General features: G+C 37.8%; 1 protein-coding gene and 1 long non-coding RNA gene across 4 annotated transcripts; one reads left to right on the forward strand and one right to left on the reverse strand.

Annotated features, from left to right (window-relative positions):
• Nucleotides 1-17,247: 17,247 nt before the first annotated feature.
• LOC114310815 (NADPH:adrenodoxin oxidoreductase, mitochondrial-like) lies at nucleotides 17,248-53,556 on the forward strand. 3 transcript variants are annotated; one of them, XM_082870382.1, is made up of 13 exons: nucleotides 17,248-17,446; nucleotides 19,227-19,262; nucleotides 19,655-21,018; nucleotides 21,114-21,168; nucleotides 26,461-26,577; nucleotides 39,883-39,992; nucleotides 40,081-40,154; nucleotides 40,753-40,814; nucleotides 41,027-41,225; nucleotides 41,670-41,733; nucleotides 42,208-42,275; nucleotides 52,428-52,570; nucleotides 53,083-53,556. In XM_082870382.1, exons 3-13 carry the CDS (start codon nucleotides 20,939-20,941, stop codon nucleotides 53,317-53,319), a joined length of 1,209 nt encoding a protein of 402 aa, XP_082726508.1. In that variant the 5' UTR covers nucleotides 17,248-17,446; nucleotides 19,227-19,262; nucleotides 19,655-20,938; the 3' UTR covers nucleotides 53,320-53,556. The 3 variants fall into 3 exon arrangements, with proteins under 3 accessions (XP_082726508.1, XP_082726507.1, XP_082726509.1); XM_082870381.1 differs by lacking the exons at nucleotides 17,248-17,446; nucleotides 19,227-19,262 and adding an exon at nucleotides 17,637-17,692 and having other exon boundaries at nucleotides 20,891-21,018; nucleotides 42,196-42,275; XM_082870383.1 differs by lacking the exons at nucleotides 17,248-17,446; nucleotides 19,227-19,262; nucleotides 52,428-52,570; nucleotides 53,083-53,556 and adding exons at nucleotides 17,637-17,692; nucleotides 42,387-44,016 and having other exon boundaries at nucleotides 20,891-21,018.
• On the reverse strand, nucleotides 46,308-47,896 carry LOC145790977 (uncharacterized). Its single transcript, XR_014330479.1, has 2 exons — nucleotides 47,252-47,896; nucleotides 46,308-46,563 (listed from the first exon to the last, which is right to left on the reverse strand). It is a non-coding gene; the product is annotated as an uncharacterized LOC145790977 (long non-coding RNA).
• Nucleotides 53,557-64,578: the final 11,022 nt, after the last annotated feature.

Genomic DNA, 64,578 nt, shown 5'->3' on the forward strand with positions numbered 1-64,578 from the left:
TCATATGCAGTAGTTATAAAAGTCTAGTTGTGGAAATGTGAGATTTTGATTTAAACGATGTTTTAGTTTGTTTTCCTTGTTGACAAGCACTACAAAGATGATCTTTTTCAAATTTAATTTTTGGAAGTCCAATGACCAAATCCTTTCTCAAAAGTTTAGCAATTCAATCCATATGAGCATAACCAAGTCTTCTATGTCATAACCAACTATTTTCATTATTAACATATAGACATTTACCATCACTAGCATAGAGATCATTGAGATGAAAAACATAAACATTATCGTGACGATTACCAATGAATAAAACTTTATGATCATTTGTGCTTTCAATTGTGCAATGTGATTTATCAAAAATAACTCGATTACCTGTATCACATAATTGACTAATACTAAGTACATTATGCTTAAGTCCATCAACAAGTAAAACATTTTCAATAGAAGGGTTATGAGCAATACCGATGCTACCAATACCGATGATTTTTCCTTTCTTGTTGTCTCCAAAAGTAACAAAGCCTCCATCTTTGGATGATAGTGTAGTAAAGAATGATTTATCTCCAGTCATGTGTCTAGAACATCCACTATCAAGGTACCACTTCCCTTCTTTAGCTTTGGACTTAAAGCAAACCTACAAGATGACAATCAAGTGTTGGTTTTTGGTACCCATAGTTTCTTGGGTCCTTCTTGGTTAGTTTTGTTAGATCCCTTAACAATCCAATCTTTTTAATTCCCATGTTTATATTATTTTTGAATGGACAAGAAGATATATAATGGCCTTTCTTTCTACAATAATAACAAGTAATATGAGGGTGAGTCATGAGAGGTGCCTTTTCAATACTTGTATTGAGATTCTTTTGTTTTTTAATAGGGTCATATCCAATGCCCGCTTTATCAAAAACACATCTTTGATTTCCAATAAGCATGTTAAGATTATTTCTACCTTTTACAAAATTTTCAAGTGTTTTTGTTAAATTATCAATATTGTTTTTTAAAGTAGTTTTCTCATTAGAGATAGTATCAAAATCATTTTTCAAAACAATTTTTTCTTTCTTTAATTCTTCTACATTAATAGATAAAGATGCAACAGATTTCTTCAACACATTATTTTTGGCACAAACTTTTCTAAATTCATCTTGTAGTTCATGGAGTGCACTTTCAAGTTCTTCATAAAGAGTAGTTACCTCATCTTGAGTAAAGTCTTCATCTTCAAGAGTCATAAGACATAACTTGGCTACTTCATTTTCAATTTCATCATTTGAGCTTTCATCTTCACTTTCTCCCCAAGCTGTTACCATGTCCTTTTTGTTTCTTTTGTAGTTTTTTCCATGATTCTTCAATTTTGGACAATCCATCTTCATATGTTTAGGATTTTTGCACTCATAGCAAATAATAGGCTCTTTCTTGTTATCTTTGTTGTACTCTTTCTTGATAGGTCTTCTTCCTCCATAATTGTTTTTCTTGAAGTGCTTTTTGAGATTTCTACTAAACATGGAGTTTTCATGTTCTTCTTCATTTGATGAGGCTTTGAATACAATTTCACTTTTCTTTTTTTTTTCAACACCTTCATGTCCTTTCATGATGATCTCATGAGTCATAAGAGAACTTATAATCTCATCCAATCCAAGTGTGGAAAGATTTTTGGCTTCTATAATGGCTGTGACCTTTGTTTCCCAATTCTTTGGTAAACACCTAAGAATTTTTCTTACTAACTCACTGTTAGTATAAGTTTTGCCAAGAGATTTCAAAGAGTTTACAATTTCAGTAAATCTAGTAAACATACTTGAAATAGATTCATCAGAATTCATTTTAAACAATTTATAACTATGAACAAGCATATCAATACGAGATTCCTTCACTTGGTTTGTACCTTCATATGTTACCTCAAGTTTGTTCCAAATTTATTTTGCCGAATCACAACTTGAAATTCTATTATACTCCTTAGAGTCTAATTCACAAACAAGGGTGAGTTTGGCTTTAGCATTGGCTTGCAATAATTTATGATCCCTCTCATCACATTCATCTTCAGTTTTAGATACACTAATATTGTCTACTAATTTGGTAGGAATTTTTGGACTTTTGGTGACAATAATCCACATGGCATAATCAGTGGCTTGTAGGTATAGGGTCATCATATCCTTCTAATGACTATAGTTGTTTCCGTCAAACAATAGTGGCCTATTTTTGGCCTGTCCTTCAGCTAAGGTTTCCATGGATCGAAACTCCCAAATGGTTAAATCTAAAATAAGAGTCTAGGCTCTGAAACCAATTGTTACCCAAAAAACAACCTAAGACGGGGGGTGAATTAGGTTTTTACAAATAAAAATAATAATACCCTAATAAAAATTATGACTAGCACAATAGATAAATATAGTTAATGAAATAAAAATAATTAAAACAAGTGTTCTAACAACTATGTTAGTTAATGATTTTAACACAGTGAAAATGTGAAACATAGCTATGACAATTTAAATAAAATAAAGAGATAAGGGAGAGAGAGACAAACAAATTTATAGTGATTCGGCTTCAACTCGGCCTACGTCCACTCCTCAAGCTTCACTTGAGATTTTCCACTATATTCTAGCTTCACAGGGTGCTAGCAACCTTTTCACAGATAGAGCAATCCTCCACAAATTTTACACAGACTTTCTAAGTCAAGAACACTGAGTGTACTACACTCTTACAAGGTTGAAAAGAATGTGTTTTTGCTTTCACAGAAAGCTACAAGAATTATCTCTCAAAGATAGATATTAAAATGAAGCTCTGATTTTTCTGTAAGCCTCACACAGGAAAGATGGGCTTAAAGCTATACGACTTAATGTATAATTTCTGAGAGAGGATGTAAACAAAAATTGAAGAACACTTCTCAAAAAATTTTCCAAAGAATAGATGAGAGTGATTTTAGATCAAAGAATATTTTCTAATTTCTGTAACTTGTTTCTAGTTGTTGTCTCTTGTTCACATCAGAGGTTTTGGTATATATAATGAAACTTATAGCCGTTTATAGCCGTTGTATTCATTTGAATATCTTCCACTCCATCATTACTAAGTTGAATATCTTCCACTTAAACCTTTTGGGCTGCTGTTGTGTTGGGTTGTTTGAACCTTTGTTTTGGGCTGTTTGAACCTCTGGTTTGGGCATTATTTTTGGATCGAAATGAACTCCTGATTTGAGCAAATATTAAATACATTCAAATAATATTTAGGATAAAAGTTTAGGTGAGAAATAATGGGACAAAATAAATTTTAATTCTATTTTTCTCTTTCAAATAAATTAAAATATAATTAAATAAATCATCAAAATAAATTTTGGATTCTATTTTTCTTTTTCAAATAAATTAAAATATAATTAAATAAATCATCAAAATAAATTTTGAATTCTATTTTTCTCTTTCAAATAAATTAAAACATAATTAATAAATCATCAAAATAAATAAGTCTAGCAAGACTAATACAAGAAAAATATAAGTTAGGAAATACAAGATTACAACAAAATTATTATGAAACTAAAATAAGAAAATAAATATAAGACAGAATATGCAAGATTACAACAAAACTAATATGAATCTAAAATAAATAAATAAATAAATAAGCAAATATGAGGTAGAATATTCAAGATTACAACAAAACTAATATGAGACTAATACAAGAAAAATATAAGCTAGGAAATTCAAGATTACAACACAATTACTATGAAACTAAAACAAGAAAACAAATATAAGATAGAACATGCAAGATTACAACATGAACTTAAAACAAGAAAGCAAATATGAGATAGAACATGCAAGATTACAACAAAACCAATATAAAATTAAAGCAAGTGAATAAAATAAATAAATAAATAAATAATTATGAGTGAAACAAACCATTTAGATTACAACAACATACTATGAAACATAAAGTAAGAAAATAAATATGAGATAAACAAACCATTTGATTATAACAAAACACTATGAAATAAGAAGTAAGAAAATAAATATGAGATAGAAAGATATAAGAAAATGAAAGACTAGAAATTCACCTTCCAAAGAAAGATTGAACTTTTTGATTTCCAAATTTCCTTTTGATCACCCTCAAGTTTAGGAAGTGTGTTTTCAATCCTCAATTTGAAACTAGAATGGAACTCTAGGTATGTATGGTGGAAAAGTGGCTAACTCTCTTATTTTTTCTCACTTTCAACAACACTTACTCTTTCCTTTTATCAATCACTACTGAAAATTAGCTATTTCAGAATTTTTGGAGGAGTTTTGGGTGTAGGAAAGATGGAATTTCAGTTTGTACGGAAGATATGGGGTGTATATGGAAGATAAAAGTAATTTTGGTTCAAAAACTCAATTTTTCTCTATTTTTTCACCATTTTCTCACTATTTTCTCTTCAATTTCGTGGTCCTCTCTCTCTCTCTTACAATATGATCATTCTATATAGGCAATGAGGGAGAGTGAAAGTCAAAAAGAAGGTGGGAGACAAGAATGTGATAGAAGGGCCAATTTTCAAGGTGGTTGCATAGGATACTCCTTTATGGATGCAAACAAAGTCTCTTTTTGACAATAGAGGATGATTAGGTATGTATTTGGTGATATATGGGTCGACCAATAGGGTAAGGGAGTGTCCCACACACAAGGAAAAAAATGCAAAAAATACACCTTTGCTTGCTAGTTTAAAATGGTCAAATATTATTTGAAGGGAAATATAACACAAGGCAAAAGCTTTGGCAAAGTGGATAAGGTGTTAGGTGTGGAGTCTTAGGTTGGGGGGTTCAAACCCCTTCACCAGCATTCCTTAAATTCATTTTTTTAGGTAAAGACAAGTCAGCGCCACGTTATCAATAAAGACCAATCCAGTCATGCCATGTCAACAAGACCGCCATGTCAACGTCCTAGTCAACATTGATAGAATATTCTACATATGGACGGAATATTCCCTGACTTAACAAAATATTTCCTCACATAACAGAATATTCCCTGAGTTTACAATTTGGTCCAGAAGTTTCAAATAATTTTGGTGTAACCCAGATTTCGGGACAATTTTTCAGTGAGGCCCCCGGAAGTACAGAGAATGTTGATCCTAGCTAAACGAACCATTCTGGACGCAACTGTGAGGTCAGAATATGCCCTTGAAAAGGTAATTTGTGGCTATTTAGAGTTGGAAACAGGGCTCAAATTCTAAGTTTTCTTATTGAGGATTCTGTGAGAAACACCTTCTTGTTTTATCATCATAGGGTAATAAAAAGAAAGCGCCTAAGTCTTAGGGCCGATCAAAATGGAGTGTCTACAACCCTTTCCCTAGATTGGAAAGGAATCTGCTTACTATTCCAACAGCATGAGCAATATCTGGTCGGGTGGACACCATTGCATATATTGAACTCCCTACAGCGGATGAGTAGGGAATAGCCTCCATCTCTTCTTTCTTTAGTAGAGGAAGGACAAGACCTCTTGCTCAGCTTGAAATGATTAGCCAGTAGAGTATTGACTGGCTTGGCATTTTTCATGTTGAACTTCTTAATCACCCGTTCAATGTACTTTTCTTGTGACAACCACAACTTCTTGGTTTTCCTATCACGCATAAATTTCATACCCAAAATTTGTTGTGCAAGGCCTAGGTCCTTCATGTTAAAGAACTGTGATAACTCCTTCTTCAGTGACTTGATTGCGGTAGCATCTTGTCTAACAATTAACATGTCATCAAAATAGAACATAAGTATGATGAAGTTTTCACTGGGAAATTTCTTGACATAAACACATTGGTCTGCAGCAGTTCTATTGTACTCATGGCCTACCATGAATGAGTCAAACTTCTTGTACCACTGTCTCGGTGTTTATTTGAGGCCGTAGAGACTTTTTTTTAATTTACAGAATAAGTTTTCTTTCCCTTTGACTTCAAAACCTTCTGGCTGCTCCATGTAAATTTCTTCCTTCAAATTATCATGGAGAAATTCCGTCTTCACATCTATCTGTTCAAGTTCCAAATTTAAACTAGCCGCTAGTCCCAAAACTACTCGAATGGATGTCATTTTCACAGCTAGAGTGAAGATTTCATCAAAATTAATACATTTCTTCTGCCCAAAACCTTTGACAACCAAGCAGGGCTTTATACTTGACTAGCTTCCCGCTGCCATCTTTCTTCAACTTGAACACCCATTTGTTCTTCAGTATTTTTCGACCCTAGGGAAGTTTTACCAAATCATAAGTTTGGTTTTTTTACAAGGATTGCATCTCTTCTTGTATAGCTTGCTGCCAGCTACTCTTCTCCGTATGATTCTGAGCTTCTTGAAAGCTTTTTGGCTCCCCCTTATCAGTAAGCAAAATATACTCAAAAGCAGGGTATTTTGACAACGACTTAGGTTCTCTTATTGATCTTCGTAACTGTGGACCAACAATCTCTGGTGGAGGGGGTTGTGGCGCCCCCTGCTCAACACCCTTTTCTTCTAGATCTTCTTCTTCTTCTAGAAATCCATCCTACAACTCTACATCATTGGTTTCATGCTGCGGCAGCTCTTCTTCGTTGGTAGCATTCTGTGATGGTGTAGGATTGAGAATAATTTCTGAAACATCATCAATTTTGGGTTTGACTGGCTGCCCAAAGTCTTCTAAGGTCTGGTCTTCTTGAAATACCATATCTCGGCTTCGAATGACCTTCTTGTTTTTCAGATCCCATAATTTATATCCAAATTCTTCATCTCCATAGCCAATAAAGATGCATGGAGTGGCTTTATTATCTAGCTTCTGTATGTGGTCCTTGGATACATGTGCAAATGCTTTGCACCCAAACACTCTTAAGTGAGAGTAAGAGATCTCTTTTCCAGACCATACTTCTTCTGGAATCTGAAAATTCAGTGGAACAGATGGCGATCTGTTAATTATATAGCAGGCAACACGAACATCTTCTCCCCCTAAATGGCTTTGGCAGCTTTACCATTTTGAGCATTCATCTGACCTTCTCCACAATGGTTCGGTTTATCCTTTCAGCTAGACCATTGTGTTGTGGGGTTCCAGGAATAGCGTTCTCATGTCAGATGACGTGAGTAGCACAGTAGGCTTCAAACTCCTTTTATGTGTACTCGCCTCTATTGTCTGTTTGGAGACACTTCAGCTTATTTCTGGTCTCTCTTTCTACCATAGCATGGAATGTTTGAAAATGCTGGAACACTTCAGCTTTGGTCTCTAGGACATAAGCCCATACCTTCTGTGATACGTCATCAATAAATGTCAGGAAGTATTTTCTGCCACCAAAAGATTCCACTTCTATGGGACCGCATACATCAAAGTATACTCTGCTCAACAATTCTGATTGTCTTCTAGATGATAAGTGGAAAGCGACTTTATGATGCTTTCTAAATAAGTAGTTGTCACAAGGATTCAGTTTCGCATCTTTGGCAAAGGGAATAAGAGACTTCTTTGCCAGAATTTGCAACCCTTTCTCACTCATGTGACCCAGCCAATTGTGCCACGAATTTGGTGTTGCTTCATCTTCTACTGCGTTGAGGCTATCTGAATTCACCTCCACATGAATCTTGTACAGCGTGCCACTTGCTTGTCCTCTAGCTACCACCAGAGATCTCTTTTTCAACTTCCATATGCCTTTGCTGAAGTAGGAGGTATAAATCGGGAACATGCCTAACATCTTTCAACCCCATCGTGCACCCAACTTTGATTTGGATGCGAATATCACTGATTCCCACAATCTTTAAAAAACTAGAGTTACCCATCTTCACTGTACCAAAATCTCCAGCTTGGTACGTACTAAAAACTCTTTCCAGGATGTAGCGTGGTAGGAAACTGTTGTATCTATCACCCACTTGGTGTCGTTGTTTGACATATTGAGGCATTCTTCTTCTTCAACAGAGAATAATGCAATTTCCTCTGAGACAGTAATTGTAGTTTTCTCAACTTCGGTCTTTCGCTGTCTATTGCCTTGTTTTTGTTATCCCTTCAAGGCATAGCAATATTTCTTTATGTGACCCTCCTGGCCATAGTGTAAACACTTGAACTTTGGCCAGCTCATACTTTCTCTGGACTTCCCCTTGTCTTGAGATTTTCCCCTACTACGTCCTCTGCTTTTACTTCTTCTTCGTCTTCTGCCTCTACCTCTACCTCTACCTCTACCTCTACCCTCTACCTTTATTTTCTGTGACGAGGGCATGGGACTGATCTCTACCCATGTCTTTCTTTCTTGCCTCTTCACTGAATAGAGCATATGTAACCATGCTCATGGTCAGTTTTTCTTCTGGTACAGAGTTGCTAAAGGACACCCACTACTAAAAAGCAGGGCTTTTGAGTCGGCAACTTGCCGTCGCAAATAGCGGATTTGCCGACACAAAAACTTTTTGCGACGGCGTTTCGACGGCAACTCAAGGGACGAAAATGGTGGGGTCGCAAAAAGTTTTTGAGTCGGCAATCTGCCGACGCAAAAAGTTTTAATTTTTTGAGACGGTAGATTGCCGACTCAAAAAGTGGTTAAATGTTTTAAAAAATTTAACTCATAATTTTCTCACTGAGGCTCCCAAGGTTCGAACACACACCCATTTGGACAAGTTGACCCAAGGTCAACGCACTACACCCACTTCACCACCACACCTCTTTCAGATATTAAACGAGATATATATTATTTATAGTATATACACTCAATATTAATATAAAAGTATATGTATAAATAAATATATTTATTAAATATAATCAAGTAAATAAATATATATCTTGGTTATAAATTTTTTTTTTTGCTACGGCATCAGTTGCCGACACAAAAAGGTCTAATTTTTTGCGTCGGCACAAATTTGCCGACGCAAAAGGTCTATGCCGACTCAAAAGGTCTATCTTTTGCGTCGGTAAATTCAACCGACTCAAATAATACTATCAAATATTAATTTTTTGTGTCGGCCAACGGTGCCGACACTAAAGGTTTGGTATTTGAGTCGGTAACTCTGTGCCGTCTCAAAAAGGCTACCTTTTGCGACGGTAAAATTTGCCGACTCAAAAAACCGACTCAAAAGACCCTTTCTTTAGTAGTGACCACCAGCGTCTCCCAATTGTTTAGCAAAGAACTGAGCAGCAATAGGGCCTGCATCTCATCATTTAACTCCATTTTGATAGTTTCCAGTTGATTCACCAGATTTTGAAACTTATTGGTGTGTTCAGTAACAGAGATACCGCCTTTCAGCTTCAAATTTACAATGGAGGCTTTGTTCCAAGTAGTCTTCGATTGGTATATACTTTCTAACTTCGTCTAGGGAGCATAAGCATCAGTTTCTTGGGCGACATGGTGGAAGACACTATGATCAATCCATTGTCTGATTTGGCCAATGATTTTTTGATTCTTTTACTTCAAGTCTTCGTTGTTTTCCGTTGATGGTTTAACTCCATTAAGTTCAATGTGGTCAAACAAATCTCGGTAATACTGGAGATCCTCCATTCTGGGCTTCTAGATTGCATAATTAGAAGCATTCTGCTTTATCATGGATCTCGAAGTCGACATTGATTCCTTTATCAACACTTGTCTCTACAGAAAATGATTTCTGTCTGAAAATCGGGCTTCACTGTTGAGTCCGGGCTAATCAAATTAGCCAAAAAAGCACTTCGGATTGCCAAAATAAAAAATGCAAATTTTTTGACATCTGATTTGAAAAATCTAATCGTATAAATGTGTCCAGAATATTCTAAATAGTTGGAAAGCATTATTGGATCACCCAAAATCAAACCTCAAATGGCTTAGATCTAGCCAAAGCAGTTCAATGGTTCAGATCGGTGCAATCTGGTATGCCTGAGAAGTATCGGATAATTCCTCTAGTTCAGCTGGTGTCAACGGCGCTGCGGCTGGCAGCGCGGCTTGGTCAGCGGCTCAGTCAACGCTGGCTTGGTCAGTGGCGCAGCTTAGTCAACGGCTCCAGCTTGGTTTAGCGGCTCAAATGACGTTAGCGTCTAGTGTGTACGCGTGTAATGAGTGCTTGCGCGTAAGATCATGCGTCTTCTTCCTTTGAAAATGCATACGGCGCGTGGGAGTGCATGAGCATGCGTTAGGTGGCGCGTGTGACAATGCGGCTGCGTCCGATCTGCTTTTTCGACGTGGTTTTCACCGTTATGCTCATCTCGTTGAGGACTTCAACCTGGTGTGATGAAAAGTGGATTTTGACTACTTTGAATTCTGGGTAATTTTTGAAAAATACACTCTGTTTTGTCGAAAAACACAAAAAAATAGTGTAAACATCCCCCGAACGTCCCGGGAGGGAAATCCCGATTCGTTCATTTGGGCTTACTATAGTTCGGACTCAAATTGTCACAGTTCTTAATCTGAACCAAAGAGTCCAAATCCGGCAAATCGTTTTGGAAAATAGATTTTTGTAAAGAAGTGCCAAACATAGACTTCTTTGCCAGATACAGAGTCGCCACCTAAATATTTTATTTTGGGAGAATTTAGGAAACCCTGACTCGTTTGCCTAAGGCCACGTGTCCATCATTATCAAAGTTGCCTCGGCTCGGGAACTTGGGTACGATTGGGGAAGGTCAGCTATGAGCACTCCCTCTCGCCCGATCCGAAGATCGGCCTCTACTAACCATGATATCTTGTTTTGAAAACATTATACGTTCTTATTCCGGTTATTAGCCTAGATTTACTATGTGATGCGCACAGCATAACAAGTATAGATTGAGTCACCTGAACTGGGACAAAGCATTTCATGTTTGTTTTGAAAACGGTTTGCTACTCGCAAGTAAGCTAAAATGCAGGTTTTGCCACCCTCAAGTGGGCTTAGAAAAAATGGTTTTGCCACTGTCTAGTGGGCTTAAAACTCATAGTCAATGCATTATTCCAATTCAGATAACCCAACCTTCACCCACAGGTATTCAGGCAGATATATCACATAAGCATATAGCCTCATAGTAAGCATGCTATCACGGCAACACTTACACTCATGCAAGGATGCTAAAACATAAATGATTACCGAGTACTCCAAGCCAAAATAGAAACTAGTTAATAATCATATGCATGATCCTAGTTCATGTTAAGATGGCTAATGCAACACATGCGAGATGCAACTACAATAGGCTCGGCTATTCTAAGAAGGCATATGATGATGCTACAACTAACAAGTATTCAACTTGGAATTGAAATACAATGTAGTTAGTATGATGCGCCGAGCCCAGTGCATGCAAGACAAATGTATGGATGCACGCATGCATAGCATAAGGTATGTTGATTTAAATATGCCCTAATCTAACCATCGAAAGCTAGTAAATAAAAGGGAAGAAAGACGTGGGGTTGGAAGACATACACACACTTACGCACACTTAATACACAATTGCCCTCACTCGGAGGGTCCGAATAAATAATACAGATTTAACTAATTAACTAGCTGACTGACTAATTAATTAATTACAAAACTTCTAATTAATCAACAAATTAATTACAAAAAGAAGGTGGCTGCAGCCCCGCCTCGAAATGATGGGATGATGCATGCTTGATTTGCCGCGCTCGGAAACCTGGTACCATGCCACTGTTGCCTCTGTTTACACTACCTTGCTCCTCTGAAAGATATGAAAGTTTCCAGAACTACTTTGAACTTCCTCCTAAGTGTTTTGGATTTCCACTGGCCAGAACAAAATTCTACCGGCCATGGGAATGGGATTATCGGCCAAATCTTGTGTCATCGGCTGGACAATGATGGTCAGTCGGCACTACAAATGGTCGGCCGGCTATTTCTTCCTACAGAATCCTGCAGTTGGCAGCAGCAGAGGGTAAGTAGTATGTGGCATGGAATTTTCAAGCAAATGTGAGCATAGCCACGCTCCCTATCATGCAATGGACTCAAGGGAGCGTGGCTCTCGACCCTCGGGCCATTAATTATGCATTTTAATGCATGATGGCCTAAGAGGCCAAGTTTGCCATTCAATGTAAATGCATGCACAAAAGAAATGAATGCCTCATGCCCTATCATGTTGAGGTCAAGGGCATTGGCGACCGAGGAGTGAGACGTGTTTTGTCACTTTAAGTATGAACACGCCTCATTCCTCAAGTTTGGTTTGACACCCCAAACCAAACAAGATGCAATGCATGTATGCCATATACAATGCAAAGTGATGCAACTCATGCAAGGCAATATGAGCATGCTAAGCTAATGTAACATGACACTACTTACTCATGCAAGCTAAACTAATGCAATATGAACATGTCAAGCATACAACAAGACTATGTGACGCACTTAGCTAAACAATATGCAAACATGCAAACAAGATATAATGCAAGCATGCAACTAATGTAATGCAACATGCATCATGCTAAGCATGCAACTATATACAAGGGTGGTCTTAAAATGAAATGGGAGGCCTCAGCCATGCCCCAAAACAGTGGCCAAAAGTGGTGGAAATGGTGGACAAATGCTCATGCAAACATGCATACCAATGGGCCTAAGACTAAGGCATAAAAAATGAGCATTCTACTACAACTATCATGACCACTCATGGCACGGACTAAGCAACGAAAAACAGAGTTTCTATGCATCAAAATATGTCCCAAAACCCACTGATATGGCAGCCCCAAAGACTTAAACACATAAGTATGCACAATGGCTTATATATGGAGCATAGGATCACATCTCTTCAAAGCATTGAAAGGATAACAAAATGCAAACATGTAAGAATAAAACATGGACTGAAATGACCTAATAAGTGATTCCAAATCACTGAAATAGCCAAGATAATGCATGCTAATGACTCACACACCCGATGCCAACATGCTAAAATGCAAAGTGACTATACAAAGCATGAAAGGCATGACCAAATCAACACCCAACAGACCTCAAGCATGATGAAACATGACCAAAAGCTTCACAAAGCTAGGCAAAAGCATGCAAGCATGATGGTCTAATGGCAAGATGCATTTCTAGGCAAAATGGGGGAATACAAGGCAAGTGTATAATGCATGAAATGGACCATTAATCCAACCAAAAACAGAGACATATTATGACCTAAAAACACCCAAAAACCTCTGAAATGGAACCAAAGACAACTACTCATGCATGCTACCATTATGAGCAAAAAATATGGACAAAAGAGACACAAAGGGAGAGGGGTGTCCCTCCCCTATGCAAGACCTCAAAACCTCTTCTTGACCACTGAAAATCCTCTGGATTTTAGTGGTGAGAAGACCAACACACGAAGGTATTCAAAGCTCAACCAAAGAAGGCACAAAAGGGCCAAACAAGGCCTAAGAGGAGGAGGTCGACCCCCAACACAAAAATGACCTTAATGAAACATCTTAAGCATACAAATACAAGACTTTTTTTAGTTATACACAAAGTTTAAAACAGCATGCAAAGGGGGGTAAAAGCTAATGCAAGATTGGGGAATATAAAGCAATAGTGTTACCCTTGAAGAACACTTCAAGAACAACAAGTCCAGCCCCCTTCTTCTGATCAAAACCAGCTCAAAACTTCAAGAACAAACCCTCAACACCTCCAAAGTCGAAGTATGATGTAATGCTAGGTGACTTAGTGCAAAACTAAGAACAAAACACACTTTTTGGCTCTCTAACACACAAATGAAGAGAGAGAGAGAGAGATATAGAGAGAGAAGGTGTATATATCAGATATATATATGTATTAGGTCTGGTTTTGTTGAACCCCCTCAAAGGAGAGGGAAGGTCTCCTTTTATAGAGCAAGATGGAGGCTTAAGCTTCCAAGAGAAGCTAACAAAAGGGGTCAAGGCTTCTAAAAGAAGCTAAGGCAAAGGGGCCAAGGCTTCCTTAGGAAGCTGAGACAAGTGTCTAAGCTTCTTGAGGAAGCTAAGACAAAGGTCCAAGCTTTCCCAAGAAGCTAGACCAAAAGGGTGCAAAGGGTGCAATTCCTCCATACACGTGTATGGAAGACAGGTATGTGCACTCCAGCTGGTACAGCTGGCATGCACAATGCCTGAAAAAGGCAAAAAGGGGGGACCGGCCAGAAAAGGAGTCCATCAGCCAAATACATGGTCGGCCGACCACACAAAATGCCGATACACCTCAGATAAGTGCCGACCGACCAAACATTTGGTTGGTAGGAAAAAGGAAAGGCCGGTGGCTTCATGCCACGACCGATGGGTTTCAGGGATGGCTAACAAGCCTCTTCCCATCCTCAGAAGCACAAAACAGAAGTCCTTGGTGCAAAACCAAGCACAGAATAGGCAAGTAAAGAGATCCTGAGGCAAGGTGCGCGGTCGAGGCCTCCGGGAACTCAAAACGAACACGAACATGGATGATCACCGAGCATTCGAACGGTGACGTCCAAGTCTCGGGGACGGTCAAAAATGGGGTGTCTACACATAGCTCTGATACCACTTGTTAGGATTATGGACACCTAGAAAATAAACAACAAACAATCATACACACAATCGAGACACAAATATTTACGTGGTTCGGCCCAATGCCTACGTCCACGGAATAGAAACGAGAATTTCACTAAAATAAAGCAATACAAAAACAGAGGAGGAGAAATACTCTCACTCAACTCATAACTCTCTATCTCTCAAATTTCTGATGATACCATTTACTCTCTCATTCCCGTCTCTATTTATACACAAAGAGAGAGAGAGAGAGAGATACATACCCACCCAAAATTTTCACCTTTTTTTTTTGTTAGTGAGAGTTAACAATGGCAAGAATGTGAAGAGAAGGGAGAGATACCCAGCTCAGACTTCCTTTACTTATGATGGAGGTCCTCGTACGCCATTCTTCTTTGACTCTCTCCTCTACATGCACGTGGGTTGGAGCTAACAATGAATATTATTGTAATGTGAATTTTAATTTGAGATATTTCAAAACCCATAACCCAATTGTCACCTTTATCATTAAATTTGAATCCTAAGCAAGTTGTTTTCTACTAATGATGGTACCTTTATCATTCTTGTCACTTCTTACCCAATTATTGTGGTCTTTAGTGTAACCATGAACTTAATTAGATTGCTTTGCTTAATTAGGTGTAATATAAACAACCTCTAGAATTTTAAATTTTCACCTAACTTTTACTATATTCATTTTAAACCATCTTTGTTAGTTACTACTTACTATGTACCATAGCTCTACTTTGTGCCAAGGTTTATTTTTTTGGGGGGGCAAAATAAAAAATTTATTTAAAAAAAAAATAAAAAGCATACGAACGTGTTTTTATTTTCAAATGGCATAACCAATCCCCCCAGAAAAAAAAGAAGGAACCATTGCAAACATAACAAAAAAAGTATACATTGAAGCTAAAATTATAAGCAATCAAACTCACAATCAGCATGAACCGCTTGAAATTTTTGTACTCCATCATCCAAAACTAGAGTCTATATCAACTCATTTGAATTCCACTTGTAACAGAAAGAGAATAAACACACAAACTATGCAGCTTCCAATTTGACATCCTTCTAGAAAACTAGGTTAGCAATCTCATTAGTATCATTCAGTCATAATTTTAAAACTTTGTTTCTCCTTTTGTGGTGGCACTTGAAGATTACTGTGACTTAAAACTTCATCATTTTAAATATATTCAATGAATCCAAAGCCAAGTATTCAAGTTTATACCCAAATGATGAATGTATATTGTTAAAACTTCAAAAATAAGAATTTACTCCATACTTTTTGTGTGTGCCCTTCAATTAGTAGAAGTATGTGTGAATTTCTAAATACACTCACTTTAATTTCTCTTCACACCCTTCACTTGCATTGTAAAACTTTATTGTGAAAATTACTTTTACATGCAAAATATAGAGAAAAAAAATATTAAGGGTAATTAAAAGTTATCAAAATATATTGAGAGGCTCGACTTTTACTGAGCATATGTAAATTTTATGGTATGAGAGAGAGAGAGAGAGAGAGTAATATCACCCAAAGTAGTACGACAGCTCACTTACCACAAACATGTGTGACACGCATATGTGGTCTCTTTTTCTTTCTTTCTTTCTTATTGTTTAGACATTGTTTGGGGTGTGCTATATAAGCATACTTTTTATTTTTTTATCTTTTTTAAGTTACATTATCTCTCTATTTTTCTCCACATTTTTTAGTAAAAAAATTAAAAAATACACTTATTTAAATCATCTCAAGTAACCCAAGTTAAAATAATTTTAAAAAGAATGGTTTTAGAATTATCTTATCAAGGGTTAAGACCACCCTAGCTATCTATATATAATTACCATTTTGATTTATTAATATATGTTCTTGAGGCACTCTAGCATGTATACTTCTCTATTAACAACTAATCGATGCTTGAAAATAGAATTAAGATTAATTATTGACTTGACAAAACCTTGTTAGGTAAGAAAAATACTTCAGACCACTAATTGAAGACCACTAATAGACCACTAATGATGTGGCGTTGATGTGAACCCACCACTGATATGATAGTTTGGCCTTTGTTTTGTTTTTTTCCTTGCATTGCCAGTTCATTAGAGCTGGCATTAGTGGTGCAAATTTAGAGCACTGAATCAGTGCTGGTTAGGTAATAATATCCATTGTGTAAATACATAATTCTTTTATCTTAATCAAAAGCTAAAACATGATACCAATTTCAAGTATCTCATATCAAACTTGTTCATACATGACACAAAAATAAAAATGATGAAAATGATGCAAAAGAAAGCAAGTTAGACAAGTATAAACTCATTGTCAATGTGTAAATCTAACTATTAACACACTAACATAACACAATATTTTATACACACAAAAAAAGGATAAATCACACTAACCTCCCTTGAGATTTGAAAAAATTACTGTAAGTCGCAGAGCTTTGACATAATTACATTGACTTTCCTTTCAGTAAGATTAAATGGACCACCTACACTAATGTAGATAGTGTTAAAAAAAAAAAAAAAAAAAAAAAAACATAAAGTACGTATTTTCGTCTAAAAGAGATAGCAATATTAATTTTTTATCCATATAACTAACAAATTATTAATGAAAATGAAGTTAGATTTTACATGAATTAAAATCTTAAAAGAGCTTAATAGAATTATGTCAAAATTATAAAACTTGCTATATTTTCTTTAAATCTCAGATCAATGCAATTTACCTATTAAAAAAAACAAAAGAAAAGAGAAGATAGAAGATAGAAAATTACCTAGAAGACTGCAAGCCCAGTTTTAATAACTTGGGCTTTTGAAAGGTTCAACGACAAAATCAATTATTTGGGCCTACTAGGTAGATAATGGATTGGGCCTTCACAGTTCACATTCTCGAACTCGAACTCGAACTCGAACTCGAACTCGAAGAAGCTTCACGACCTATTTCTTCAAGATCTCCTTCTGCAACATTTGGAACCCTAAAAAGTAACAAAAAATCTTCGTAAAAGTCTCAAATCAAACTTGTGAATTTCATAATCTCCAATAATAAAAAAAATGGTGATTTCTAGAGCTAAGAAATTGTTTTCAAGAAGTTTTGCTTTTCTCTCTTTAACTCCGCTGCGCATTTCCATAGTCCGAAGTGGACCTGCTGGCTTTTACACTGCCGAGAAGGTGCATATCACTCTCTCTCTCTCTCTCTCTCTCTCTATATATATATATATATATATGTATACACAGAACATGTATAAGCATTTCAGTGAATGTCAGTGTATAATTTCAAATTGATTTGAATTGTTGAATTTACATTACTGGATGTTAAAGAGACATCAAGGAGCTGAGGTTGATATTGTGGACAGGTTGCCGATGCCGTATGGATTAGTCTGGTTTGGTGTGGCACCTGATCATCCTAAAACTAAGGTTTGTATATAGGTACAAGAATTTTGTAGTTTAACTTCTTATACTTGTTATTTGCTTGTTTTGTGTTGAATTGAATAGTTTTATTGTAATACCCCTATTCCGTAATGTCCTAATTGGTCCTTAATATGAATGTGATTATGTGGTTTTGAATTTCTATCTGTTCACCGTAAGAATATCTGTTTGATTATCTGCTTTGGAAATTAAATTGAAGGCCTTATCGGCCACAGAATCCGAAATTGATTGCGCCATTGTGATTGGCATAATTTTTAGAGCCTACGGTGAAATTTAATTGAAAAATTGATTCGGGTCAGATTAAATTGATTAGTTAATGAATTAGCGCCATATTATTTATTATTATTAAACTTGACTAGTGGGCTTATACATAAGGGCCATTACACTTCAATTCCTTCCCTTTTTAACACTTTGGCTAATATTGAACTCAAATAGAGAGAGGGAGGGTCGGCCTTAGAGAGAGAAGGAAGAGAGTTGTGTGGTTTTGGCTCGAGACTTGGGAATCTTGAAGATTAAGTCCAAGAATTGACTAGAGTTGGAAGATTAAGGCTCCTAGGTGAGTAACCAACCAATGATTCAAGGATTTTTGTTTGAAATTTGTAAGTTCAAGGTTGAATGATGCTAAGGAATATGAAATGGGTTGGTCTTGAAGAATTGGGCGTCAATGTATACATGCATGTAGGAGATTGCCATGGATTGCATATTTAAGCTTGAAATTGTATGAGCTAACATGTATAATGTTGATTATGGAGGTTTGGGCGTTAATCTTTACATACATGTATAATTTTCATGGACTCCATAATAATAGGTGTCTCTTGCATGTTTTGAAATGGGATTGAAGTCAAAAATCTGCATGCATGTTTGATTTTTGAAGACATGAAGCCTATGTGAAGTTTGAAACATATGGTTTTTGCTCATGGTAAAGAAATGAGAGTTGATTGAGAATTAGATGTTGATTTTGAATAAATTGATGTAATAACCTTACACTCCCATGCAATATAATGTGCTAATATGCTTTTGGGACCAAAATCATGAATTGAGACCTTTGAACATTGAATTTGAACTCCAAGAACAGTTCTGGAATTTCTAGAAAGTTTGATTACTGCTTGAGCGGGAAAACCGCCGCTCGAGCGTGAATTTCGTGCTCCCAGCACTTTTTGCAGACATGGTGTCCGCTCGAGCGGGGGAGTTCACGCTCGAGCGTGGAGCCATGTAGAGAGGCCTTCCGCTCGAGTGCCAGAGTTCGCGATCGAGCGTAATTTTGAGGCATCCAGTACTTTTGTAGGCCTTAAGGGTCCGCTCGAGCGAGTAAGTCCACGCTCGAACGGGGACCCTATTTTCTGAAATTTTAAAAATGCATTCTGTGTTCTGTTTTCCGTTCCTTTTCACTTCTAAACACTCTTAGGCATACATTGAGCATTGTAATTGAATTAAAGAGATAAGAATGAAGCCTAAAGAGGAAAATGTGAATTTTGAACGGATTGAATTGTTAGTGACCCTTTTATGTTCATGGCATGTGTAGGGTCGAGTTCCAGGGCGAACCAATCAACCGATCATTGTGAGTAATATCTTATTAAGATATTTGAAATATACTGTTGTCCAATTGTTTACTTATATGAAAGTTATGTAAGTTCATTAGTTTGAATGGCGGACCACGATCGACATAAATGATTGGGCCGAAGGCCGATTGACATGAATGATTGGGCTGAAGGCCGATCGACATGAATGATTGGGCCGAAGGCCGATCGACATGAATGATTGGGCCGAAGGCCGATTAACATGAATGATTGGGCCGAAGGCTGATTGACATGAATGATTAGGCCGAAAGCCGATTGACATAAATGATTGGGCCAAAGGCCGTTTGCTGTAATTGTTTCAATAATTGCTTATGTATCTTTTTATTGATATTATTCACTGGGCATTCGCTCACGCTCATTCATGTACATGTAGGTGAGCCAAGGGACGTCCAAAACCAGCCCCGGTGAATTATGAGAAACAGTCAGAGTTCTGAAGAGTTAGCCCAAAAGTCTCACGCATGAGACTGTCTTCTCCCTTTTGTCTTCTGTTTATAGTTTTGTTTTGTTGGCGAAATCATCGGACCATTGTTGTATATAAGTCTTGGGTTTGACTTACTTAAATCTGGATGATCCTGTATGTACAGTGTTTTGTATTAGTACACATTCTGATGTGAGTTGTTAACATATAAATGTTTAAAATGTTATGGTGTACATATAAACACAGCTCTATGGACAAAAGTTTTAAATTGCTTCCGTTTGGCCCTTTTTACTCTAATGAGTTTTGGTTTATTTGGTTTAAGGCCGTAGGTAATCTCGTGATTACTGGCCGGTTACGGCCTTAGCCTATAGGGGCGGGTTCGGGTCGTGACATTTATGTCTACTGATTAATTGTTTGTTCATAATTGGAGTGAGGGAATTCCTGTTTAATCTCATATGCATTGGTATGAAAAGAAACCAAAATGTTGTCTGGTCTATTTTTTCCCCTAATACTACTTAGTTATAGTTGAAGTGCAGCATCTCTTTATATTGTATTGTAGCCAGCATTTTAAATATCGGTTATGTATTGTATCACCCATTATGTATTGAGATTTTGGACTTTGATACCGTTATTCATCGATATGTTTGATGCTACTATCTGATATCATATGGTATTGCCGATACTAGTACATATCTTGATACCGTTATCTAAGATCATGATTGTAACTCTTTTTAGAAGCCACCACATTCTAGAGTGAACAACGTATATCTTTATGTTGTCATGTGCTTGCTTTAGAATCTTATTCTATTCCTGTTTGTGTTTCATATATCTCACCGTCTCTAGTTAGGTGTATCAATTCCAAGCACTATGTTCTAAGCCTTCTATTACATAGTGCAATTAAATATGGTTTATCTTAATCTTTAGAGATCCCAAATGCTAATAAAATAAAGCCCATTTAAATTAAGCAAGTGTTTTAGTATATATCTGGCCATTTTTAATATCATTGACGGCATAAATTTTGTCTACATGTTTTATTCTGATTAGCATCTGGCATTTTTTTAAAGCTTCTATATTTGTAGAAATCTGACAATAGTATCTGTATATTAATGAATTACATTGTGTGTTTCTGACTTTCTGTTTTTAAAGAATACATTGTTGAAATAGTCCTCTTAATTGAGCTTAGTTTACCAGAAAACTTGCAACAGATTGTGACCAACCAGTTTTCTCGGGTTACTCAAAATGAACGATGCTCATTCTTTGGAAATGTGTCACTTGCGTCTTCTGTATCATTGTCTGAGCTCAGGGAGATGTATCATGTGGTAAGATGCCAGCTCTAGATAAGATCTTGTGCTGATTTGTATTAATTGATCACAAGTAGTTTTGTTATTTGATGAATATGTGTTTTGCTAACCAGGTTGTGCTTGCCTATGGTGCTGAAAGTGATAAGAGTTCGTGGTATCCCTAGAGAAGTATGTATAGAATTTTTGGTTTTGTTTCTATTTTTGTTTAGTCATCTATACAATCGATATGCATAACTGTGTTGATGGAAGACTTTGTGGCCTATTATCCTTAAACTGGTGATAGTCAAATGCTTTGAAGGCAGTTGTAGTCTCTGTTGTGTTGGCATGAGTTGTAAAATGAGAGTGAGTGTGGCATGAGTTGTAAAGCAAGTGTGCATGTGGCATGAATTGTAAAGCAAGAGTGCATGTGGCATGAATTGTAAAGCAAGAGTGCATGTGGCATGAGTTGTAAAGAAAAGGGATTGTCTAGAATAAACTTTGTATGATAGTCTATATATATGGACTTGTATTTCATAGAAAAAAAACATGAATAAGAGCTATACAGTTGTTCCATGTCTCTACATGGTATCAGAGCAGAGATCCTAGGCTTTCTGCTTCACACTTTACACCTTCACGCCGACTATGGCAACTCCATCCACAGACCAAACATCCATTACCAACCCAACCCTAGAAGACCTAACATCCAGAATGACAGATTTACTGTCCCAGACCCTGACTCAGAACCAGGCACCAACCCATGAAATTTCCGCTGCACCGATCGACATCAAGTTGGATGGCACCAACTATGCTCTGTGGTCCCAAGTTTTGGAGATGTATATCTCCGGCAAGGATAAACTTGGATACATCAATGGAGATCTCCAGCAGCCCCAACAAACTGACCCAACATGGCGAAAATGGCGGACTGAAAATTCGATTGTGAAAGGGTGGTTAATTAACTCCATGGAACCAAGCATGATTGGTAATTTCATTCGATTCCCAACGGCAAAAGCAGTGTGGGATGCCATTGCCACAACTTTTTTTGATGGCACAGACACATCGCAGGTTTATGATCTCAAGAAACGGGTGACCAAGATGCGACAGGGCGGTGGGCAAATTGAAACCTACTACAATGGCCTTCAGGCCTTATGGAGGGAGATCGATTTCCGACGCCCCAATCCGATGGTCTGTCCCAATGATATTCAGAAATTTACTTCCATTCTACAAGAGGATCGAGTGTATACCTTTCTTGATGGCTTAGACGATCGGCTTGACAAGGTTCGTAGCGACGTACTCCTCATGAACCCGTTCCCCTCAGTCGAACAAGCATATGCCTATGTTCGCCGTGAAGATTCACGACAGTCCGTGATGATGGTCAGCACAGATGGACAGGTTGGCGCTGCTATGGCATCTCGAGGAGGAACCCGCTACAATCCGCAGCCTCTGAAACAGCAGCTATCGATGGTCCCAACTGGGAAATCTGCAGCTGGAACTCGGCCTGCAGCTGGAACTCGGTCCAGTGCAGCGCTGCCCAAATCTGGTTTGTCTTCTTCCAGCCGTAGCTCTGGGCAGCCATCTACTGAAGGTCATGGATGTACTTATTGTGGCAAGCCCAAACACACCCGTGAGACCTGTTTTAAATTACATGGGTTTCCAGAATGGTGGGACGAGTTCAAAGCCCGGAAACAAAGTGAAAGTGACGCTGCTGTCAACAGTGTTTCGGGACGGGCTGCTTTAGCACATGCGGAGCCCGAGTTGTCTCTTCTAACATCCACAAGTACTTCTCATCTCCTAGATGGCTCTACCCCTTTCAGTGCTTCAGGTAACTGTGGTTACGCTTTATTTAATTCCATTCCGGATGCCTTTAATGGTTGGATACTTGATTCGGGAGCCACCGATCATATGACGTTTGATCCCAATGACTTTACTTCTATTACTCAACCAAAACGGGTAAATATTGCTAATGCCAATGGGGTCACTTATCCGGTTACAGGAGCCGGCACTGTCTCTCTCTCTTCCTCACTCTCATTGTCAAACACTTTACTTGTTCCATCCCTATCAAGTAAATTAATATCTGTGGGACAAGCTACTGAAGAATTCAATTGTTGTGCACTAATATATCCCAAGTTTTGTTTTCTTCAGAATATTCTCACCAAGGAGATCATTGGTCGTGATACTAAGAGGGGGGGGCTATATGTTATGGATGATTTCAGTCCCGGCCAAGCTCATCATGTACAACAAGTGCCCAATGTGAAACGTCAACAGATTTGGCTTTGGCATCGTCGCTTGGGGCATCCATCCTTTAGCTACTTAAAGCATTTGTTACCCGATTTATTTTCTGCCATTAGTGAGTCTGATTTTAAATGTGACACTTGCATTTTGGCCAAGAGTCACCGTGTGCCTTATCCTTTGAGTTTGAATAAAAGTAATGTACCATTTACTTTGGTACACTCCGATGTTTGGGGACCTTCTCCAGTTTTAACTCCTTCTGGGATTCGTTGGTTTGTGACCTTTGTGGATGACTGTACTCGCATGACTTGGGTTTATTTGTTGAAACATAAGAATGACGTATTTCCTCTTTTCCAGTCCTTCCATGCCATGATTCAGACTCAATTCTCTGCCAAGCTTCAGATTCTCCGCTCCGATAATGGTGGCGAATATATGAATGATGCATTCAAGAGTTATTTTAACACTCGTGGTCTCATTCATGAGACCAGTTGCTCTGCCACTCCTCAACAGAATGGTGTGGCGGAACGGAAAAACCGACATATCTTGGAGACTGCTCGGGCCCTTTTGATTGGTGCCCATGCCCCTCGTAGTTATTGGGCCGATGCCATTGTTACAGCAGTTTATTTGTTGAATCGCATGCCTTCCAAAGTCTTGGACTTTCAGACACCGCTTCAGGCTCTCTCATGCCATGGCTCTTTACCCTCTGTCCTGATGCTCCCACCTCGGATATTTGGGTGTGTTGCTTTCGTACATCTCCCGAAACCTCAACGTACTAAGCTTGATCCTTGTGCTCTACGTTGTTTTTTTCTGGGTTATGCAACGCATCAGAAAGGGTATCGATGTTATCATCCCCCCACCCGACGTACTTATGTTACCATGGATGTCACATTTCTCGAGTCTGAGTTCTTTTTCCCTAACCCCATGACCGATTCTCCTCTTCAGGGGGAGATACGACATAATGAAGAGCAGAATTGGGCTGTTTTCGATTTCCTAGCAATGGGGACAGAAGTAGCTTATCCCGAGCCTACCGCAGCTTCTACCACTACTACAACCGCCGCTCCTACTGATGTATCAGGAAGGACTGCTGACCCTAGAATGGAAATCATAACCACACCAGCTTGTATGGCTGACTGTAGAGAAGAACCTGGTAGAAGTCTCGACGATGAAGACCCCACTCATCAACCTCTAATACCCGAGACTGATCAATCTCTTGCGAATATTCGTAAGGTAACTACTCCTCCTCCTGATAATGCTTGTGATCCTTCTGTTGGTTATCAATTACCTTTCAGGCATAACCGTGGAAAACCACCAGACCGATACTCTCCAGATCATGTGAGTAAGAAATCCATATATCCGATTGCCAATCATGTCTCATCTCAGAGGTTATCAGATTCACTCAAAACATTTGTACACCAGTTGTCTGTTGATCATATTCCTAACCAAGTACCCGAAGCCTTGAGTGATCCGAAATGGATGCATGCTATACAAGAGGAAATGGCGGCTCTTCAGAAAAATCAGACATGGACACTTATTCCTCTGCCGAAAGGGAAGAAGACTGTCGGATGCAAATGGGTCTTTTCTATCAAACACAAGGCTGATGGATCTATTGAGAGGTATAAGGCAAGACTTGTGGCGAAGGGGTACACACAGACTTATGGCATAGATTATCATGAGACGTTCTCTCCAGTGGCGAAGCTGAACACAGTCAGGGTATTATTGTCTCTTGCAGCTAATCTAGATTGGCCACTGCATCAGTTTGACGTACGGAATGCCTTCCTTCATGGTGATCTCAAGGAGGAAGTATATATGGATGTTCCACCTGGATTTTCATCTTCTCAAAATGGAGTCGTATGTAAACTGAATAAGGCACTATACGGCTTGAAGCAATCTCCCCGTGCATGGTTTGGACGGTTTAGCATGGCTATGCGACAATATGGTTTCAAGCAGAGCAATTCAGATCATACACTATTCCTAAAACACTACAAGGGAAAGATAACAGCGTTGATTATTTATGTTGATGATATGATAATTACTGGAGATGACGTTGGGGGGATTTCTAAACTCCAAGAATATTTGGCGACCGAATTTGAAATGAAAAATTTGGGTGGGTTGAAGTATTTTTTGGGAATTGAGGTGGCTCGGTCAAAGCAGGGCATCTTTCTATCCCAAAGAAAGTATGTGTTGGATTTACTCGCAGAAACTGGAATGCTTGATTGTAAGGCTGAGGACACTCCAATTGTTCAGAATCATCACCTAGGAGAGTATTCTGATCAGCTACCTGCGAATAAAGAGAGGTATCAAAGGATAGTTGGAAGACTAATCTATTTGGCACATACTCGACCGGATATCACATATGCTGTGAGCGTTGTAAGTCAATTCATGCACTGTCCTAGTAAAGATCATATGAATGCAGTTGTTCGAATACTTCGATACTTGAAATCAGCCCCAGGGAAAGGACTTATGTTCTCTAAGAATAATCATCTAAATATTGGTGGTTACACAGATGCAGATTGGGCAGGCAACAATACTGACAGAAGATCTACTTCGGGATATTTCACCTTTGTAGGAGGAAACCTTGTTACTTGGAGGAGTAAGAAACAAAAGGTCGTGGCTCTTTCTAGTGCAGAAGCTGAGTTCAGAGCGATGAATAAGGGACTTTGCGAACTCCTTTGGTTAAGGAAGTTACTTACAGAATTTGGTTTCCCACCTGCTTCAGCAATGGAATTATTTTGTGATAACAAAGCAGCCATTAGTATTGCTCACAATCCGGTCCAACATGATCGTACAAAGCATGTTGAAGTGGATCGACATTTCATCAAAGAAAAGCTCGAGACTGGGATAGTTCAGTTTCCGTTTGTTAAATCAGAAGATCAACTGGCAGACATGCTAACTAAAGGCGTGTCAAGTAAAGTGTTCTACAACTCACTCGACAAGTTGGGCATTAGCGACATCTTTGCACCAACTTGAGGGGGAGTGTTGGCATGAGTTGTAAAATGAGAGTGAGTGTGGCATGAGTTGTAAAGCAAGTGTGCATGTGGCATGAATTGTAAAGCAAGAGTGCATGTGGCATGAATTGTAAAGCAAGAGTGCATGTGGCATGAGTTGTAAAGAAAAGGGATTGTCTAGAATAAACTTTGTATGATAGTCTATATATATGGACTTGTATTTCATAGAAAAAAAACATGAATAAGAGCTATACAGTTGTTCCATGTCTCTACATGTTGTTTATGTCTTTCTTCTTGGTTTTCTTTCTAGGATTTGGCAGGGATACACTCGGCTAGAGAATTTGTTTGGTGGTATAATGGGCACCCTGACTGCCAATATTTGGCTCCAGACTTAAAGAGCACTGACACAGCTGTTATTCTTGGTCAGGTATCTTATTATTTCTCTCTTTCTTTCTTCTATTTTTTCTTGTGAATTTTTAGGGAGACAGATTATAAGATCTTGTGAAAAACAGGGGCTTTTAACTTATAAGATGAACTGGTGGTTTTCCATTTCTTACTTTTTCAGTCATAATGCACAATTTACAGAATTAATAGAAGTAAGGGCAATGCTAATTGTATAAAATGACGTTTGTTTGAGGAGAACACTAATAAGGACATGGGATAACAATGTATGACACTAAGAACTTACTTGATAAACTTCAACATAATAGAAAATAAGCCCCAGATAACATGTGGTGGAAAAATAGGTCTTAGGTAACTCTGATAGTTATGAATAATGCTTTGTAGGATTCAATTTATAAATGAGCAACAAGTCTAATTAATGAGGTAAGATAAGTAGAAGTAAATTTTCTATTATTTTAATATTATTTCAATAGTAAGGATTTCCTTTAGTCAAATATTCTTTTAGTAAATAAACTAGAATAATTGAAACCGCACAAACTTAAATATGTACTTATGACTTGGTTGAACATTAAGCAGCAGCGAGATTTAAATATTTACTTATGGAGAAGTGGTTTAGAAATACTCCTCTGATCTTGGGGGACGTTGATGATCCTCTTCTAGTCACCTGAAAAGAAATGAACACTCCGGTCGGGGGTGCCGGAATTAGCACTCCGACGGGCAAGTTAGTCTTTACACTCAAATTGAACTGTATTCTAGGTTAAACACATTAATTCTCACATAGCTCTTTAAGACTTAAGATCTTGTATTTATAGTATTCTCTTGGGGCCTTGGGGCCTGGCCCACTCCTAGTCCTTGCCATGTACTTCTACACGGCCCTTGTTTTACTGGCAGGAATGTTGGCTCTTTTATTCGGCCCCTCAATTGGATAGGGTCAATGCCGAATAGAATTTATGTTCTGGACTGGACTGGTCCGCTCCTGTTGATCCAAAATTATTCGGCTCCCACAATTGCCCCCCAAACACCCCACTAGCATCAGTTAGTCGGCGTGTTTGGCTTCTAGTCTGGAGGTTAGAAATCCGGTGGTTATTCCTCTTCCCGATGCGTGTCAGAACGCGTACATGCTTCTTGGTCATTATAGCGTTTTCCTGTCCTTTCGTATGCTGCCTCCATTTAATGCGATTTAAATTTGTCTCTTCGAATGTATGCTCTAAATACTCGAAGATATCTGGCTCGCCTTCCAATGGGACTCCTGCATTCCGCGGCTTCTGCAACCCCTTATTTCTCGATCTTTCCTTCGCCTTTTGTAAGTTTTCTTCTCCTACATTTCTTGATCCCCCCTCTTTATCTGCTTTTAGTTTTCCGTAATCCTTGAGTCGGCAAGAATGGCAAAACATTTGAAGGAGCTCTTTTTTGCGGATCGAATCTCCGGCTTTCGACGCCACTTCTCCATCCCTGACGACGTCTATCTGTCACTTTTGGCAGACAGCACTACTGATATGGTGAGGAAAAACGAGAACACAATCATCTTTCCTCTCTTATCAATTGCTGAGGGCGGCGTCCGTTTTCCTCTTCACCCACTTTTGAGGACCGTTCTTCGGTACTGGGGTCTCATTCCTTCCCAGCCCAATGTGAACTTCTTCTGCATCATAATGGGCATTGTAGAGATAAATCGGCGTCTTAGAGTTAATTTAGCTATTCCCGCCATTCGGCACTGTTATGTCCTAGCCAAGTCTACTGGCCGTCTGGGATGCTATTTCCTTAGAGCCAAGGATACTGACCACCACTTAGTGACCATGCTTGCTAGCTCTGGCAAGCGTGTCGATGACGTGATGGTCGTTGTCCGAGGTAATTGGGAATTCGACGAAAAGAAAGATCGCCTAGATCCTGTGCCAAGGCAAAAAGGCGAACTAGGTGGCCGACCAAATCACTGTTTCTATTATTTACATATGCATGTATTCGGCACTTTAGCTCACCTAATCGTTTTGTCTACTCAAGCAGCGACTTAAAGAGAGTGTTGACTTCAGATGACGAAGTTGTGCTCACAGAAATTAAAACCGCGCTATAGTTCGTCGACCGTCTAGACCTTCAAAAACAAGGGAGGGCAGCCCACGTTCTCCTGTGGTACGAGCCAACCTACACGACGTTCTCGGCGGCAGATAATATTTCCATCGCGTGAGGCGATAACCAACTGACGGCCCTCATCTTCCCCAGTTTCAAAAACTTGAGGCAGATTGGCCTCGAATCGTCTGATTCTGAGCACGTGGAAGGACAAGTGGCCGAACCGATCGCCGAGGACCCAGAAAAGTTGGCCGCAAAAGTTAACGAAGCCATCAATTCGGCCTTTGAGGAAGCCGGGTTGAACTCTTCTGACCCTCCGTCTACATCAGGCCAAGGGGACGCCGAAGATATCTTTACGAACTTGGGAGACCTTCCCGGCGATTTCTGTGAGGATATGGCCAGGGATAATCTTACGCAGATGGCACGAAAAAGGAACGCCGAACGCATGGCCGCCCGACAAAAGGCCGTAGCCATCCGTTCCGGACTTGTCCCGACTGAATCTGTTGCTCTTGTTGTCGTACAAGAAACGGCTCACGTTGTCGTGGCCGAGACGGAAAAGGAGGTCAAGCACCCGATTACGGAGGCTCGACCGATTTTAGAGGATCGGGGCGAAAAACAAGGTGTTGAAGGTGAGAACGGCTCCGAATGGGGCCCCTTTGAAAAACGGCCATGCTTGGAGGAGTCGGCTATGGTTGCTCCTTTCGTTATTGAGCAAAAGATAAAAAATATGCCGATCTCCTCCGATGCGTCGGCTTTGAAAGATGCAGCTGTGGCACTAAGCCTGGCTGCCTCGGTCTCTTTGCCGGTTGACAAGGCGACCTTTCGTGCCAAGCCGGATTTGGCGACAATAGCATTAGCCGCCCAGTCGACTTTTCTGGTTTGTGACTAACTCTTTGGTTTGATTTGCATTTGATGTTTCTTGGCACATGACGATCCTTTGTTTTCCAATCTGAAGTCGAGGGTCAAAGGAGCAGGGCGGAGTTCGAGACAATAAGAGCTGCGATGGAAAGCGCAAGGGCCGAGGTTGAGAAGGAAAGGGCCAAAATTGCTGATCAACTCAAGTCTAACGCCGAGGAGAGGGCAAATGCGAGCGAGGAATCGCTCAAGTTAGCCAAGGAGGTGCTTGCCAAGCTGGAGGCCGAGTTTGGAGAGTTGAAACAGGCTAAGGAGAAAGCCGACTCTGAGTCTTCGGCGACGTTCGAGGCTGGGAAGAGCTCCGCCTTTAAGGACTATGTAGAAAAAGTCCCCAAATTCGAAAATCGGGGGTTCAAACACGGCTGGCTCACAGCCCTTGCTGCCGCTGGAGTTACATTGGCCACGCAAATTCCATACGAGCAAGTGGACGTTGAGCCGCTTGAGTCTGACCCTGAAACTTGATTTGGGAGACATTCTAGTTTTGTTATATTTTTCTCGATTTCAATGTCTGTTTTTGTTTAGTAGATTTTCATCTGTGTTGGATTTTCATGTGTAAAATGTCTGCTTTTAGCGCCTAATTTATGAATGAAAATTTCATTTGCTTTCAAGATATTTCTCGTATTGTTTGTTGTATGAGTAGACAATTAGGAGAATCAGTGGTAAGAACAAAATTCCAAGACTACGTGAGACGGCAGACTTACAAGCCGACTGAGTTTAGCGATCTGATTAAAACAATGAATTCCTAAATCTTACTGAATCGACTCGTGGAATGGCTGGGGCACTTAAGCCGACTAGATTGATGAATCTGCCCTTGCCCCAACGGGTTCGCGATCGTAGAACGCCGAATAACACATCCCATAAGAATCTTGTTGATAGATCGATTCGGGGAACGGCTTGGGCACTTAAGCCGACTAGATTGATGAATCTGCCCTTGCCCCAGCGGGTTCGCGATCGTAGAACACCGAATAACACGTCCTATAAGAACCTTGTGTTGAGGCATTGATTCGGGGAACGGCTGGGGCACTTAAGCCGACTAGATTGATGAATCTGCCCTTGCCCTAGCGAGTTCATGATCGTAGAACGCCGAATAACACGTCCCATAAGAATCTTGTGTTGATAGATCGATTCGGGGAACGACTGGGGCGCTTAAGCCGACTAGATTAATGAATTTGCCCTTACTCCAGCGGGTTCGCGATCGTAGAACGCCGAATAAAACGTCCCATAAGAATCTTGTTGATAGATCGATTCGGGAAACGACTGGGGCACTTAAGCCGACTAGATTGATGATTCTGTCCTTGCCCAGCGAGTTCGCGATCGTAGAACGCCGAATAACACGTCCTATAAGAATCTTGTTGATAGATCGATTCGGGGAACGACTGGGGCACTTCAGCCGACTAGATTGATGAATCTGCCCTTGCCCCAGCAGGTTCGTGATCGTAGAATGCCGAATAACACGTCCTATAAGAACCTTGTGTTGAGGCATCGATTCAGGGAACGGCTGGGGCACTTAAGCCGACTAGATTGATGAATCTGCCCTTACCCTAGCGGGTTCATGATCGTAGAACGCCGAATAGATGCGATTGGGGCATATGATTCGTTCGGCGCCGGGTAGTTAGCGTTTCAACATTAAGGGGATTGCCTCGGAGGTGCTGCCCCTGTAGGGAATAAATGGGTGCATACTTCGCGAACGAGGGTCCTATTTATGTGCTCAGTTAGCATTTCAGTCCAGCTCTTTGAGGAAGATTGAACAAGTGCAAATGTCAAATAAACTTTTCTTCAACAACAGAGGCGAAGCAAAGACTCTAACTGAGCTGGGAGGAGCCATAAGTCGAAGTGGTGAACCTTCACGCACGGGCAGTAGGACTTTGAGGGATCGGGAAAGGCGTCAATCTCCTTGTCATCGGAGTAGGTCGCCCAATAGGGACAAACAGCCACAGCATAAGTCTCCTCAGCTTGGTTCCGGCAAGCAACCTGACGCGACTCCTCGCCCATTGAGTTTTGCAGTCGTCGTGGGTAATAGACCAATGACCAATGACAGAGGCGGACTCGATCATTCGAGATCCGAATGTGGCAGTCGAGTTTGCTCGACAGATTTTCCCACCCGAAGTTCAGCAGTCGATGGTAGGTCGACAAGATTTCAAAGTGTTTCGTGAAGGCGTTCACGGGGCGGTGAGAGGACTATACATGGCTTATGAGATCGGCATGCGTCTCCGCGCCGTTCACCGCAATATAGAACAGAGAGATGAATGCATTCGGAAGTTAGAAGCTCGCACCGAGAAGGCCGAGCGCGAGCTAAGGAAAATCAAGTCTGCCGGGCCCTAATCAACCAGCTACCCTAATCCGATTGTTGAAGAGAGGGTTACTCAGAGGCTGATTAGCGATGCGATCGCCGATCGTAATACGGCTAGCATGTTCGCGATCGAGACTACGAGGGGTACGGCCTATGAAAAAGGCTTCCATGACGACCGAAAGGTCGGAATTCAGAAGACTAAGGAGAAACTCGCCGAAGAAGTTTGACGATGTGAAAATCATGGATTTAGGCACGGTTGGATCAAGGCGCTTCAGCAAGCTGAGAGTCTCTAGTCGAGAGGGTTGGATTCGGCGTTTCCATTGTATCAACAGAATGATTTTCCCTTCTCCGCATTCGAAATTGAGAAGAGCGATGACGAAGAAGCCGTCAAACCCAAGAAATCCTTGTAATTATGTATTTGTTCACTGAGTTTAATAAAATGCTTAGTTCTCAATTTGTAACGCACTTGTTATTTATATTAGTACTCATTTTATTCTGAACATTCTTGTTTGAGTACTTACATTTTTCGGCCCTCGTTTACGGAGGCTGTACTCATTTTATTTCAACTTTGCTTCGTTGAAAATTTTATTCGGCACACGCGTATTTTCTGCGGAGGCCTTTTCGGCTTGAAGGCGTCATGCGCCGATGGGGCTCCGAATCCAGAGGATTTTTCGGCCCAAAGGCGTCACGCGCCGATAGGGCTTCAAATCCGGAGACTGGCCAATCATGATATCTACGAAGGGCGCTCCGAATTCGAAGTCTTTTTCGGCCCAAAGACGTCATGCACCGATAGGGCTCCGAATCCGGAGACTTTATTTGGCCAATCGTGATGTCCACGAAGGGCGCACCGAATCTAGAGGCTTTTTCGGCCCAAAGATGTCATGCGCCAATGGGGCTCCGAATCCGGAGACTTTATTTGGCAAATCGTGATATCCACGAAGGGCGCTCCGAATCCGGAGGCTTTTTCGGCCCAAAGACGTCATACGCCGATGGGGCTCCGAATCTGGAGACTTTATTTGGCCAATCGTGATATCCACGAAGGGCGCTCCGAATTCGGAGGCTTTTTCGGCCCAAATACGTCATGCGCCGATGGGGCTCCGAATCTGGAGACTTTATTTGGCCAATCGTGATATCCACGAAGGGCGCTCTGAATCCGGAGGCTTTTTCGGCCCAAAGACGTCATGCGCCAATGGGGCTCCGAATTTGGAGACTTTATTTGGCCAATCGTGATATCCACAAAGGGCACTCTGAATCCGAAGGCTTTTTCAGAGCAAAAACGTCATGCGCCGATGGGGCTCCGAATCCAGGGACTTTATTTGGCCAATCGTGATATCCACGAAGTGCGCTCTGAATCCGGAGGCTTTTTCGGCCCAAAGACGTCATGCGCCGATGGGGCTCCAAATCTGGAGACTTTATTTGGCCAATCGTGATATCCACAGAGGACGCTCCAAATCCAGAGGCTTTTTCGGAACACCTTTGAACAATATTCTGTGGTAAATGAATGGGAATCTTTGTATTACAGAAAAAGAGATGTACATAGCATCATGTCCCACAAGTCGGGCTAATGATAAAATTTACGTAAATGCGTAGAATTCCAAGGCCGTGGCAGACTCCTTCCTAACATGTCTTTGCGCCGAAATGCCCTTACTCCTGCGATCGAATCAATCTGATATGGGCCATCCCAGTTAGGACCCAATTTTTCATCAGCCGGTTTCTTGGTAGCTGGCAGTACCTTCTTCAGGACCAACTCTCCTGGTGTGTAGCGGCGCAACTAAACACGTTGATTATACGACTTAGCCAGCTGCTGTTGATACCGCGCCATGGATGTGCGGGCACGGTCTCTTTGTTCTTCAATTAGGACCAAATCCAAAGCCAGCATCATGTCGTTTTGGCCCATATCGAAAACTGTCGATTTTAAGGTTGGGAGGCCGATCACCAGGGGTATGATGGCCTGGGTTCCAAAGCATAGAGTAAACCAGGGTTTCCCCAGTAATCCGCCTCGGCGTAGTTCGATGAGCCCACAACACACTCGGCAGTTCTTCAGTCCATTTGCCTTTAGTTTTCTCTAGCCTCTTCTTGATGCCGTCCAAGATAGATTTGTTAGAGGCTTCGGCCTAGCCATTGCTTTGTGGATAAACCGGCGTAGAGAAATAAGGCCATATACCATACTTGCTGCACAGCTCTCGGTAGACGCCACAATCGAATTGGGTGCCGTTATCTAAGATAAGTGCTCTTGGAATGCCGAACCGTGTTATGATGTTTCTCCAAACGAATCGCTTCACGTCGGTATCTCGGATGTGGGTTAATGCCTCCGCTTCTACCCATTTGGTAAAATAATCTATCGCGACAATAAAAAATCGCTTGTTACCCGGGGCACGAGGCAGTGGTCTGACGATGTCAAGCCCCTATTGGGTGAACGGCCATGGACTGGTTATGGAGCTCAGCTCTTCAGCAGGCAGGTGGGTCAAAGGAGAGAATTTCAGGCACTGTTCACACTTTTTCACGTAGTATTCGGCATTTGCTCTCATTGTCGGCCAGTAATACCCCTGTGTCATGACTCAATGGGCCAAGGACCACCCGCTAGAATGGGTGCCACAGCTGCCTTCATGTATTTCATTCAGAAGCTTCTCGACTTTGTCCGGGGCACGCATTCTAGATATGGACCAGAGAGGGATTTTTTATAAAACCTTCCTTGCGGGTCCAAGTAGTATCGCAGGGCTTTGTTTCGCAGCTTGTGAGCTTCTTTCTTGTCCTTTGGGAGTTGTTCGAAAGATAGGAATGCGGCAATGGGATCCATCCAACTTGGTCCAAATTCTATAACATTGACCTAGACTTCCTCCGAAGAGCCAATGCTCGGCTCTGGGATGAATCCTACTTTGATGGTTCGTTTAATCTCTGAGTTGATGGCGGAGGCTAGACAAGCAAGGGCATTTGCGTGCGTGTTCTGATCACGTGTTATCTGGTTCAATTCATGATGGTCAAATTTTGCCAGCAAGGAGTTGGCCGTTTTCATGTAAGCCGCCATACGGTCATTTCTTGCCACGTACTCCCCCTTTAGCTGATTGATCACCAGTTTTGAGTTACAAAATACAAGCAAACGCCGAGCACCCAGAAGATGTGCATTCCGCAAACCGGTTAGAAGAGCTTCATATTCGGCTTCGTTGTTTGACGCTTCAAAGCCGAGCTTAACGACCTGCTCAATTATTGCGCCGTTGAGGGCCATGATCACAACTCCTGCTCCACTGCCCCGCTGATTGGATGATCCATCGCAGTATAACTGCCAAATGTCTCCGACATAAATTCTCCAGTTCGGCTATGGTCGACTCTCATCGAACTTGAAATTGGCAAGACCCCCAGTGAATTCGGCAACAAAGTCAGCAAGCACCTGTCCCTTGATTGAGGTTCTGGGTAGAAACTGAATGTCGTACTGGCCGAGTTCAAGAGCCCACTTTGAAACACGTCCTAATACTTCCGCACTTCGTAGTACTGATCGAAGGGGATAATCTGTTAGCACCCTAATGCTATGGCCCTAGAAGTAATGCATCAGTTTTCTTGCCGCCATGACTAGGGCTAGGATGAGTTTTTCCAGCGGATGGTAGCGTGTTTCGGCGTCAACCATTGCCTTGCTTACGTAATACACTGGCTGCTGCTCCCCCAGCTATTCCTTTATTAGTACGGCGCTGACGGCTCTGTCGGAGACTGCCAGATACAAAATGAGCGGGTCACCAGCAGCAGGTGTTGTCAAGAGTGGTACTGAGCGGAGGTAGGTCCTGAGCCCGTTGAAAACAACTTCGTATTCATCGGATCATTCAAAAGCCTTGCCCTACCGTAGTGTATGAAAGAATTGTCGGCAACGATCTGTGGATCGACTAATAAACCTATTGAGTACGGCAGCCATCCTCATTAACTTTTTAACCTCTTTTACCGAACGGGGGGAGCTGAGTTCCAAGATTGCCGTGATTTGCCTCGGGTTGGCCTTGATTCCTCGGTGGTTGACAATGTAGCCCAAGAACTTGCCAGAGCCGATCCTAAATGCACATTTGGAAGCATTCAGCTTCATTTGTATTTGCGTAAAATGCCGAATGTCTTCTCTAGATCGGCTATATGATTCTGTTTTCCTTGGACTTGACCACCATGTCGTCAATGTATACTTCCGTAGTGTGACCGAGTTGCTCCTTGAACATGGCGGTGACCAATCTTTGGTAGGTTGCCCCTGCATTCTTCAGCCCAAAAGGCATAACCTTGTAGCAGTAGGTTCCTCTTGGGGTGAGGAATGTAGTTTTGCCCTGGTCTTCTGGATGCATGGCGATCTGATGGTAGCCTTTGTAAGCATCGAGGAAGCTCATGCGCTGATGGTGCATCGTCGCATCTACAAGTTGGTCGATTCTGGGTATAGGAAAACAATTTTAGGGCAGGCTTTGTTTAGATCCATGAAATCAACACACACTCGTCAAGTCTGGTTTTTCTTTTTCATCACCACTGTATTGGAGAGCCACGTAGGGTAGTTCACTTCTCTGATTGCCCCAGCGGCAAGTAGCCTGTCAACCTCCTCAATAACGGCGGCAGTGTGCTGTGCAGCTGACCGCCGACTTTTTTGAACAATCGGCTTGCACTTTGGATTGGCATTCAACTGATGCTGTGAAACTGACGGATCTATACCTGGCATCTCGTACGGAGTCCATGCAAAGACATCAAGGTTGCTAAGCAGGAAAGAGATCAGCTGCTGTCTGTCGGCCTGATTCAGGGAGGCGCCGACCATGAAGAACTTGTTTGGGCTTCCATCGATTTCAGCTCGGTCTAAGCCTTCCGTGGCCTTTTCATTTGAGAGCCGCCCAACATCGTCGAGGCTCTCTTGATCCAGCACCTCAATGGAATTCACCTGTAGTTCCTTTGGCATTTTTGCAGCAAGGAGATAACATGCTTGTGCCGATTGTTAGGAGCCGCAGATTTGCTCAATACTGCGTTCTGTCGGGAAGCGTAGCAGCTGATGGTAGGTGCTTGGCACGGCCTGTATAGTATGCAACCAGGATCGCCCCATGATGAGATTATACGGCGACGGCAGCTTCACGACCAAGAATTCTATATCCACTGTTCGGGAGCCTGCTCGAACGAGTAGTCTGATTTTCCCCAGCGGGTACTCTGGATTGGCATTGAAGCCGAATAGTGGATAAGGGGCCGGAAAGAGATCCGATTCAGAGAAGCTGAGTTTGTTAAATGTCTTATAGTACATAATCTTCGATGTGCTCCCCGGATCAATAAGTACGCGCTCAACTGTGAACCGGTTTATGCGTAACTCGATTACCAAGGGATCAATGTGGGCTAGTGTTACTCCGGCTAAATCTGAATCATCAAAAGTAATGCCCTCGGCTTCATGGGGCCGTTTAGCCGGAGTGAATTGGTCCTGAGGCTCAGACTTCGACTGGATCGCATGCACCGCTGATGACATTGGTAGGCTGTATATCATGTGGATTATGTGGATTACGCCGAAAGGGGGTGAGTCCTGTCTCAAGGCTATGGCTTTGGTTGGGTTGCCTTTTCGGACGTACTGTTGCAGCCGACCATCTTGAATTAATTCCTCCAGGAGGTCTTTCAGTGCATAACAACTATCGGTATCATATCATGGCCATGATCCTTGTGATACTCACACCATCTATCCCGTCTTCTAGTGTCAGGAGGTCCTACCATTTTTTACAGCCATTTGAAGAACGGAAGATGTTGGATTTTGGACATAACCGCGCTGATTGGCTCAGTCAACTCTGTATATTTTTTATCGGCGCGCCTCGTCCGTCTGCTGTCAACTTGTAGCTGTTCATTTTCTCGGTGGGAACATTGATCGTTTGAGCGGCGAGAGTCTCGTCTCTTATCTCGTTTCGCCCGATGCTGTGGTTTAGGGGTCTGAGTTGCTATAGATTTTAACGGTCGAGTAATTTCAACAGGAGCCGTTTTGTTGGTCACATTGCCGGCTTTAACTCTCAAGGCATCGTCTTCTACTTTACAATATTCTTCAACTTTCTTCATCAACGACCAAACTGTTTTGGGGGCCCGTCTGGTCAAAGAACTGCGGAGGGCACTGTCGGGATGTAACCCCATCTTAAAGGCGGTGATGGCCATGGAATCATTGCAACCATGGTCCACCAGATTGAAACATTCCCAATACCGTGCCGAGTAGGCACGAAGGGTTTTTCCCGGCTGAATCTGCATTGCCCAGAGGGAATCGGCTTGCTTTGGCTAGACCTCATTAGTGATAAACCTTGCCCTGGAGGATTTTTGGAGTTGGTGGAAGCTTTTAATCGAAGCCGGCTCTAGTTTGTAATACCACCTGATAGCTAGTGGTCCCAAGCTGCTCAAAAATATTCTGCAGATCAAAGCCTTGTCATATGCATGCAAGGTCATGGCCTACTTATAATGGCGGATGTGATCGGTGGGGTCTGATTTTCTGTTGTACAAGGTGAATGACGGTGCTTTGAATTTCTTGGGTAGCACTACCTTTGCAATCCGTCGTACAAAAAGATCATGTTGATCTTCATCCGAACTGGTTCTTCTTCGCTTATGCCTTATACGGGGACTCTCTTCAGAATAGCTGGAAGTTTCAGGTCTCCCTTCTTCTTGGGCTTCGGGGATAATAAGTCGGAGTTGCTATCGGTGTTTTGTTGTCGGGCTCGAGATCGTCGACCATCTGTTCTCATAGGTCGTTCCGGGTCTTGGTGTGCAGCTTGTTTGGTCTTTGCCACCTCCAAGGCCAAATCTTGACGGAGACGTTCGTTTTCTGCGATCATGTTCTCCAATCTTTGTTCGTTTTGCTTTGCCTGTTCCATGATCGCTTGCATTGCTTCATGCTCTGGAGTCGAAGGTGAGGCGAAGTTCAGAGCGCATCTTACGGGGATGGTTTCCGGTCCAAGCATGTTTGTTGGAGTGAGGTCGTCTCTTTGCATGGTTTCATCAGCGACTATCGGAGGGTCTTCCGTTACGCCCACCATGGATGTGTTTGAGTATTCCCACAGACGGCGCCAATTATGGAGAAATGGTTTGGAAATACTCATCTGATCCTGGGGGACGTTGATGATCCTCTTATAGTCACCTGAAAAGAAATGAACACTCCGGTCGGGGGTGCCGGAATTAGCACTCTGATGGGCAAGTTAGTCTTTACACTCAAATTGAACTGTATTCTAGGTTAAACACGTTAATTCTCACATACCTCTTTAGGACTGAAGATCTTGTATTTATAGTATTCTCTTGGGGTCTTGGGGCCTGGCCCACTCCTAGTCCTTGCCATGTACTTCTATACGGCCCTTGTTTTACTGGCAGGAATTCTGGCTCTTTTATTCGGCCCCTCAATTGGATAGGGTCAATGCCGAATAGAAGTTATGTTCTGGACCGGACTGGTCTGCTCCTGTTGATCCAAAATTATTCGGCTCCCATATTACTCAAAAAGTTTCTTTCAACATTGACTTTTCCTTTCCACTTCATCTTGCTACCCTACAAAATTGCAATTTATGGTACTTAAAGTGATATGTTGGTTGCTGACAGTATAATGCCATTCTATTTCACTGCTACATCGTTTGGCGTTTTGTATTTGAGGTTTTATTTCGGAATTGTCAAGGCAAAATTAAAATTCTAACAACTACAATTAGCAAATATACCTGTTCACTTATGATGTGTTTGGTTCATGGATTTGGGAAGCATTAAACAACTAACTATCAAGTAGTAACTCTTCCACTCTTCCCCTTTGGGAAGGGTGGGGGTTTCTCGTTGTTGATCCCTTACCTATGCGGCAAAACCAAAACATAAAAATGATGAATGAAGATGGGAGACATTGAGCATGACACTAAACAACAAGTCACACCACACATCCTACTTCCTTAGTTGACATGGATACTCGTATTACATTCTTGACAGTCAGAAGCAAAAAAACTTTATTCTCATTAAATAATTTAAAATTTATTATGCAGCAATGAAGAAGAAGAATTTTTTTTAAAATAGTCATAATAACTGTTTGCAGTTCTGAAGCCCTTCAATCCCAAAATAAGTTTCGGCCCCTATAACCATCCACCATGTTTTTTCTTTCAGGGCAATGTAGCTCTGGATGTTGCACGTATTCTTTTACGACCAACTGCAGAGTTGGCAACAACTGATATTGCTAGCCATGCTTTAGCTGCTCTGGAGGAGAGCTCTATAAGGTTTTCTGTTCCACCTTTTGATGTCAATTGAACTGGTTTTAGCTGGGCCCTAGTTATATTGTGTTAAAAAATACAAATATGATTGCAGAAAAGTGTACTTAGTTGGAAGACGTGGACCGGTGCAAGCAGCTTGTACCACAAAAGATTTACGTGAAGTTCTTGGTAATTCCTAGTTTCCTGTACACTAGATGATTAGTTCAAAATTTCATTGCTATTTTGTGTTTCATAACACATTTTTTTATATAGAGGGGTTACTAGAATTATTGGACCTGTTTCATCAGATTCTACTAGTAGTGAGCAAACTGAAGTTTGTTTTATATCAGATGCAAAGCAGATCTACTTTTTGCTTGATGTAGGCCTTGGCCCTTGTTAAGTCCAAAAATTTCTTAATATATTATTTGTATCAATTAAGATTGTTTTCTAAAACACCATTGCAACTTTGGCCCCCTGAAAGAAAAATCTAGATCCTGATCTTTAAATTTTTTAAAGACAAGTTTTGGTGTGATCCAATGTTTTCGAGCTCAATGCTTGAGTATTTTCAATTAATTATTTTGATCTTTATCCATATAAAGTAGTTCAACTTGAATACATTCTATTGCTCATAACTCCAATGAAACTCAATCATGTTTACCTGATGGTTCAAGTTAATATGTTTTTTCATATTTTCCTAATGTAATCCATTGAAGATATTCATTGTTGATATTAAATGATTTTGTCTTTAAATGTGTTGTTTATGGAGTTATTGGTGTCATTTTTGCAGGTATCAAAGATTTACACATTAACATTCAGGAAGCTGATCTAGTGAAAACCCCGGCAGATGAGGTATACTTCCCGTTTCAAAAAATTATATGCACTCTATCTCACAAGTTATTTGGCGATTTTCCTTCCCAAAAATTTATTTGATATCTTCTTCCTCTTTTTTTTTTTTTTTTTTTTGAAAATGCCCCGAAAGACCAAATTTACTTTTTTCTGTTTCCCTATGTTTAATAGTCCTCATGCCTGATGTTATTGGTACATTGTATTATTTGGCGAAGGAAGAACTAAAGAATAGTCGAATCCAAAAAAGAGTTTATGAGTTGCTATCTAAGGCAGCCGTGTCGAGACCATCTCATCGTAGTTTAGATCAACGCGAACTCCACTTTGTTTTCTTCCGGAAGCCGGATGGGTTTCTAGATTCAGACGACAGAAGTGGTCATGTTGTTAGTGTGCGCTTTGAGAAGACAATTCTTAAAGGTAATTTTCTCTGCATATGTTTGTGGTGAGCTGGTTCAGATGGCTCTTTCTATAGTTCTTCGCTTTGTGGTTCATGTGTTTATTGTCTTACATGTCATCCGCTCATGGCCGTTGGTTTAAAAAATGCAGTTAATATGACATCCACCAAAGGATTATGATAAAATGGAAATCTGGTCAATTATTAAAATCTGGAAACTGTTTTATCTTTGGAGTCAGAGACTAACATGCTGAGAACCAATAATTTAACTAATTAATTTTTAAATAATTAAAATTATGCCTTTTTAATACACTTAACCTTTTTTGCGAGGAAAATAAGGAGGACATGGATTGTTGAGGAAAACAAGTTTTCCTCAACATTATAAATGTTATGCCTAGTGCAACTGGAATAATTTCACATCTGTAACTGTAACCAATTATTTTGACTTATGTGGTCTCATTCTGCAGAAAGTGTTGGCTCTGGGAAACAAGTTGCAGTTGGTACAGGACAGATTGAAGACCTTGAATGCAGGTAATCTGTTACTGTTTGGAAGTTGAGCTGTGACTACATACCATATTTTATGTGCAGAGAAGTTGAGTTATGCTTTACCAGAAGATGTCATTTTGAGTGAATGTATTTTGTTGTGTATGCATATAATAGTATTTGCCTTCTAGTTGCTTCTGATTCCTCTTTTATGTATGCTTATTGTGTTGCCCTACAGTTGCACTTGATACCCCTTTATGCTCAACTTTGTTTGGTTTTGATTCATGCCATGTGATAGTAAAAGGGAAATGTTTCCATCACCACCCAAAATGTTTTAATCATTTGAAGTTTAAAATACCTTGTTTTATGATCCCACCCAGTCTGCATGGGTTGGGAGAGCAAACTGAACAGCATAATTGGGGAATTGAAGGCTATATCCCAGACGACTTGAAATTTTTGCTCATTTTTAAATTGTTGCATGAGGTCTTGATTGTTGTGGCAATGTGTTAGTGCATTTTTCAGGTTAGTGCTAAAGAGCATTGGTTACAGATCAGTACCAGTTGATGGCTTGCCCTTTGATGCTCACAAAGGTATATCAAAGAAATTATGCACCAGTGTGAAAATTTTCAGACAAATCTGCTTATTAAAATTTTTTACATGCATCACTGCTTAATGTTTGCAAATACTTCTTTTTTCACTAGGTTACATGGACTCAGGTATGAGTATTAGGTGCAGGACTGTGACCGAAGAAGCATGAACACTTCTAAGAAGGTAACGTGTCGAACACTGACACGACATGACATGACCCTCTTCAGACACTTTCTAGCATTTAGACACATAAAACACTTTACAAGTTTGAATAAAATAACTTAGAATCCAATAATAAAACAAAAACAATATAAATTTGTACCTATTCTTCTTTAAACTTTAGAAATCATTATATTTATTTAAATATTCATACATATGACATATAATAATTATTTATCTTTATATATGACTTATAATAAATATATAAAATTATATATATTTCATGTCCTCCACCATATAGTGTCTTACATTTTTTGAAAATTTTCATGTCGATTTCTTAATAATAATAATAATAATAATAATAAAAAATTTCACGTCGGCTTGTATGTGTCCATGCTTCATAGATGCAAACCTTAGGGTACAAGGATAATGTATCAAAAATTTGGGTATGGGCACGTCCTGCACATATTATAATAACATATTCTGTATAATATTGTCATTTTGAAATTAAATAAAATTTAATGGGAAAGGTGATTTTTTTTTCCGTCTCCTTGGTCACTTTATATGTGTGAGGCGAGACAATTGCCATTTTTCTGTCCAATAAAACCTCCTCATTACCAAACATTAGAAGATTTAAGATCTGGTATTGGGCCGGACACACTCCAGTCCCTCATTTGTCACACTACAAGAATCTGTACTTTTAGCGACCACTTTCCGCGACCAATATAAAAGTTGGTAGCTAAAAGTTACCTTTTGGCGACCAAATATTAATTAGTCGCAAATGATCATTATTTTTGGCAAGCAAATATGAGTTGGTTGCAGAAGGTCATATTTTGGCGACCAACCGCAAATTTGGTCGCGGAAGATAAAAAATAAGTTGGTTGTGGAATTGGAGACCAAAATTTTAGTCGCCAAAAATTTATTTTTCCCGACCAAAAATATTTTAGTTGCCGTATATTGAGTTTTGACTACTAAAACAATTTAGTCGCCAAATGGAATATAAATTTTTTTCTTTTCTTTGGCGACCAAAAATTTGGTCGTCAAAAACTTATTTTCAGCAACCAAAAAAAAATTAGTCGCCAAATTAATACTTTTAACGACTAATTTTTAGTTGCCATTGATTGAGATTTGGCGACTAAAAAAGTTTGTTGGCGAAGGTACCTTTCCTGCAACTAATCTAGTCTTTTGATTGCCAAAAGTTTGAGAGCGAAATTTGAAACGTGGAGACGGGAATTATTGGTCGCCAAAAATTTGTGAGGGAAATTTTTTTTATCTGTATTGATATTTTTTATTTTAATTATTTTTTTACTTTTTAAATATACTTAAAAAGTAAAAATATTTTTAAAAATCTAACAAAATTCACTAAATATGAAAAATAAAAAAATACTTTCTTCGCAAAAAAAAAAATTCACTAAATATGAAAAAGAACAAATATATATTTGTATTTGGTTAAAAAAATAGATTTCATCAAAAATATTTTACTTTTTACATTGATGTATATTAAGTAAATTTAGAAAGTAAAAAATAATTAATTTAAATATGAAAACATTAACTAAAACATAAGAAAAATAAAAAAATAAAAAACTCAACCACTATGCTTGGTTATTATTTTTCAAAAACACTTTTCAGAAAATTTTATTTTTTTATTTTTCGTATTTTTTTGATTTTACTGAATTTTTTTAATATTTTGAGCAAGTTTTTTAATTTTTAAACATACCTAACATACATATACCTAAAAAGTAAAAAAAAAAACCTTTTGAAATTTCACTAAATACCAAAAATATAAAAAAAAATATAAGAATTCAGTATATTTTTTGTATTTTTATGTATTTATTAATTTTTAAAAATATTTTTTCACAATTTTTTTATTTTTTAAATACATCTAAGTAAGATGCATCTAAAAAAATAAAAAAAAATTTAAAATTTTAAAAATATTCACTAAAAACAAAAAAATATAAAAATTAAAAAACTCAATTTTTAAAAAATTTAATTCAAAAAATTCAAACTAAACGCACGAACAATTTTTGAATTTCGAAACCAAACTGAGTTATAATCCGAAACAATCCCTTGTAGTTTTAACTCATAATTGTTTCTTATTTTTCACACTTCACAGTTGCTAAGTATTTATTTACTAGCGTATGCCCGTGCCTAAAGGCACGGTGTAAATAATTTTAAGATTAAAATATAGTTATAATTTATACGTATTATGTTGAAATTTATAAAGTTTGTGTCATTTTTTGATAAAGATACTGAAAAAATATATTGAAATATTTTTCTTCTTAAAGAACTTATAACAATTTTGTTTGTATTACACGCTCTACAAAACTCAAATAAAATAACAACTCTCCCTAATCTTAATGCAAATTAAGAAACAAACATATAAGATTTAAAGTTATATTGCATATCAAAATATAAAAGACAGTAAAAAAAAGTGTAAACGATGAATAAAAAACAGAAATAAAGTTATACTGTCATACACCAAAAGGGTAGGTTAAAACTTTACAAAAAGTGGGTTAAAGCTTTACAAAAGATGTATGCTTTACAAAAGATGTGTCACTAACATGTCATACACCAAAAATTATATTGTCATACACCAAAAATATGTATGCTTTACAAAAGATGTGTCAATAACATGTCTTCAAATATGCGTTTGCCCAAACTTCCTCCACATTACTTTCCAAAAAGTCTTTGTATCAACTTTTATGTATCCCCAATGAGGAATATGCACAACTTTTATGTTTTTTGTCTACAATATATGCTGGTATATTATGTTGAAATTTTTTGGGGTGTTTTCTTATAATATAAACTACAATATATGTTGATAATATACCAACATATATATGCTGGTATGGATATTTAGGATGTTTTTTGTCTATAAGGTTCATTGGTATATTAAGAAGACAAAAAACACCCTAAATACTACTTAGAGACCATAAACCCCCATCTGAAATATATGTTGATAATATACCAGCATATATATGCTGGTATGGATATACCAGTAAAATAGATGATCCAATCATCTATTTTACTTCACCAATAAAATAGCCAAATAAAAATAAATAAATAAATAACATATAAGAGAAATATTGTTATGCAATTATAAGAAAAAAGCCTTGCCTACTACAAATGTGGATCAACCAACTCACAATTCGTAATAAAAGCATCAAAATCTCTCAAACGCCTTGAGACTCCATCCCCATTCAACTTTTTCAAACAATAAACCCCCATCTTCTTAAAAGCCTTGCCTACTACAAATGTGGATCAACCAACTTTTTTGTTATAAGAAAATATAACAATAAACCCCCATCTTCTTAATATACCAGTTTTTTGTCTATACCAGTATAAGAAAATATAACAAAAAACACCCTAAATACTACATAATATACCAGTATAAGAAAATCTCTAAACCATATGTTAAAAAAAAAACCACTCATTTTCTTATAATATAAACTACAATATATGCTGGTATATTATGTTTATATTTTCTTAGTTTATATTATAAGAAAATATTTCATAGTTTATAAGAAAATATAACTACAATATATACTGGTATATTATCAACTAAGAAAATATATGCTGGTATATTTTCTTAGAATGCTATTCTTAACCATTAAGTATAAATATCATCCAGAGTGAATTTAATATATTTTACTAAGTATAAATTTAAGTATAGCTAAGTATAAATTTTATATATTTAATGACTCATATATCATCTAGACTCAACAATAACGCATCATTTTTTTAACATGCAATAACATAGTATACTTAAAGTCATTATCATCTAGACTCATATATCATCCAGACTCATCATGTAAGTCTAACATAGTATACTTAGGTAGTTGAGTCACATAAACCAGAACAATCTACACCACATGGAAATAAGAAGAAATCACCAAAATCACCAAAACATTTACAGTAGTATTTACAGTAATAAGAAGAAATCACCAAGAATCATGTGACCTTGAGTTATTTCAAAATCACCGAACTGAACTGGCTTCAAAACCAGCATGTTATTGAGTCATTAAGTATAAATATAATCAGTTTAAAAATCAGTTTCACATTACCGAGCAAAGTTCCCGGCTGAGATTACTGAGCAGCCGAGTTAATCATTTCCACCTCTGTTTCAAGTTCCTGTTTCACATGGAGCCAGAGTGAACAATGGTGAGAGTGGTCAGAGTGATCCACAGAATGGAAATATGAAACTCTAGTACAGCTGAACCATTAGATAATCAAGCATCAAATGCCTAGATTATCATGGCATCACCACTCACTAAAGTAAATTGTTTATAATTTTATCCATTCAAGGATAATGTCATCCTCATTCATAATCCTTAGAATGGTAATATGAGACTTCAGTCCAGCTGAATCATTTACATAACAACCAAGTATGTAACCAATGAACAGAGCTATGATAGCACAATGTTATCCTAATTATCTATAAGTCATAACCCAAGAATACACATGTCATGAGTTCATTTTTGTCCCAAGATGCATGGAAAGATATGAGCCTCGCTAATTGATGGGGATAATTACATTTTTTTGTCTCTAAAATATGCGTTTTGTGTTATTTTGATAACACTTGCATCAGTTTTGTGTCGATAAACTATTATTTAAATGTAATTTAATAATTCAGCACTCGCGTCAATTTTTTCCTATTATGGTTTTCAATATTCACATCTCAATTAACTCTATTTCTATTGTTACTAAAGTTACATTCCACATTTTTTAAAGTGGTTTTAAACAATCAGACCAAAGCTAATAGATACTTATGCATAACAGGATAGACAATAGAGTGCAATAATCTAAAACTTTTACATACATTAGAGCAAAGGAAGAGCTTGACAAAATTCTGTGTAAGAAGTCCCAAAGATTTTTCCTTCCTATTGTCTGTCAACAAAAGTATCTCTTCATGGTAAGTTCAACAATTGACCCAAGACTCACAACATTGACTTGTCCAATTGTTCAAGTATAATTACCAATTGACAAAACAAAAAGATCAGTAAGTAGCAATATAATAATAAGTATGTGATTGTAACAATATAATAATAAGTACGTGATTATATGCTCTGATTATTCAAAGCTTTTTTTTTTTTTTTGCTTTGAATTTCTAACATGTAAACATAGAATTTCCTGTTTAATGTTGAAATTTCCTGTTTAAAAAAAAAAAAAATTTGTCGAAATTTCGGAGGGAGGGTAACACCATAATAATTGAATCTCATTCTCCAAGCCAAGTTTGGTAATGGTAAGGAAGATCGAAGGTGCTGTGATTGTGTGAGAGAATAAAAATGAGAGAATACTCTATGAAAATGAGTATATAAAAATGAGAGACCCAATTCGGAGCTGTGCATAACTGTGCATATAAGAGACCCATGAGAGACCCATATGAAGCATATAACTGTGCATATAAGGAACCCAGCATCCATATGAAGCATATAAAAATGAGAGACCCAATTCAGACCTAGCATCCATCATAAAGGAACAATACTCATCCATCAAAAATGAGTATATAACTGTGCATATAAAAATGAGAGAATACTCATATGAAGCATCCAATAACTGTGCATATAACTATGCATATAAGAATTGGATAACTGTGCATATAAGAGACCCAATTCGGCAGTTAAGAGAGGAAAGGAAAGGAACCCGAAACATAATATATGAATTCAATAACTTTTGAATTTGAATTCAATAACTGTGAGCTAAGAGTGCAGTCTGTGAGCTAAAATGTTGACATGTGCTTGTCTCCAACCTTCTCAAATCAATTTGGGAAGAAGACAGAGGGTATGGGGGAGTATGGGTAAGAAGACAGAGGGTAAGAAGACAGTCTGCTTCTCTCAATACACACCTCACTATCTGCTCCTCAACTCTGCAGCAGTATGGGAAGAAGACAGAGGGTATGGGGGAGACAGAGGGTATGGGGCAGACACAGAAATGTGTTGGGCGGGAAACCTTTGATACATTTTGATATAAACCATTGATCTAAACCATTCATAAATACTTGGGATTAATCTTAGCCATTGGATCAAAATGTATCTCACATACATTTTGATACATTTTTCAAAAACCTTTGTGACTTATTATATAGATGTTAGGTAAAAATGGTGAAACAGAAATTCATGACAATCCATTATCGGCCATGACCTTTTCAATTAAGAAAAACTGATAATATTATCAATTTTACTAAATATAGCTTATTAGTTTAAATTTTTTTAGATAAAACCTAAACTATCATAAATATTTATAAATTAAACTTTTAGGTAATTAACTCTTACTTATTCTACCATCATTCTAAAAGGAGACGGTAAGTATGACATTAATATCATAAAAAAAATCTCTCCCTCGTAATGAGACTCTCATGATAACAACTGGACTCTCAAATCACTTTCAAGTTCTATATATTATCCCATCTAAAACCGATTGATGTTTGGAAAGAGATCATTTACGTATTTTCTATGTTCAATATTACAATCACAAACTTATTTTTAGAGTGACAAAGCAGCATTGTGTACACCAACATCAAGCCCTGTTGAATCACATTAGTGACTTCAAACTTGAATAGCACAGTATGTCATACTCCATCAAATTTAAAAATAAATATAAAAATAAACAAAAGCCCTAGCTCTCGCTCTCAATCTTTCTCGCCGAGCTCTGAAATTCTATGGCTATCCCCGCCTTTCACATTGCGTTGAAGATGGATGATGACGCTATCGCAGACGACTTCTCTTTCGGGAGCTTTTTCTCTCGAGAGCTATGTCTCAGAAGGTGTGCCATCTCTATCTCTATCGCACAAGCGGTGCCCTCTCAATCTAAGGTCCGAATCTGATTTTCATTTTTGATCTGATCTGATTTTGTATTTGATTTTCGTTTTTGGTCTGATTGACATTTGTATTTGATTTTAATTTTTCGTAAATTTTGAATTTGAAGGGTTCATGCCCTAGCTCTGCAGAATTGCCTTTGCATTGATTGAGCTAATGATTGTCTTGTTTTGATTGAGATATTGATTCAATTTCGGGATTGGCATGGATTAGGAAGAAGTCGACGAACAATGACGCGATGACGAACAATTCATCGCTGATCTGCTCTGGTTCTCCCTCAATCTCTCCGTCGTATTGACTTGATCTTCCTTCACATTGTAAGGTAAGTTTTTCTCTATTGCATATATGTATCCATAGACTCGTGTCTCTGTTTCCTTCTTCTTAATATGAGATCAAAGGCGCAAAATTATTCGTACATAGTTAAGAATTTACTGGAAGCATGCCCAGGGAGAGGGCTTTAGCAAATCATTTGTCAACCCATGCCTCAGTTGGTAGCATGCCCAGGGAGTATTTTATCATGGCTGTCAGTGGCGGAACATTTGGTCCTGGTCCTTGTTGAACAAGATGACAAGGAGAGACTTATTTCCTAATATCATTGGATGGCTTAATAGTATTTGCTCAGAAGATAGGGTGGGTGTGGGAGTGGGTGTGTCCATAAAATTGCCTACGAAACTTTTTTTTTTCATTTTTTACAACCTTTGCTGCCAATGAGTTAAAAATTTCATAAGTTGGGTTTTTTTTACTAATAATAGAAGACATATTACAGAGTCTGTAGTCCGAAGGTGACATATTGTGGAAACAATTTGGCTTTCTTAAACTTCTGTTGCTGCTATCTGTGGATTGAATATTTTACATTTCTTAAGCTTCCATGTGCTTGCACTTGCACATAACCTTGATAGCTTTTACACATTACACACTACTACACCATTAGTTGGATGTGTTTGTTTGGGGATTATAATCTTGACTACTGATCAGAAGAGGGTTTTTTTTTTTTTTTTTTCCTGAAATGCATCAGATAAATTGGTTCTTTGGTTGATTAGGTGACATGTCATATTGGTTTACATCCTCCTGAGCTCTTACTAGAATCAATGTTTGTAACGTGGGCCTCTTTGGAGCCTCATTTTCAATGCCTTATTTTTTATATTTCACTGGAATTTCCTTGCAGAAAAGCAAGGAGAGGGGAATAAATTTCTCTACATGCATCGAAAGTAGATTGCTATTTTAGAGAAAAAGATTTGGTTACTTAGTCCCATATTTAGATGTTAAAGTCATAGTTGACACTTTGGTACCATTTTGAAGCCGTGACATTACTTGGGGCAGGATAATTATCTGGTAAGTTTGCCTACCACTTGGCCGTATGTTTGCGGATCCTATAGGTCTGACCTATAAGATAATTTCTGCTTGGGGGCAGGTTATGATAGTTGCTGGGGCCAATATCTTTGCTTGGGCTTTTTGGCTGACTGTCAAGTTAATTAATCTTATTTGTGTCTCGGCATCAGTTACAAGGACTTGGGTGTTAATGTATTTCATATAGCATATCAAGCATAACATAGGACTTGGGTGTTAATTTTTTATTTTGAACAAAAAAAGTTCAATGCCATTAAAGCTTCTAGACAATTTTTCCATTTCTTGTCAATTTCAGTGTTGTCATTAAGGTGGGAACTCCATGATAGCTGGGAAAAAATGCAAAACTATCGAGTACAGTGGAGAAGTCAAGAAGATCTTGTGGATGCTTGTAGGCATGTTGTGATAGATGAATATGGTGAGTGTTGCTATTTTGGTCGTGAAAACAGATTAGAGGTTGATGTCAACTTGTTTGCAGTCTGTTGTAGAAAATTCTTCATGTAATATTTTCCATTTACAAAAACAGGTAATGATAGTACTGGATCTTAAACTGATCTGTTCTTTTTTATTTTATTTTAAATGATCATTTTGATTCATTGATCTTAACTTGTGTTTTTGTTTGTTTTGGTACTAATTGGTTATCGAGCAAGTTGAAGTTGAGTATGTACCAGAAAAGGCTGAATTTGATGGTCATTTGGATGAGGAGTTTAGGAAGGTCTTTGAGAAATTCAATTTTAAGCTCATATGTTAGTTTGGATTAGTTGCCAAGCAAGTTGATATGTTAAATCATTAAAGAAGGTGAAAGGCTTCAAGTTTTGTGTCATGTTGGACTTCAAAGAGGATGTAGCTTTTGAGAAAATATGCTTACTAAATTCAATTTGACTTGAATATGCCTTGTGTTGCACTACGATTACATATTTTCATCTTTATTTTAAATGGAATTCAATTATTGTTTGATGATTTAGTAAAATTACAAGAAAAGAAATTTGTTAATTATTGTTCTTAAGCTTTTCTTTTTTAAATGTTATTGTTCCTTAATTGTGGTTGGGTTGAATGAATTTTGTTCAATATTGAATTGAATGTTTATAAATAAAAATTGATTGTTCTAAAAAAAAAAAAAAGAAAAAAAAAAAAGAATGAGATTTGGCGACTAAAAAATTGGTCGGCAAATTCTACACTTTTGCGACTAAAATCATTGGTCAACAATTCCTTACCTTTTGGCAACTAAATTGTTAGTCGGCGATTCCTTGACTTTTGGCGACTAATTAGTTTGGTCGTGAAATGTGACAATTGGCGACTAAGATATTTGGTCGGGAAAATATCACTTTTTGCTACCAAAATGTTTTACCGACAAAATGGATTAGTCACAGTAATAATATATTTAGCAACCAAAAATTTAGTCGGCAAATCCAACTTTTCCCGACCAACAAAAATTTTGGTCGCGAATTACTTTTGCCGACCCTCAATTGGCAACCAAAGTAGCGACCAAAAAAATTGGTCGCGGATAACTTTTACGGACTAAAAATGGACTTTTAGCGACCAATTTTTTGGTCGGCAAAGGTGTTATTTCTTGTAGTGTTAGTGTGTCAACTCAAGTACCTTGAGCGGAATAGAAGAATCCGTGTAACAGTGCTCCTCCCTACACACTTAATTAAATATCTAATGACAATACTGAGGAGTTATTATTTTGTCTCATGCTTTTTCCCCATTCAGATCAGTGTGGCAAGTCCGAACCTTTTCATGTGATTAGAAAGTTTCTTGTTAGTATACATACACAGGCCTCTCAAGGTTGCAAAACCTCATGTTTCCCCTTTTCGTGCTTGACTTGTTTTACAGGAATAGTTCTAAATGTTGGAGGTCGTGTGTTAATCAACTCTTCAGGAGATCATACACAACTAGAGGGCGTCTATGTATGTGGGTGGTTGAAAAGGGGACCAACGGGGATCATTGCTACCAACCTTTATTGTGCCGAGGAAACAGTAAGTAACATTTTGTATACGGTCAAGAAAACATTGTCTATCCATCATCCTTTATGCATGAAGCATCTTGCTAGAAATAACGTTCTGTTTGTTTGGGCACAAAATGTTTTTTGCATTTTTTGATGTTTAGTATAATTTAATACGAAAGTCAATGGATAACAAGTTTATTTAGGCACAAAATATTTTGTACTTTAAAAAAGTGGAAAACGTTTTCGCATTACCATCGTCACCACCCCACAACCACCACGTCCACCATCCCACCACCACCACCACCACCACCACACCCCCACGATGTCCATGTCCACGTCCACTATTTTTTCGCCACCACCATTAATACAAATACTATATTAGTTTCCTTCTCGGATGCAACTAAACATAGGAAAATATCTTCTACGGGAAACATTTTATGCCAAAACAAGTGGAGTGTAAGAGTAAAACTAAAACAACATATATTAGGGTTATCTGTAGTGATTACCAGCTACCTGCTCTCTAATTGACTGAAGTGGTCACAGATCATGAGCATATCTGAGGACCTTGAGAAAGGAGTATTAGCATCTGCACCAAGCTTGCCAAAGCCAGGCAGAGAGGGACTGCTCCGATTGTTAGATCGGAGGAATGTCAAAGTGATTCCATTCAGTTCTTGGAAAAAGATCGACACTGAAGAGAGAAGACTTGGAAGTTTGAAAAACAAACCCAGAGACAAATTAACCATATGGGAAGAGCTACTGAAAGTTGCCGCCAAGGTGTGAAACAATTTACGACCTATTAATATCATTTTTGTCATTCATATAATAAATATTTGTGTTGTGTTTATATTCAATTTTCAGTGGCCACGAGTTATTTAGATTAGTGTATTCATGCTCTCATTTTTGTAAGCCTGACAAGCAACGAGAACCTTATTGAATCTAGGGATGGCAATAGAGATCCTACCCTATGGATATCCATGGATATCTGATCCAAATATATGGATTTTATCCTTTTTTTTATCCGTTGGATTAATTAAATGGAGTTTCTTAAATATTCGTAGGATATGGGTAGGGGAAGGATACCCACCAATTTCCCCATATGCTGGGTTTAGAATTAGGTTCTCTTCTCATTCATCAAAAAAAAAAAAAAAAAAAACAAAAAACAAAAAACAAATAGAAAACCGTTTGATGCGAATGGATCAAACCGAAGGAGAGTCCATAATACGCTCGGACCGAGTTCTGGTCAACGGCACAGCCACGGCGGTGGCACTCACTGCCGGCGACAAACTCTAGTGATCGGGGGCGTCGGAATCCAGAGCTGTTTGGTAGTGGAGAAGGAGGTCCTTGGTTTTTCACCGAAGGTTCCAAAATCAAGATCAGGACCGTCGTTGAGAGTGGAGATGGAATCAACTGCGTCGGGAGCAGAGGAACTCCAGTGAGGAAGACCTTCGCGTTCGAGACTGTGTTTGACGAGTTGCTTGGACCTTGGTGCCAAAAGCACCGAGAATACATCGATTTAATATCATTGTTCTGTTCTTCAATTTATGAATTTGAAATGTGTAATCGTAGTGTGCAATTAATGAATTAGGAATCACATGTGTGGTGTATATGAATTAATGAATTTGAATTTTTAGCTCATGAGTTTTTGATTAATTAGTTCAGAGTGTTTGGTTTTTGAGAAACTGCAGTCAAACAATTTCTGGCCATGAGTAGGAGATAGAGATAATTTATTATAATTTATATTTTTATTTTTAATCTTCCACCTTTTGTCACTTTTTTTTTTAATTATTATAAACTTATTTGATTGTCTCAAATTATATATTTAATTACTTTAAAACAAAATTTTTAATTAATTAATATATATTTGATTTTGTTGTTGAGTCAAATAAAATAAAATTAGATTGAATGTATATTTAACTTTGATTGTGAAAAAAAAAAAAAAAGAGGGGGTCAAGTTGGGTTGGGGAAAATCCAAACCCATTAGGAGGTGGGGAGGGTAGTACTCATGGGTAATGGAGAATGGAGAATGGGGAAAAATTATTATAGGAGAATGGGGATGAGGAATTAATATCCACCCCATTAACCCCCAATGCCTGTCAGGTTTTTTTTTTTTTTTTTTTTTTTGGTGGTGGTTTTTGTTTTTGAAACCAAATATTTACTTTTAGGGATGAAATCATTTATAATTTGCTAATTGCTACCCTTTTTCTAGTATTGTTTAGTTTCGATTGGGTTTGACATTATGGACAACATATTTCTTTAGGGTTTGTTTGATTGGGCGGATTGGGATTTTAAATCTATGGGACTCATATTTCTGTGTTTAGTTGCAACTTTTGTTGTCCGGATTAGATTTTGATGGATATTCTATCTGACAAAATTGGTAAATTTTTTAATCTTACCTTACGACTAATAATGCAAAGAAAATATATAGCTGGGAATATATATTTTCATATCTATTGTGAAACAAACGTGGACAAGAGGGGAATATATCCCGATAATCCATCTAGATAACCAACATTGCACTAACTTTATGAATTGTTAATCCTCTCATTGTTAATTTTGCTAATCAAATAGGGTCTTAAGTTACGACATCCTTTAGGTATTGTAAGCATATGTGAATAAGCATGTAACTCTAGCTATCTTGATTACTATCCTCGTTTGTCAACTATATATTTTAGGTAAAAATCAAAAAGTTACAATAAGTTGTCACATCACTCTATTTATTTTTCTGTATATCTATTCTTAAAAAGTCAAAAAGTTATTAAAATAGTCTGTTTCTAGACGAAGCTTTAATGCTCCATGCAATATAGCAGCAAAAAACTAATTACCAAATACGCAAAGCAAACTTATTTTATGTTTGTCCATTGATTGATTATGTATCCGTAGCTTTTTTTTATCTTCTTATTGTATTCTTCCATTTAATATGCCAATCATTTATGATGATTTTGCATGTGAGGAAGAAGGAAGAAGGCAATAGAGGCAAACATTATTCCTCTTGCATATTATTCTCCTTGCATATTATTCTCATGTCATTTTCAATTTTCATGTTCAACATGTTGCTTTTTGATTTTCATGTTCAACATATTGCTTTTTGTTTTCCCCCTTTCTCCTTTTTCTTTTTTCACTCCCTCACTTGTAACATCTCTCTTTTTTCATTGCCACTACAAGTTGCTCTCTATGAAGCATGGGTACTTCAAAAAACATGTCGTACCCGTACTGGGACCGATATATGGTACCTCGTATGGTACTTCTGCATACGTACTGGGTACACAAAACACGTACCTAAAATTTTTCTTCTTAATTTTTGACAAATCCAAATATATCTAATATATACTCAAGTCGTACTGTACCTCAGTTAAAATAATATTTCCTTCTACTACAGAGATAGAACTCTTTTCACTAGATTTCTTTTTTGTTTTTTGTTTTGTTAAAATTAAACTATGATTTGTAAGTTATTTAATATATTAACATTTAATTTTGATTTTACTTTTGACATTAAATGTTAATTGTAAGTTAGACCTTAACAAATTAAACCATTTAATTAATTTTTGCATTACTCTAAATTTAAAATAAATATTTTTTTATAAGCATAAAAAGACGTACCTGTACCTTTTTTAAAAAAATTTTATCATATCGACACACTTGTATCATACCAATAATCATATCCGTACCCGTATCCGTCCTGCTCTTCTCAATTGTTTTGGTGGTTTCATCATGTTATAAGGCTTTTTGAATTGTAATATGCCCCTCTGAGCAAATGATAAGTTGACAAATGCTTTTAGGTAAGTAATATAAATGCAACATAGTCAAATCCCACCATGTTTTTTGGGCCAGGAAGCTCTTCTTAAAAAAGATCTCAGACTCGAAGTCTCCCAATGTATGTAGACTCTATTGTGGATCACATTATGGGAAGCTTGATTTTGAGAACCCTTAAATTGTGTTTGAATCTTAGATTTAAGAAGAGATTTGGAAAATGAAAAGAAGAAAGAAAAATATGAACGAATACCTATATATATATTTTCATTTTCTTGTCTTTACAAATTTTTATAAAAATTCAAAATCCAAATAGTCTTATTAGGCAATCGTTTTTTGTGCTAAAAGATTCCAACAAATAATCTAAACTCTGGTGGCTAACTTCATCTTGGTATGTTGACACTTTTTTTAAGCAATTTTAGGGAGAAAATTGCTTTTTCCTTGGTTTTAATTTTTGAAAAGCCATAGTAAGGGCCATCTGAAGGGAATGTGCACCTGAGTTTTGGTCTCTAAATGTGATAGTTTCTGCTTTAATGGTAAGTCACTTAAGTTCTATTGAGGAGTTCTTAGGTTCAAATTCTGATGTCTTACTTTACCCAATATATGAGGCTAGTGGGTGGTTTGCATATATTCCGAGTTTGCACTTATACGATAAGTGCAAAAGGTGATGCCTAGGATCGGTTCTCGGTTATTAAATAAAATAAAAAGGTTCTCGGTTATTAAAATAAAATAAAAAGAAGAAGACAAAGAAAGTGATATGATATATATTTTTCTGTTGCTTATTTGTGAATTAGAGATTTGGATTTGTCATTGAAAAAATATAATAAATAAATAAATTTTTGATCGGCAAAACGAAACTTTATTGATGTAAGAATCAAGCACAAAGTGTAGACTGCTGAATATATCTTGAAATTAACAGTATATATATATATATATATATGGCCAAGCATCTCTCCAATCCACATAGTCAGAGTTGATGGATGTAGGTTTTGATAATTCAATATATTTATTTTGTAAGTTCTGTCAATCATTCATAAAAAATAAATTAAATTAACTTGTAACTATATAATTTCATCACATTTGTACCTAAGATAGATTGTTTGGTTTAATTTCTTAAAGCTATTTTGAATGTTTTTCTTATTTTTTTTTTGAAAAGTAAAATATTTAGGAGCAAAAAAATAATAATAATAATAATAAATAAAACATAAAACATGAAACGAAGATGAAAAACATAAAACTCAAAAATTGTATATGAGTTTGAAAGTTAAACAAAGATGATTTCGAAAATCCACGATTAAATTTTTCTTTTAAGACATGATGAAATCATGTGATTATGATTATTGGATAAATCTGATTTTTTTTGTATTTTTTATTTTTATGAATGATCTGCATATAGGGCTTACTACCAAATGTACTAATCGAATAATTTTAATTAGACTGTGATAGGTTCACGGATCCGGGTCCACTCCAATCCGCCCAGTAAACTAGAGAGAAGCCATCTCCGTATGTGTACATATATACATTAACCCTAGGCTCCATGAAAAAGTTGGAAAACAAAACTAAAATAGTTGTTGTCTCTTTTTCTTCTACTCTAAATCAATCATAAGTTATCAACTGGCTTTGTTGTAGATTTTCTTTTGCAACTATATGGTATATTTCAAGATGATCTATCTGGGGTGACTGTTTTCATTCATTAATTTTTAATTTTACATTAATTGCTTTTTTGACATTGTGTGTTAGAGATGTCCCTTCATTCAAACTATTGTATGTGGAAGTTCATGCATCCAATCAACCCACACGCTTGCTTTCTTGTTTATGATTGATATACAATAATTATCTAGCCAATTATAAGCTTAATTAATGGCATGTTTAACGCAATCTTAAAGGACAATAGTTCAAGTCAATTATTTCATGAAGTGGCATGAAAGCATAAATTCATATTTTAAACTATTGACATTGAGTAAGTAGTCGAAGAGTTCTTGGAACAACTGGAGCAAGTCCACAAAGAGGTTGGAAAAGAGAGGCTGAGTCAAAACTACTGATGCTAAGCTATATATTGAGGTAGGGCAAGTTGGGATTCAAATTTAGTTGTCAATGAACTGAAAATCACTCATTGTGCACTTGGATTTCGACTAAATTTCATCGTTTGGCTTTCATATTTGCTTTCTTTCTATTTTAGAAAAAAAATTGTTTTAGTTGAACTTTTGTTTAGAAATTTTTGTTTTTAGATATGTAAACCTCCCTTGGAGGAGGTAATTCTTAATAACATTTCACAATTTTCATAATTTCTTTGCAATTCAAATTTATTTCTTGTCTTTTAGAATCATATTTAGACTATTAAGTCACCAATTGTTCTAAACGTTTAAGAAATGAGAAAAACTTAACCTGTCAGGAAATGGACACAAGAAACTTAAAATCCCTACCAACCTCAGTGTTGACACTATGTTATCGATTATCTCAAGAACTTTAATTGTTAGGAAATAAACCCAACAGTGTATATCAAGTTCCGTGCGATATTCCGTAATGACAACCCTCCAATATTCCGTAATGACAACCCTCCAAGCAGGAATTGTACAATCATCTCTAACAGTAACATTGTAATAGTGCCGCCCATGGCCTTGTGGCCTAGTAGTGTGGAGGCAACAATGGAGAGGTTGGGAGTTCAACTTCCCCTCAGCAACTAATTTAATAACTAATGATTGACTTTCGTGATAACAAAAGAATAATAAATAAATAAAAACACTGTGATGGTGCCTGTGAATGGTTGGCAAGTTGTGTGATCTTGGTTTCCATGGTTATCTAAGTTGGATGTGGAACCTGTGACCTCAAAAACATTCGGAACTTGTTTTTGAATACACATGTGCTGGTACATGAGGTGAGAGAGATTCAGTCCCCCTAGCTACAGCTAAATTCCAATAATTCATGATGATCAATGTTTATAGGGACCCACCATGCAAAGTGGGATCCTTTCTTGGCCCTGCAGGCTTTTTGTTGGATTCCACTATCTACTTATCTTTGCTATATACAACCAACAACAAAGCTTCAGTCCTTGTCTTCACAAGGCATTTGATCTTTCTCAAGACCCTATTGTCCAATTAGTGGGGCAAAAAAAAAAAAAAAAAAAAGTTAATTGATGCATCAATACTTGGGAAAAATTCATTCACAAACTATATATCCATTTGCTTGGATAGAATGTTGTTAATGTTATGCAAAAACCAAATGGTTCTAATCTACAAAACAAAAACTAAGGAACAAAAAATAAATAAATATACAGAATACAAGATATACGTGATTCGGTAATATGCCTATGCTCATAGAGTAAAGGGGATCAAAATCAACTATGCACAAATATGGATTACAAGCTAAGAACCTCTCGACTCTGACACTCAACTACACGGTAACACTTGCTCATTGAAATTCAAATATTAATAAATCCCTCGGTCTAACTTTGGCCTAATGGCCTCGGCATTGAGTCCGAAGTAAAAGGTCAATCATGCTGCACACAAACTCATCATAAAAGGTTCCTTACAGTAAATCTGAATGTACAGTTAAAATACATATGGAACTACTCTTCGAGAAGGGCCCTAGCTTGTAAAATATAGTATTTAGCAACACATTTATGTTGTCCATTGAGTTATTGTCAAAGGTGATCTACTTGATTAAGGCAGGAAAACTGAAAATCTTTATGTGGTGATTGCATCATTTCATATGATTTTTCTTTATGTGAGAACAAGCAATCCATAGGAAGGGCCATAAGAAAAGAAAAAAGGGAAAAGATGGTAGTTGGTGAGACATTTGTATATATTTTTCTCTGTTTGAAGAGAATGACTTATTATCATTATTATTATTTATTTATTTATTAGGGTAGGGTAAGGGGTTAGTTTATACCCAAAAAATAGATATTGCAATGACGCTCAAACACGATCCTAACGGTCCACACAACTTCAGAGAAGCGACACCCAAACCAAATGTTTGAACTGCACGTAGCACATAGCACATAGCTTGAAAAGATTAGTCTCTCATATTACAGGAGGCTAAGTGAAAACTAACACACCCTTAAACAGACTTTATTGTTATTATTATATGGTTTTGTAAATGGACATGTGGAGGTTATCTTGTTGTGAGGAACTTAAGACTTTGTTTAGTGAGAAAACTACATGGGTTTTGATTGTTTTTTATTTTTTTTATATTTTTTTGACCATAACCAATTTGTTAGTGTACTTGTGTGGACTTAGGTTGTTATGAAATTTTGCAATTCTAAAGCAACAAGTTGAGATCATAATGTCAAAAGTTTCCTTGGTTGATGGGTTATTTTTCAAGGTTTTGGAAAATTTGCAAACCCTAATTTAATATGAGAGACGATCCACCTGGCCTTTGTTACTGAGACTTTTGTTCATGAAGCTGTCAAAATAATATAGTTTAGAGCAGTTTGTGTGCACTGTCAATGTCATGATGAGTTCTGCATCACACTTGCTCTCACTTCCTATTTGTTTGGTCGGAACTATTTCTCAGCACAAATTGCTTTGGCATGTTTGATGAGTTTTGTTTTTGTTTTTGTTTTTTTTTTCCCTTGAAAATTGAAAGAAAATTACTTTTGGCAACTATTTTTATTTCCAAAAAGTGATAAACCCCAACGAAAAATACTTTTGGCAAGTGTTTTTGTTACCAAAAAAATTACTACAGTTTCTAAAATTTTCAAAATGTGAGGAACAAGAAAGTGTTTTCGGTTGTTTTGAGAATTAAAATTTTAATCTCTATTTCCTCCCCCTCGATTCTCAACCCCCCCGGCCATTCCCACCCTCTGGTGACTTACCAAATGTCTTTTCTATTTGCTTTTATGCATTTTGAATATATATATATATATATAATACATATGTAAACATGTTTTTTTGTTTTTGTTATGATATAATTATATGCAGTAAATGATATGATGATGTGTTGTACTTGTAGGGAATTGCCTTTGATTTTTAATCATCTATGCATTTGCCTGGCTTGATTGGATGTTTTTCACAATGCATGGCCCTCATCTTTTATGTACAAATTTTTAACCATGCCTGTGTCTTAAAATTCATCATTTTTGCGTAGTGTTTGGATCACAGAAATGAATATAAAATTAAATGATATTTTCATCATAATATTTATTCTTACATTTTGTTCACTAAAAAATGATGTTGAAAAATATATTACAAATGAAATATTATTTACTATTATAAGAGATTGATCATTACATATTAAGTTTAAAAAATGATCATTACATTCCACTTTCATTCAAGTAAACAAAACGGAACACTAATGTAGTGATTGATTTGCTGGAATAAAATGAAATGGTTATTCTTTGGCCTTCCTATGGAATAATTATTCTCTTACAATGGGAAATGATAATTCTATTCGTAATATATTTTTCATCATTTTGTTAGTGAACCAAGCATAAGAATGAATATTATTTTATTTCACTTTATTCTCATGAACCAAACAGAACAAAGAGACTAAAGCACTTCAATTAAGGAAATTTACTTGAGAATGTGGATTATGAATGACTAGATTGTGCACACAAGGTTGACAATGCCTACCTCAAACACACATCACTAGTCAATTATTTACTTCATATTCTGGTGTTTCAAAAGATAGATGAACTAGATTTGTGGTCATGAACTTGTGATCATGTCAAGATCATCACCACCTTGATTTTCATCAAGAAGCGTCTTCTAATCTAAATAGCAAGTAATCTTTATTTAGTGGAGTCCATACCATAACACTCTCATCATATGTGTGTGTGTGATGTGGGAGCTATGGTAGTATTCAGGGGGATATGATTGTACATTGGGACTAAAAGTTAGTGATATTCCCTCTTTGTTTAATCATATCTTGCATGGGGTCAGCTAGTGCCTATTTCAAGATTCATGCTGTCCCCTCTCCCTTACCATAAAGTCTTTCCCCTGATTATGACATCCACATAATTTATTAAGGGCTTGTTTGGTTCCTTTGATTTCTCACTTTCCCAATTAGGTCTCATCTTATTTTTGGGTGCTACTCCTTTTTCATTAAATGAAGAAACTAGATGATTGATTAACGAAAAATGATATCTTCGCAGAACTCTCATATATAAATCACTTTGATGAATCTTTTGTTTTCAAGTGATAAATCGAAAGTTATCACAAAAATTCTTTTTATTTTTTAGGTCAATCCACATAGGAGATTATTTATGCATATGAAACCATTTGATTTTCCAGTTAAGAGTATATAAGAGTGACTAACTAAACTAGTCCAATTAGTTACATAATTATGTACTCATTTTATGTATAACAGTAATCTTTATTGAGTAAGTTATTTATCAATCAATGGTTGTGATAATGTGACATTAACCACATCATCTTATGACATACTTACAAGGCATCACCGTATATTGCCAAAATATTGTACAAAAAGTATAGTCATCATGATAGCACCAACAATGGTACCAAGATCAAGAAATTAATCATAAAAAAATACTAGAATATATGGTCCATTTCTATTTCAAGCGTGAGACCTATAATACAAATGTTGAATCTGGACTACACATCTTTCTTGATATTTTTCTTATAATTGATTTCTTAGTCTCTAGAATTTATGTAATAGTACCGAATCTGATTCCTAATTGATGAGCTCGTTTTATGGCTAGACATCCAATATGAAATTTGTCAAGTAGGTGTGTTCACAGTAGCCCCCCTCACCCCACCATCCCCAACCCCAAACAAAATTATTCCTGTTCCATGATATGGATCCAAAGGCTTGAAAATAGTTGTGTATTTACATTTTCTTTGTTAATCAACAAGTTGGTCTTATTTGAGGCCAATCTTTGCATCATGCCCTGGCTACATATCTTTTAAATGTACTCGTTTATTATGGCCAAGCTCCAAAGCAAGATTTAATATGTTTTCTTTGTTTTGTCTTCTTTCTTTGTGCACTTCACATGGCCTTGTATAATTAGCTAACCATTATAGTGTTACATAACAGTATTGAGATATATATTGGTATCGATGATACGGTTATATATCAACCGATAATGGAGAGTAATGAATAGAATCGATCGATATATCGATAATGGTATCAGAAGTCTAAAATTCCATTACGTAACGATTGATATTTAAAACCTTAGTTACAAGAGTAATTAACATTCAAAGGTGTTTGAGAATGTTAGTTCATTTCCAACATAGCAATGGAGGCAAGTTAATGGTTGCTTTTGTGGATGTTGAGTCAAAGTTTTTTTTCACAATTCCTTGAGGTCAGGTAAATGTATTGCTGCCATCTCAAAATTTTCAGAACTCATAAATTTGTATGAATTACCTGTTTGTTTGTAAATTGTACAATGAAAGCTTACAGTCCATTAGTGGAGGGAATTGCTTTGGGATGAATAGTGGACAACCTAAGTTCAATTCCTTCTGGTGTTAATCTTAATTGATATATGTGATATTTTGTTTTAGGATTTACTTTAATCTAAGCAATGGTGGTATAGGTGGAGGGAGAGTGGTCCTGGTGATGGTGGATGGGTGGTGTAGTGGAGTTAGAAGAGTGGTGGTGGTGGTGGTGGTGGCAGAAAAGGTGTAGCAATGGAAAATAATATACAAGCCTATTTTGTAGACCCAATGATGTGTGCGCAATATGATTGATTGATGATTTTTAAGATATGAGAGAAGGTGTTACCTTTAAATATCCTAATTCATTGACACATCACTAGGCTTGAAAATTAGGCCTAATTTTTTTTTGTCTTGAATAGCAATGGTGTAATAATGGTGGTGGTTGTGGTGATGGAATGATAGCGGTGATTATGGTAGCGGTGACAATGGAGGTGAAGGTGAAGGGCTATGGTAGTGGTGGTGGAGAGGTGATGATAGTGGATGTGTGGTGGTAGTGAAATGATACTGGTGCTTGTGGTGATGGCGGCAATAGTGGTGGTAGTGATGGTGGAGGGCAAGGTTCTAAATCACGGTATCGGGTTATGTAACGGTATCGATTGTGGAGTATCGGTATCGGAAGTATCGATCTGTACGTATTGGGAATCGGGTCACGGCGGTGAAATTTTAAAAATCATTTCACAGGTTTTTCAGCTTTTTCTTTTCCGTGTCAGTTTGAATCGGTGAATATCGGCCCGTTGCGGCTTGTGTAATGGTTACAAACCGATATGTATCGGGACTCGACCGATACTCCTGCGATTTTCCATCTTAGCGGTATGCTGGCCTGTATCCGTCGCGGTACCTTATTTTTCCGGTACGTATCAGCCGGTATTTAGAACTATGGTGGAGGGATGGTTGCGGT

The sequence above is a fragment of the Camellia sinensis genome, chromosome 5 (assembly GCF_055761805.1).
Source record: "Camellia sinensis isolate YWXY chromosome 5, ASM5576180v1, whole genome shotgun sequence".
Classification (NCBI taxonomy): Eukaryota; Viridiplantae; Streptophyta; class Magnoliopsida; order Ericales; family Theaceae; genus Camellia; species Camellia sinensis.

What these genes read in the sequence shown, in the direction of transcription:
- LOC114310815 (XM_082870381.1), top strand. Translation starts at nt 20,939, where the DNA reads ATGAACGATGCTCATTCTTTGGAAATGTGTCACTTGCGTCTTCTGTAT. An exon ending in GCCCTTTGATGCTCACAAAG is followed by an intron (nt 42,276 to 52,427) that starts GTATATCAAAGA and finishes CTTGTTTTACAG; the next exon opens with GAATAGTTCTAAATGTTGGA. An exon ending in TTTATTGTGCCGAGGAAACA is followed by an intron (nt 52,571 to 53,082) that starts GTAAGTAACATT and finishes AAGTGGTCACAG; the next exon opens with ATCATGAGCATATCTGAGGA.